The sequence below is a fragment of the Macaca nemestrina genome, chromosome 5, assembly GCF_043159975.1.
Source record: "Macaca nemestrina isolate mMacNem1 chromosome 5, mMacNem.hap1, whole genome shotgun sequence".
Taxonomy (NCBI): domain Eukaryota; kingdom Metazoa; phylum Chordata; class Mammalia; order Primates; family Cercopithecidae; genus Macaca; species Macaca nemestrina.
This window is the reverse complement of record NC_092129.1, coordinates 75,065,933-75,138,021: the sequence shown is the minus strand read 5'-3', so window position 1 is coordinate 75,138,021 and position 72,089 is coordinate 75,065,933. Positions and strand designations below refer to the sequence as shown.

General features: G+C 36.7%; 1 long non-coding RNA gene across 1 annotated transcript; it reads left to right on the top strand.

The window, feature by feature from the left end:
* Window positions 1–13,103: 13,103 nt before the first annotated feature.
* Window positions 13,104–54,582, top strand: LOC105478724 (uncharacterized). Its single transcript, XR_985410.3, has 4 exons — window positions 13,104–13,395; window positions 30,626–30,821; window positions 51,580–51,684; window positions 53,654–54,582. It is a non-coding gene; the product is annotated as an uncharacterized lncRNA (long non-coding RNA).
* Window positions 54,583–72,089: the final 17,507 nt, after the last annotated feature.

The following is a 72,089-nucleotide window of genomic DNA, read 5'->3' as shown; positions in this document are numbered from 1 at the left end:
AACAATGCCTGGTGTACACACACAGCCAGACTACAGAACCTCATAATTCACAGGCGTTAGAGTATCCTAGGGTCTTGCCTTAATAGTTGGGGATAATTAGTTCAAAACTAAACACCGATCTGGCCCTATCTAATAATCTTAAAAGCAAGACCTAAAAGGATCACACTGTTTCCAAGTAATTTAACTGTATCCCAGAATAAAACTCAAGAATATTGATAAGAATACAAAGATGTCAAACTTCCAAAAAGGTAAAAATATCAATCTCTGGCATCTAATAAAAAGTTACCAGGCATGCAAAGAAGTAGGAAAATATAATCTCTGTCAGAGAAAATGCAATCAAAACTGTTACAGAAATGACAAAGATATTAAAATTAGCAGTTAATGACTTTTAAAAAGATATTTTAACTGTTTTCCACTGTCGGTTTAAAAAGTTATCAGAAGATATAAAAAGGATCCAGATTGAACTACTAGGAATAAAGATTACAAGCTTTGATATTTAAAATACACTGGATGGGATTAATACCAAATTAAACTTTGCAGAAGAAAAGATTAGTGAGTCACATTTATTGATTTGCATATATTGAACTAGCCTTGCATCCCAGAAATGATCATCATATCATTTCTCCTCCGTGATCATCGTGTATTAACTTTTTGATGTGCTGTGGGATTCAGTTTGCTAGTATTTTTTGAGAATTTTTGCATCTGTGCTTATCAGGAATACTGGCCGGATTTTTTTATTTTTTCTTTTTGGTATGTCTCCACCAGATTTTGGTATCAGACAGATTCTGGTTGGCATAGAATGAATTAGGGAGGAGACCTTCTTCCCCAGTTTTTTGGGAATCATTTCAATGTGATTGGTACCATATTTTCTTTGTACATCTAGTAAAATTTGGCTCTGAATCCATCAGGCCCAGGGCTTTTATTTGTTGGTAGGTTACTTTTTTCTGATTCAATTTTGGAACTATGTGTTGGTTTGTTTGGGTTTTCATATTCTTTCTGGTTTAATCTGGGGAGACTGTGTTCCCAGGAATTTATGCATTTTCTCTGTATTTTCTAATTTGTGTGCATAGAGTTGTTCATTGTAGTCTCTGAGGATCTTTTGTGTTTCTGTTGGATTGTTTCTAATGTCTTTGTCATTTCTGGTTGAACTTATTTGGATCTTCTCTTTTTTCACTATTAATCTGGCTAGCAGTCTATTAATCTTGCTTATTCTTTTGAAGAACCAATTATTGGTAGTATAACACAATGAAAAGCAAAACCATGTGATCATCTCAATACGTACAGAAAAAGCTTTCAATAAAATGCAACATGCTTTCATGATAAAAGTCTTCAGCAGACTAGACATCAAAGAAACATACCTCAAAATAATAAGAGCCATCTATGGCAGACCCATAGCCAACATCATACTAAAGGGGCAAAAGCTGTAACTATTCCTCTTGACAATAGTAACAAGGCAAGGATGCCTACTCTCACCACTCCTATTCAACATAGTACTGGAAGTCCTAGCCAGAGCAATCAGGCAACAGAAAGAAATTAAAGCCATTCAAATAGGAAGAGAGGAAGTCAAAATCTCTTTCCTGGCTAACAATACAATTATATACCTAGAAAACCCAAAAAACTCTGCCAAAAGGCTCCTAGAACTGATAAACAACTTTAGTGAAGTTTCGGGATACAAAATCAATGTACATAATTCAGTAGCATTTCTATACACCAATAACATTCAAGCTGAGACTCAAATCAAGAACACAGCTCTATTGACAATAGCCACCAAAAAATTCAAGTATCTAGGAATACAGTTAACCAAGGAGATAAAAGATTGCTACAAGGAGAACTACAAAATGCTGCTGAAAAAAAATCAGAGATGACACAAATAAATGGAAAAACATTCCATGATAATGGATTGGAAGAATCAATATTGTTAAAATGGCCATACTGCCCAAATCAATTTATAGACTCAATGATATTTCTATCAAATGACCAACATCATTTTTCACAGAATTAGAAAAAACTATTCTAAAATTATTATGGAGGCAAAACAGCCCAGATAGCCAAAGCAATTCTGAACAAAAGAACAAAGCTGGAGGCATCACACTACCTGAATCCAAATTACACTATAAGGCTACAAGAAACAAAACAGCATGATAGTGGTACAAAAGCAGACATATAGACCAACAGAACAGAACTGAGAAACTGGAAATAAAGCTACACACCTACAACCATCTGATTTTCAACAAAGCTGACAAAAACAAGCAATGGGAAAAAGACTCCTTATTCAACAAATGGTGCTGAGATAGCTGGCTAACCATTGCAGAAGAATGAAACTGGACCCCTACCTTTCACCATATACAAAAATTAATTCAATATTTAATTCATCCAGGAAATACCTTTCTTGACATCATTCCTGGCAAGGAATTTTTGGCTAAGTTCCCAAAAGCAATTTCAATGAGAATAGAAATTGACAAGTAGGGACTATTTAAACTAAAGAACTTCCATACAACAAAAGAAATTATTAACAGAGTAGACAGACAATGTACAGAGAAAATACCACAAACTACACATCTGACAAAAGTCTAATATCCAGAATCTATAAGAAATTAAACAATGGAATGAGCAAAAAACAAATAATCTCATTAAAAAGTGAGAAGTGAACAGACACTTCTCAAAAGAAGATGCAGGCTGACTCTGGGCACACTGCGTATGAGTTAGCCCTGCTCCACAAAGAACAATAGTAAAACAATGAAACAAAAATTAAAGCAGACATACAAGTGGCCAACAGACACATGAAAACATGCTCCGTATCACTAAATATCAGAAAAATGCAAATCAAAACCACAATGAGATACCATCTTACATCTATCAGAATGGCTATTATTGAAAAGCCAAATAATAACAGATGCTGTTGAGGCTATGGAGCAAAAGGAACACTTATATGCTGTAAGTGGGAATGTAAATCTGTTCAGCTACTATGGAAAGCAATTTGGAAATTTCTCAAAGAACTTAAAACAGAGTTAACATTTGACCAAGCAGTCCCATTTCTGGGTATATACTCAAAAGGAAATAAGTCATTCTACCAAAAGACACATACACTTATATGTTCATCACAGTACTATTCACAATAGCAAAGACTTGGAATCAATCTAGGTGCCCATCAATGGTGAATTGGATAAAGGCAATGTGATACATATACACCATGGAACACTACACAGCCATACAAAGAATAAAATCATGACTTTTGCAGCAACATGGATGCAGCTAGAGGCCATAGTCCTAAGTGAATTAATGCAGGAATTCAGAAAACCAAATATTGCATGTTCTCACTTGTAAATGGGAGCTAAACATTGGGTGCTATTGGATAGAAAGATGGGAATAACAGCTAATGTGGACTACTAAAGGAGAGAGGGAAGGAGGGGGACACAGGTTGAAAAACTACCTACTGGGTACTAGGCTCACCAACTGGGTGATGATATTTGTACCCCAAACCTCAGCATCATGGAATATAACCATATGACAAAGCTGCACTTGTACTCCCTGTATCCAAAATAAAAGTTGAAAATTTTTAAAAAGATTCATGAACATGAAGGCACAGCAGTAGAAACTTTACAAAATGAAACACATAGACAAAAACATTTAAGTAAATACAAAGAGCATCAGTGAGCTTGTCACAATGTTAAGCAGACTAATATACATGTAATTGTTTATCTCAAGGATAAAAAGGGAGATTCAGAAATAATAAAGAAATATAGACCAAAATATTTAGAAATTGATAACATTTACAAATTTGCAGATCTCATAAGCTCAACAAACCTCATACACAAGAATCACAAAGACAAGTACAAGTACACTATAATAAAACTGTCAAAAAAACAATGATAAATGTAAAAATCTTTAAAAAAATAGTCAAAGAAAAAGAAGACACATTATATGCAGAGAAACAAAGAAAAACAAGAGAGCAGCTTATCTGAAACAATGTAAACAAGAAGACAGTGGAGCAACATCTTTACAGTACTGGGGTGGAGTGGGAATGTCAACCCAGAATTTTATATCCAGCTGTATCAGCCCATTTTCATGCTGCTAATAAAGACATACCTGAGACTTCTGTCTTTTTGTAGGCTCAACACCATGTGGAAGCTGCCAAGGTTTGGGGCTTGCACACTCTGAAGCCACAGCACAAGCTCTATGGTGGCTCCTTTCAGCCATGGCCAGAGTGGCTGCTACACAGGGCACCAAGTCCCTGGGCTGCACACCATTTTTTCTTTCTAGGCCTCCAGGCTTGTTATTGGAGGGGCTGCTGTGAAGACCTCTGACATGCCCTGGAGACATTTTCCCCATTGTCTTGGAGATTAACATTAAGCACCTTGTTACTTATGCAAATTTCTGCAGCCAGCTTGAATTTCTCCTTAGAAAATGAGATTTTCTTTTCTATCACATTGTAAGTTGCAAATTTTCTGAACTTTATGCTGTGCTTTCCTTATAAAACTGAATGCCTTTAACAGCACCCAAGTCATTTCTTGAATGCTTTGCTGCTTAGAAACTTCTTCCATTAGATACCCTAAATCATCTCTTTCAAGTTCAAAGTTCCACAAATCTCTAGGGCAGGGGCAAAATGCTACCAGTCTCCTTGCTAAAACATAACAAGAGTCACCTTTGCTCCAATTCCTGACAAGTTCCTCATCTCCATCTGAGACCTCAGCTTAGACCTTATTGTTCATATCACTCTCAGCATTTTTGTCAAAGCTATTCAACAAGTCTCTAGGAAGCTCAAAACTTTCCCACATTTTCCTGCCTTCTTCTGAGTCCTCCAAACTGTTCCAACCTCTGCCTGTTACCCAGTTCCAAAGTCGCTACCACATTTTCAGGTATCTTTTCAGCAACACCCAACCCCCCAGTACCAATTTACTGTATTAGTCCATTTTCATGCTGCTGATAAAGACACACCTAAGAGTGAGCAATTTATACAGGAAAAAAGTTTAATAGATTTACAGTTCCATGTGACTGGGGAGGCCTCACAATCATGGTGGAAGGCAAGGAGGAAAGGAACAGCAAGTCACGTCTTATATGTATGGCAGCAGGCAAAGAGAGAACTTGTGCAGGGAAACTCCCTTTAATAATACCATCAGATTTCAAGAGACTTATTCACTATCTTGAGAACAGCATGGGAAAGACCTTCTCCATGACTCAGTTACCTCCCACTGGGTCCCTCCTACAACATGTGGGAATTGAAGATAAGATTTGGATGTGGACACAGCCAAACCATATCACTAGCTAAAATATTCTTAGAAAACCAAAGAGAAATAGATTTTTTCAGTTGGATGAATTTCAGAATTTGTCTCCAGCAGAACATGTTAAAATTAATTTCTCCAGGCAGAAAGAAATGGATACCAGATAGAAATATGAATCTACAGAAAGAACAAATAACTCTGGAAATGGTAAATACATAGTTAATTAATTAATATATTTATATTCATTTTATGTAAATAAAATAGCTTTTCAAAAGATAATTTACACCTTAATCAAAAGTAGCAATGTAATGTGATGTTTATAACATATGTAAAAGTGAAATGTATGGCAACAATAATGTAAAGTCAGGAAGAAAATATTTGTATATTGTATATGTAATACAAGAGTTACATCCATGATATATAAAGATCCCTTGGAACTCACTACTGAGAAATTAAAACTCAGTTTAAAAAAAATGAGCAAAATATTGATATAGGCACTTCACCAAGAAGAAATGTAGGCCACATAAGCACATGAAAACATTATCAATATCATTCATTATTTGAAAAATGCAATTTAGAGCCACAATGAGATAGCATTACACACCGATTTGAGTGACTATAATTAAGAAGACTGCCCATCCAAGTATTGGCAGGATGTGGAGGAACTGGAATTCTCATACATTATTGTTAATGTAAAACAGTACAGTTACTTTGTAAAATGTTTGTTAGTTTCCTTAAAAGTTCAACGTGTACCTACCATGTGGTCCAGTGATTTCACTAATGGGTATTTACAAAAGAGAGATGAAAGCATATGTCCATACAAATGTACACATAAATATTCAGAGGAACTTGATTTGCAATAGCCAAAACCTGGAGAAAAAAATGTCCACCAGTCAGTGAATGGGTAAAGAAAGTGTAGTGCATCTGTGCAATGGAATACTACTCTGCAATAAAAGAATTAACTATTAATACATGCAACAATATGATGAATCTTGAAATAATTATGCTGAGTGAAAGTAGCTCAATAAAAAAGGTTACATATAGTAGGATTCCATTTACTTGCAATTCCCGAAAATGCAAACTAATCTACAGTGACAGAAAGCAGACCAGAGGCAACCTGGAGACCACAGAGGGGTGGGTGAAGGAGGAAATGTTGGGGCAAGGGGAGGAGCTGAAGAGAGATATTACAAAGGGACAGGAGAAAACTCTGTGCATTGACTGACATGTCATTATCTTGATTATGGTGGTGGTTTCATGGGTGTGTAACTTAGTCAAAACTTGTCAAATCATGCTTTTAAATATATGTTGTTTATTGCATGCTAATTCTACCCCTAACCCTATTTTAAATATTTAAAAAGTTGTTTTTAGAGAATTCTCATTTCTGTCCTAATCTCTTCTCCCCTGTTCCCTGCCTCATCCTATAGGTAGTCATATGTATTAGTTTTTTACATGCAATTCCAATGGGCCTTTGCACAAAAATAAGTGTGTGTATTTTCCCCATCTTACTCGCCAAATACAATCACACCGACGCGCGCCCGTGCACACACACACTTTCCTGTGTTTCTTTTAACAATGTATCCTTGGAGATTCTACCACTTTGGTACATAGCGATTTTTATCATTCATTTTTACACCTTCATAGAATTTCTTTGTGTGACTGTACCTGAGCTTATTGAGCCAGTTTCCTGTTGGTGGGCATTTGAATTGCTTCCTTTCTTTTGCTATTACAAATATACCAAAATTAATAACCTTATTCATGAATCACTTTGTATTTTTGACCGTTTCCCTTTGAGACTGATTGTGAGAAGTGGGACTGATGACAGACATAGGTAAATTTTTAAAGTATTAGTATTCTCAAACTTAACATTCTTGATTTCAACTATTTGGAGACAGCATCAAAAGGATGGGATGTGATCATCTGTTATTTTGGTGAGGCTTAATTTTGAACAAAGTGAATGCTTAGGATTATGTGCAGAAGTAAGTCATTTGGGAGTAAATGAGTCTAGCCCACTGTCCTGCAGACACATATAAACAAAGTTTTATAGTTTGTTACTTGTTGTGGGATCCAAGAATAGCCCTCAAGTTTCCTGAATCCTGGACCCTCTAGGAGCAATTGCAACGGTGAAATCAAGCTTTGATTAATGTCAGGAATATGCTGGATTTGTTACCAGCTAGGAACTTGGAAGTAAGAGGAACTTGCTTCTGAAACTGGAAGTTTGGCTCTGGATGGCCTGATCTTTGTAGTTGTTTCTGCCCAAATGGATTCTCATCTCATTTCCTTATATTAAAGGAATTTGTGTCTTTTTCACGGGTCTGTGGGTACTTTTGCTAGCACTGTGTAATAGTCAAGAGTATAGGATATGAGAAAGGGTATCTGCATTTGAAACTGGCTCTGCCACTTTCTAATTATATAATCGTGGGCACCTTGACTTCTGTTCTTCAGTTTCTTCTCTTTTCTGAAATGAGGGTATTCATAGTTTTGTTGTCACAAAACTCACAACATTGTTGTCAGAATTAAATGAAACATATACAAAATGATTACAATAATGGAAGGGAGACAGTGAGCACTCAATAAATGCATGCTAAGACATCCATAGTGACGATCACCTTGGGATATCTACCCATTGAGTATACATTATATGAATTAAAAGAACATTTTTCAGCATTGAAATTTGGGAGATTTTCTAAGCTGGCAAATAGGCATATTTTACTAATACTAAGAGTCCTATACACACAACACGTATATGCTTTAAATTATGAAGGATACATAATGAGTCTGATATTAGATACCAGTTTTTCCTTTTGAGAAAACTGGGCTAGAGAAATACGTAGTTCTCCCTCAAAGTGAATCCTCATCTATCTCTGAGCTACTCATCTTAAAATCTGTATTTCTCACTTTTGGGCCAGCCCTCATGGTTACTAAGCTTTGGTTTATTAAGTTCTTGGCTAAAACACATTTTTAAAAATATGATTCTTTTTAATTGACACATGGTAATAAAACATATGTTTTAAGTATGGGGTCTTTGTCCGTGATTTTCTCCAGAAAGTTCCCCCTACACACCCCATTCTGCCCTGAAAACATGGGCCGCAGGTAGCTGCTTCTCTTTTTCCAGGCAGAATCCGCTACACCTGCCCCGCATTCCCTTGGGGCCTGCATAGTCCTGGGCGAGCAGTGACCATCTCCTCCTAACAGCAAAGTGAAGACCCCTGTACATGGCTTTAGGTGGAAAGAATAACTTCCTGCTTAGAGTCTTTTCTGAAAATAAACTGTGCACTTGTGTAACATCATGATACTTCCTGTGTAACCCCATTAAATATCCCCAGGTAGCAGTAGCTTGGTAGGTGGCTGCTAAATACTTAATGTCCCTGTAGGTAACCCATTATTTTCAGAAAGGACTGACCTGTGGAGACTTGAGAAGATCATGACTGGTTTGATCAGGAGTAAAAGTATGTGTGTGTGTGTGTGTGCACATGTGTAATACTGATAGAGTCAACAGACAGTGTGTGTGTGTGTGTGAGAGAGAGAAAGAGAGAGAGAGAAAGAAAGAAAGAGAGAGAAAGAACAGAGCAACTCCATTTAAAGGATCTTTTTTATATCCTACTAAACTCTAATTGAGGATGGTTATATTGTTTGTGCTTAAACATTCTACCAGTGGAGTCAGCAAGAACTTCCTGGAGATGGAAATTTTAATCTGTGTGTAGTGCATGTTAATCGGTTCACTTTTAAATACCTGAAAGCGGCTGGATAGAAGAGTTAAATGCATGTAAACTGCAAGTACTAATGAGATGCTCTTTCTACTATATGGCAAGAATCTTAATTTTATTCTAAGTATCTTAGAGCCATCACTTGTTTTGTAGAATGTGTAGTGGAAATAAATAGAAAAGAGACGTGTCTTAGAATGATGCCAGGCACACAGTTAAGTACTCAACAAACGCAAGCTATTGCTTCCTTAATGACCATATGACCTTGGGACAACTACCTATTGGGTACACATCACAGGAATTAAAAGAAGATTTTTCCGTGGTTTTTGCAATATGGAGGATTATTCTATTTATAGATATTTATGTTGTGTGCAAAGTTACAGGATTTACCTAATGATGATGAGATAGCATGTGAAATACACAAGATTGAGTATCAAAAAGCCGGGCTTGAGCTCCAGCTCTGCCATGATTTGTGTGAGCTTGACTGACTTGGTACTTTTCTTTCTCATTTGAAACTGATGAGCTTAGAAAAAGTTATTTTTATGATCATTTTCACCTGGAATCTGATTATAATTTATAAATTGTTATCAACCTGCATTTGGAAGCTACGACTCCTACAGGGTTCATTTAAACTCTCATGAGAAAATTTTTTTCTTTTTTCTTTTTTTTCAGGCTTTTCATAAAAAACTTTATTTCTCAAAAAGGGGGGAAGAATCCAAAGTATTAAAATAATCCTCTAATTTTTGTTTTGGGGGAAAAGGGTAGGATGACAAAATAGTTCATATAAAAATTTCAAGCATCACTGCCGTAGATGTTCCTCTGGCTCAGTGGAGAACATCCTGAAACTCGCACCTCCGGTCTGCAGCTCAGGTTCCAGCTGCATCGCGGGGAGCACAGCATCTCCTGGATGCAGGAATTTTTTCTTTTTTCTTTACTTTTTTTTTTTTTAATCACTCTTTAATTACTCTCATGCTTATGAGTGGCCTTTGCAGAATCCCTTGTAGTACTGTTATGTGTAGTCTACCTGCTGTCTCTGCAACCCCTCTTCAATGAGTCTCCATGTATTGTACTGCAGTTCTGCACTGTTCAGTGGCTCCCCTACCTAGAGCCCAGGGAGCACTGAAATTCAACAGGAGTAGGGGCTGTGCTCTTACTCCCAAACCATAAGCCTGGATGCAATTTTGCATTGCCACAAAGGAAAGAGTGCTTCTCCCCTCCATATAAACTAGTCGAGACCCTGTGTCTTCCCTCAATGTCAACCCTAACTCAGGAAACTGTTGGATTCAATATGACACAAGGTGCTTCTGTTCCCTGAGGAGTACGAGGTTTGAATTAAGAAATTCATCATTTATCATGCATAGGATCCAAAGTTACACGAAATATTAAGAATGATTCCCATCCCAGAGCAAGACTTAATTGTACTCAGATCAATGGGTTTTCTCCCAGTTTCTTAGCCCCTCTTTCCTAGTCAGCTTGCACAGCATGGACAATGAAACACTAACTGGTAACTGCACCATAAGCCCCATTCCTTTGTCCTTCAGCCATAGAATTAGTACAGAGTACCCCATGGAGAGACAAGGGGGTGTGTGGGCAGAGAGAGGAGAGAGAGAATCTGAATAATAGGAACATTCTAGTCACTAGAGACGTGTTTTATGTGATATAGGAATGATGTTTTGGCTCCACCACAGCCTGGATGACTTACATTCCACACGTTTGTACAACAAAAAACCTTTAGATCACTAAAAGGATTTTTCTAGGTACTTTGACGCATGAAAGGGATCACTGTAGAAATAGGAATTGGGCCTTCTGACTTCCCAGAATGGTAGATACGTTTCCTCCATTGTCCAATATATAAATGAGAATTAGGTGATTATACTTAAGTGAATTAGGAATTTAATCAGCATCTCTCAGTTGACTTGAACCTAAGTAACCCTGAGAATTTGACAAGCTTCAGCCTTTGGCCATGAAAACCTGGAGTAGACCCTGGATCATGGTGTGAATTAACCAAGGTAACTCCACCTCAGAGATATTTTGATGGCCGGTAAGCTCCTCTTGGCAGTGGTTCTGTCTTAAGAGAACCTCGAAATACACTGACTCAGGACTGCCAGAGCAGGAGTTTTGTTGCTATTGTTGTTATCTTGAGTAATTCTGAGCACCATCCCAAGCCACTATAATTTCCAGTATTGTTGTAGACCCTTCAAATTGTTTAGAGGGCTGGGGCGTTAGTATTATTAAAGTAATGAAATACTACCCCTTTACCAACTATCTGACAATGCCCATTATATTAACAAAACATGCATTATTTCATCACGGTTTAATTAATACCGTGTTTAATAGGTATCTCACTTCATGCTAGATTCCAGCACTCTTTTCAAAAGCAGCAAGCTTAAGAATTTTTACTAATTTAATTGAGAGCAGTCTTAAATTAATTGTATAATTAATCTTGTCAAATTAAGTAACATTTCATACACTACCTTATTAAAGAAACTTGAATATTTTAAATTACCGTGCTATTAGGCATTAATAAAGAAGTTCTTCTTCTGTATTGTTCTGCTTTATAACACAAAGAAGGTAATTGCAATATAAATTGCAATATAAAAGCTAATTTCTATAGTACATTAATAATTAGATACACATTATTCCCTTTTATATATTTTTTAGTTCAATGGATGATCTTTTTTTTAAAGAAAAATTATCCCCAAATGGCAGGATTTAACTATTATGTTAGTGATTGATTTCATAACTGGACCTTGGAACATTTTCAGGAGTGGTCTAGTTAAATCTGAAATAGACGGCTATAAACAGCAATAGTGCCAACTACTGAGATCTCGAACCTCTTGAGGAATCGGTTGCTCTGATGTTTGTGAATATGCAGCACATGTATTTCTTAGATGTAGGTTAAAAAGCTCTAATCTCTGATAAGTCCCTGGAGATTATAAAACACAGTGTCCTTACATCTAAAACCAGAGGTCTTTTCTCCAGAGACAATCAGATGTGACATGAGGACAGTGTATGAGAATAGATATTTTAAATTGGTGGTGAGCCATGGGGTGGGTAGGCAGGAAGGAAGAGTGTAATGACTTAGCAACGTTTTAGAAACAGATAAAACTCAGTCTCAAGGTCAAAAATAATCATTTCTTAAATTCTATGAGCACATACATTTCCTATATATTTATTCTGAATTGTAAGTTGCTGAGGTCAATGCCATTGTTAACCTCGAGGAGCTATGTGCATCACATATCACATTCCCCAGGCATGGAATCTATGCTAAAATAACCCAGAAGCCAGCTTATGCATATTTCCAGGTAGATTTAAATGATACCTTGTTTACTGACGATGCTTAAATATTAGCATTGATCAAATTGAAAGGCTTGCTATTGAGTACCTTGTGCTCAAATCCACAGCTCTTAGTAGGCATTCAAAAATGCTTTGGCAAAGTGAATAAACATAGCTAGATACATAAAACAAATAAATAGAAGTAGGTGAAAAAAATCTTGCTAATGGGAGTATTTCTGATTAGCCTAATGAGAATCTTTTTTTCTAATCTTTTTCTAGATTTACTTGGTAGTGGCTGTTATCTGAAAATGACTAATTCACTTAGGGCTTGTTTTTAGTTTTTTTATTCGGGAGGCTGAGGCGGGAGAATGGCGTGAACCCAGGAGGCGGAGCTTGCAGTGAGCCGAGATCGTGCCACTGCACTCCAGCCTGGGCGACAGAGCGAGACTCCACCTCAAAAAAAAAAAAAAAAAAAAAAAAGACAAATGAAAAGAAAAGAAGTAAATGAAATAATACCTGTCAAATTCATTTTTTAAGAACAATAGTTTTAGCGCACTAGAAGTGCAACATTTTTAATTTAACCACTCAACTTAAAACAAATCTGTGATGTGAAAAATGTATCTAATAGGCTGAGTCAGTTGCATTCTTACTGATGTCAGTTGTTGCTTATCCTCTGATTCTGACTATGGTTGTCATTAGTTCTATTCATCAAAGGTTTTTGTCCTTTCTCTTTCTGAGCAAGTGGCAGGATTTTATTTCTCTTCCACTTTGTGGTTAGGTGTGGTCATTTGACTTCCTACAGCTTATGAAATGTGAGAGGAAGTGACTCAGGTCACTTCGGAAAGTAATTTTTAAAGCCCAGGTATGTGATTTATTATGTTTCCCTTTTCCCTGCCTCAGCAAACATGGAAACATGGAGACAGAGTGTCCTTCCACCCTGGTTCCTGAGGGAAAATGACCCAGAGCACAGTCCCAGGGAAGCACTGATGGGCGTGAAGCGTAACCACGCATTGTGAGCGAGAAATACATGCGTATCCTTTAAAGCTACTGACACTGGGGATTGTTCATTATGAAACCATAGATGAGTGTATCCTGTCACTATGTGGCCACATCATTGCACGATGTGACCCTGTACCACAGATAACCTGGAATGCCGGGGAGGAGGGCAGGGTTCGTATGCAGCAAGGGGTGATGGAAAGGTAAAAATGAATTCTTAAATGTTGCAAAGACATTTCTACCCTATTCAAAAATTTGGAACAAATCTCCAATATTTCTATCAATCCTTTTGATAATTTAGAAGATTAGATTTACCAAAAAAGGTTTGGGATAATATATGTAGGGTGGCACTTGAAAACTACATTTAATTATTGATTATAGTGGAGGTGTTCTACAAAAGGGTGTTATGGCATAGATTTAGTTTTGTTCTGTTCAACCTTAATAATGTTTTACTGTTTTTGAAAGTTATTCTTATCTACTGCTGACATTTTGGTAACACAAAAAAGCACAAAGAAGATAAAGTTTACATCTCATTTTATGAAACCAAGACAACCAATGTTAACATTTGATACATATCTCTTTGTCTTTTCTTCCATGTTAAGTTGTAGGTGTGCATGGTTAGATTTTATATGAAAAGCATGTTTTTAAATCATAAAAAATGAAAGGCTGCCCTTTTCTCCTTCATTCATCTCCTGCAAAGAAGCCCACTTTTCAGCTAATCCCATTAACATTTTCTGTTTTTTTTTCCTATGCTTACACACACACACACACAAACACGCACACACATACACATTCATTTTTATCTATATTATCTATATATTATTATATATGTGATACATAAATTCATACAAAATTATTTTAACATAACTGATTCATTTAGAACAACATGTTCTTTTTGGCAATATAAAGCTCTTAGGCAAAATCATGTCAAAGCATGAAGAGCTGTCTCATTTGTTGTAATGAATGCAATGTATATATTTTATATACAAAGGTGTGCCTCTAAGTTATATATTTTATGTAAATATATGCTTCTTTTATTTGTTTTTTTAAACTAAATAATCCATCTGGATATGACGTTTCATACTACTCATGCTGTTTGGAATATATTTCTTTTTTACATTTAAGAATATAGTCTATACTTTTGTACATTATCTTAGCTATTTTTAAAATGTTTACATCCTACATAAAAGCTTGAGACTGTTCTTCGATCTCTTTCCATCTACCCTGTTCCCATGAGCAGATTAGGTTAAGTGGGACATTTTCCACAGGTGCTTCCTAATTGTAAAGTGAACAAGCATAGTCTGAACGACAGGTGAACCACTTGATTTTTAGCAGATCTGCCTCATGCAAAGCTGTGAGTGTCATGTTTCCACTGTGGTCGGCAGTGCCCTGCAGAGGAGCCCTCCAAAGCAGGCAGCCTGTCACCTTCATGTCAGCTGCCTTGTCAGATGCTGGCACAGCTTTGCTAAGACTTGACTCCCATTCTGTCAGATTACAACTCACTTGTCATTGCCCTGCTGCCAGCAAGAAAGACACTGGACATGTCCTCAGCTGTAGATTAAGTCCCAAAACTAAGGATTGAGATTCAACAACTTTTGCTCACTCAAGAGTCTTAAATGTCTCAGATTCTCCAGTTTTCAACAAGGATTTATTTTAAATGTTTCTGACCGTCATTATATTTGTGACTAATGTCTATCATTTAGAAATATATGTTATCTTACTGTTTATAATAGGTTTCTTAAAATGTTTTATTTTGAAATTTTATAGTAAAAACACTTTTTTTTTGGCATGTACGGGTCTATATATTCTTAACGCAGGTATGGATTCAAGTAAACGCCATCACAACCAGGGCATAGAATGGTTCCATTGCTCTGAAAATTTCCTTTTGTGTCCCTTTGCTAGCTCTTTGTCGTCACATCCTCTCGTAGCCTCTAAACTATGACAAGTGAGCTCCTCTCCATCCCTAGAGCTTTGGTTTTTCAAGTATGTAATATAATGACATCACACAGCATGGAATCACACAGCATGGAACATTTTGGCTCTAGTTTCTTTCACTCAGCAAATGCCTTTGATATTAATTCAAGATGCTTCTGATATCAATAGTTTATTCCTTCTTTTTGCGATAGTATTCCATTATATTAATGTGCCACAGTTGGCTTATTCATTCATCCATTGAGAGATTTTTTTTCCTGTTTCGAGCAGCTATGAATGGGACTGCCATAAACATTCATGTACAGGTAGTGGTGTTGATATTATTTTCATTTTTAGAGGGTAGTCAAGAAATAGAAGTGCTGAGTCTTGCGTAGTACATGTTTGTCTGACTTTATGAGGAACTGCCAAACTGTGTTCCCTGTGCAGGCGTTTCCCATTCCCACCAGCAATATATGAGAGTCCCATTTGGTCCATTTCATTGCTAGTGCTTGGTACGGGCATAATTTTTTATTTTAGCCATTCTAATAGGTGTGGAGTTGGATTTTATCGTAAGTTAGCTTTGCATTCCCTTAACAGCTAATTATGTTGCTCATCTTTTCATGGACTTATTTGCCTTACTTAAGTGATTATTGGTGTAATGTATTCAAGTATTTTGCCTATTTTTCAGTTGGGTGTTTGCTTCCTATTGAGTTTTGAGCAGTCTTTATGAATGCTGAATAAAGACCTTTGCGGATATATGATTTGCAAATATTTTCTCCTAACTTGCAGTTTATTATTATTTTTTTAATTCTCAGTAGTTGCTTTCACACAAAGTAATTTGGATAAAGTCCAATTATGGTTTATGTTTTTATGTCTAAGAACTGGTTGCCTAATTTCATATCATAAGGATTTTTTCTTATTTTTCTTCTAAGTATTTTATAATTTTAATCTCTATATATGTAGATCTATGAGCTGCTTTAATTTTTACATAAGGTGTAAGGTTTAAAATGAAGACTTACTGTTTTGCCTACCAACTGCATACCAATTTTAATGTCAGACTTTTCAACTTAATTTATTGAAAAGACAATCATTCTCCATTGAAAAATCTTTGCACCTTTGTCAAAAATTAATTAGCCATATTGGTCTGAGTCTATATCTAGACTATCCATTCTGTTCCATTGATCTATGGGTCTATTCCTTTGCTAATATCCCACTTTCTTCTTTACTTAGCTTTATAGTAAAACTTATTTTTATTTTTAATCTTTATGGGTACATAGTAGGTATAGATATTTATGGGGTACATGAAATACTTTGATACAGGCATACAATGTGTAATGATAACAGGGAAAATGGGATATTCATCACTTAAAGTATTTCTTGTTTCTTTGTGTTATAAACACTCCAATTATACTCTTTTAGTTATTTTTAAATGTATAATAAATTATTGTTTCCTGTAGTCACTCTGTTATGTTATCAAATACTAATCTTATTTATTCTATCTAGGTATATTTTTGTACCCATTAACTATCTGCACTTCCCTCCTTCCTCCCTACTACTCTTCCCAGCTTGTGGTTACATTATTCTACTCTCTATCTCCATGAATTCTGTTATTTTAGTTTCCACAAATGAGTGAGAATATGCTAAGTTTTTCTGTGCCTGGCTTATTTCACTTAACATAATGTCCTCTATTCCATCCATGTTGGTGCAAATGTTAAGATCTCATTCTTTTTTATGACTGAATAGTACTCCACTGTGTATATGTACCACATTTCCTTTATCCATTATTCTGTTGATGAACACTTGTTTCCAAATCTTGGCTGTTGTGAACAGTGCTACAATAAACATGGTAGTGCAAATATCTCTTTGATATACTGATCTCCTTTCTTTTGGGTGTATAACTAGCGGTTGGATTGCTGGATCACATGGTAGCTCTATCTTTAGTTTTTTGAGGAACCTCCATACTGTTCTCCATAGTCGTCGTACTAATTTACATTCACACCAACTGTGGGTGAGGGTTTCTTTTTCTCCACATCCTCACCAAAATTTGTTATTGCCTGTCTTTTGGATATAAGCCATTTTAACTGGAATGAGATGATATCTCATTATACTTTTGATTTGCATTTCTCTGATGAACAGTGATGTTGAGTACCTTTTCGTATACCTATTTGTCATTTGTATGTCTTCTTTTGAGAAATGTCTATTCCAATCATTTGCCCATTTTAAAAATCAGATTATTAGATTTTTTTACTATTGTTTGAGCTCCTTATATATTTTAATTATGAATTGTTTGTCAGATGGATAGCTTGGAAATATTTTCTCCCATTTTGTGGTTTGTCTCTTCACTTTGTTGATCATTGCCCTTGCTGTACAGAGGTTTCTTAACTTGATGTGATCCCATTTGTTCATTTTAGCTTTGTTTGTCTGTGCTTGTAGGGTATTATTTTAAAAATATCTGGAAAGACCAATGTCCTGAAGAGTTTCTCTAATGTTTTCTTTTAATAGTTTCATAGTTTGAGGTCTTAAATATAAATCTCTAATGCATTTTGATTGGATTTTTATATATGAAGAGAAATAATTCTAGTCTTCTGTATATGGATATTCAATTTTCCCTGCACTATTTATTGAAGAGACTGCCTTTTCCTTCATCTATGTTCTTGGCACCTTTATTGAAAATGATTTCATGGTAGATGTATGGATTTTTTTCTGGATTCTTTATTCTGTTCCATTGATCTATGTGTCTGTTTTTATGCCAGTGCCATGTTGTTTTGTTTACTACAGCTCTATAGTATGATTTGAAGTCAGGTAATGTGATTTCTCCAGTTTTATTCTTTTTACTCAGGATGAATTTTGCTATTCTGGGTATTTTGTGGTTCCATATAAATTTTATGATTATCTTTCCTATTTCTTTTAAGAATGTCATTGATATTTTGACAGGGATTGCATTGAATCTGTAGATTGCTTTGGATAGTGTGGACATTTTAACAATATTGATTTTACCAATCTATGAACATGGAATATTTTTCTATTTTTTTGTGTGTCCTCTTCAATTTCTTGCATCAATATTTTATAGTTTTGATTGCAGAGATATTTAACTTCTTTGGTTAATTCCATTTAATTTTATTTGTAGCTATTGTAAATGGAATTACTTTCTTGATTTCTCTTTCAGACTGTTTACTGTCCACATTTAGAAATGCTACTGATTTTTGTATTTGATTTTGTATCCTGCAACTTTACTAAATTTATTAGTTCTAATAGTTTTTTTGGTGGAGTCTAGGTTTTCCCAAATATAAGCTCATATAATCTGCAAATAATGATAGCTTGACTTATTTCTTTCCAATTTGGATGCCCTTTGTCTCTTTCTCTTGTCTGATTGCTCTACCTGGGACTTCCAGTATTGTGTTAAATAACAGTTGTGAAAGTAGGCATCTTTTTTTTTTTTTTTTCCCAGCTCTTAGAGGAAAGGCTTCCTGTTCCACCCCCCACCCCATTCAGTATGATACTAGCTGTAGGTCTGTCACATATGGTTTTTACTGTGTGTGTTCCCTCTATTCCCAGTTTCTTTGAGGGCTTTTATCATGAAGCAATGTTGAATTTTATCAAATGCTTTCTAGCACCAATTGAAAAGATCATATGGGTTTTGTCCTTCATACTATTGATATGATTTATCACAAATTAATTTGCATATGTTGAACTATCCTTGCATCCCTGTGATAAATCCCATTTGGTCATGATAAATGATCTTTTAAAAATGTTGTTGAATTTTTTTTCTGTTGGGATGATCTGTCCAATGCTGAAAGTGGAGTGTTAACATCTCTTGCTATTATTGTATTGGGGTCTATCACTTCTCTTTACGTCTAATAATATTTGCTTTATATATCTAGGTGCTCCACTGTAGGGTGCATGTGTATTTACAAGTATTAATGTCCTCTTGCTGAATTGACCACTTTAATATTATATAATGACTTTTTTGTCCCTATTTATAGTTTTTCCCTTGAAATCTATTTTGTCAGATATAAGTATAGCTATTCTTGTTCTTGTTTTGGTTTCTGTTTGCATGGAATATATTTTCCATCCCTTTATTTTCAGTCTATGTGTGTCTTTATAGGTGAAGTGTATTTCTTGTAGGCAGCAGAACCTTGGTCACGTTTTTCTAATCCATTCAGCTAATCTGTGTCTTTCGATTGGATATTTTAGTCTATTTACATTCAATGTTATTATTGATAAGAACTTACTACTGCCATTTTAAAATTTGTTTTCTTGTTATTTTGTGGTCTTCTCTTCCTTCTTTCCTTCTGTTCTGTCTTCCCTTTAGACAAGGTGATTTCTATAGTGGTATGTTTTAATTTCTTGCTTTTTATTTTTTTATGTATCTCCTGTAGGTTTTTTAATTTACGGTTACCATGGGGCGTTCAAATAACATCTTCTAATCTATTATTTTACACTGATGAAAACTTAACACCAATTTCAAAAACCAACAAATTAACAAGCAAAGAGAAAACTAATAAAAACTACACTTTTAACTTCATACTCTCTGCTTTTTACCTTTTATTGTTTCTATTTATATCTCATTATATTGTCTATGTCTTGAAAAGTTGTTGTAGTTATTAGTTTTGATAGGTTCATCTTTTAGTCTTCCTACCCAAGATATGAATAGTTAACACACCACATTGATGGTGTCATAATGTTCTGTGTTTGTCTGTGTACTTATTATTATCATTGAGATTGTACCTTTAGATGATTTCTTATTTCTTATTAACATCATTTTCTTTCAGATTGAAGAAATACTTTTAACATTTCTTATGGGACAGATCTGTTGTTGATGAAATCCCTCAGCTTTTGTTTATCTGGAAAAGTCTTTATTTCTATAGTAAGTCTTAAAAGAGTAATCTGTTTCCAACTTTATTCACCTCTTTCAAAATTTCTTTGGCCACTCTAGTTCCTTCACTTTACATATGAACACATGAATTTATAATCATATTTTCTATATTGCAAAAAAAAAAAAAAATCCTACTGGGATTTCAGTTAAAACTGCATCAAATGTATAGTTCAATCTGTGAAGGATGAACATCTTTATTATGTTGAGTCTTCTAGTACATGCAAAAAATACGTTGTTTCATTTATTTTGATATTTTCTGATTTATTTCATCAGCATTGTTTTCAGCATAGAAATCCTGTACATGTATTCTTAGATGTATACATCTAAGTATTCCATTTGTTTTGGAGCTATAATAAAGTGTTGGCTTCCAGTTGTTCATTGGTAGTTTATAGAAATACCGTTGATTTTTGTGTTGACCTTGTAGGCTGTGTCCTTGCTAAATTAACTTAGTTCTAGGACTTCTTATGCAGAAATTCCCATTTCTAAAGAGACAATCAGGTCTATGTATCGGGACAGTTTTATTTACTGTTCTTCAGTCTGTGCCATTTCTTTCTTATTCTTGCCTTATTGTACTAGCCAAGATTTAAGGTGCAATGTTGACTGGAAGCTGTGAGCATGTACATCCTTTCCTCATTCCTGACTTTAGTAGGAAAATACAGGAAGTCATCAGTAAGCATGATGTCAGCTGTGGATTTTTGGTAAATACTCATTAGCAGGCTGAAGAAATTCCCTTCTATTCCTGGTTTCTTGAGTCTTTTTTTTTTTTTTAATAATGAATGGATGTTGAATTTTCTCAAATGTTTTTTCCACGACAATTCATATATTCATAAGACTTTACTTCCTTGGCTACTAGTATGGTAAATAATATTGATTGATTTTCAAATATTGAACCACTCCTGCATTCCTGTGATGAACCCCAGTTAGTTGTGAGGTACAGTTTTTAAAAATATGACTACATTAACTTTGCTAAAATTTTGTTAATAATTTCTAAATCTTTGTCCATGAAGGATATTGGTTTGTAGATTTTTTTGTAATTCCTGTGCCTGATTTGTTAACAGGGTAATGCTGTCATCATGAAATGAATTATTGAATATTTCTTCCTCTTCTATTTTCTTGAAAATAGTGCAGAATTGCTTTACTTATTTGTTAAATATTTATTAAATATTGTTAAGTAAGAATTAATCAGCAACATTATTTAGAAGTTCCTTTTTTGGAAGTTTTAAAAATTGTTAATTAAATTTCTTTAAAAGTTGTAAAACTATCCAGTTTATCTCTTTAAACTTAGGTGAGTTTTTGGAAGTTGATGATTTTCAAGGTATTGGTCTGTTTCACCCAAATTTGTGATTTTCTGTAACTAGATTTGTGTATGGTATTCTTATTTTTTTAATGGTTGCAGAGTATAGTAGTATTTTTCTTTTATTTCTGATATTTGTAATTTCTGTCTTCTCTGTTTTATTCTTTATTGGTATTGCTAGGATTTATGGATTTTGTTGATCTTTTAAAAGAAACAACTTTTATTTTCATGAATTTTCATCATTAGTTTTGTGTTTCCATTTCATTATTTTCTGTCTTAATCCGTATTCCTTCCTCCCTCTGACTTGCTTTGGATTTATTTGCTACTATTTTTCTACATTCATAAGGTGAAGGATTTAGATTATTTATTTGACTTATTTTTTCTTTTCTAACACAAGCATTTAATGTTATGACTTTCCTCTAAGTACTGCTTTGGCCCTATCACATAAATTTTGACATGTTTTATTTTCATTTTCTTTCAATTCAAAACATCTTCTAGTTTCCTCTAAGCCTATCCCCTATGATTATTTACAAGAGTATTTTTAATTGCAAATGTTTAGAGACTTTCCTGTTATCTTCCTGTTATTGATTCTACTTTACTTTTAGTATGGTTATATAATCTACTTTTCTTATTTAATTTAGTTATTTCACATGTGTTTAAAATGTCATCCCAACTTCCACCCCTACATCCTTCAGGATAAGATCTGTCTTGGTGAATATTCCAAAAAAAAAGTACATTCTGCTGCTATTGGGGCGGAATATCTTTTTTTTTTTTTTTTTTTTTTTTTTGACGGAGTCTCGCTCTATCACCAGGCTGAAGTGCAGGCACCATCTCAGCTCACTGCAACCTCCACCTCCCAGGTTCAAGTGATTCTCCTGCCACAGCCTCCCAAGTAGCTGGGACTACAGGTGTGCAGCCACCACACCCAGCTAATTTTTGTATTTTTAGTAGAGACGGAGTTTCACCATGTTGGCCAGGATGGTCTTGATCTCCTAACCTCGTGATCTGCCCGCCTCAGCCTCCCAAAGTGCTGTGATTACAGGCATGAGCCACCGCGCCTGGCCGGAATATTCTATAAAGGTGGATTAGATTCCATTGGTAAATGGTGATGTTCACTTATTCCATATGCTTGCTGATTTTCTGTCTCCTGCTCCTACAGATTACTGTAAGAGTGGTGCTGAAGTCCCTAACCACAACTGTAGATTTGTCCATTTCTCTTAATTTTGTCAGTTTTTGTTTCATGTGACTTGTCATCTGTTTTTAGGTATGGACACATGGAGGAATGTTATATCATCCTGGCAAATGGATACTTTTATCATTATGTAACATCTTTCTCTGTCTCTAGTGTTTTTCTTTGCTCTGAAGCCTACTTTGTCTGATATTAATGTAACCACTCACATTTTCTTTTGATTAGAGTTTGTATGGTATATCTCTTTCTGTCCTTTTACTTTTTCTTGCCCATATCCTTAAGTTTCCAATGAGTTTATCGTAGGCAACATGTAGCTGGGTCATTGATTTTTATCCATTCTGAGAATCTGTAGTTTAAATAGCATTTTTAGACTATTCACACTTAATGTAAATGCTTACACTTAATTATATATTATTAATATAATTATACAATATTATATAATTATATAATTTAATTATTATATTAATTATATTATTTATTTGATGTTTGTTCTTTTGTTTATCCCCCTCCCCTTTTCTGTCTTCTTTATTTTCAGCAGTTTTTAGTATATCATCTTAATTTATCTATTGCAGTTATTACCATATCATTTTGTCTAGATGTTTTAGTCGTTGTTCTCAGGTTTACAATATATATACTTAAATTTCCACTTAGAATCAATATTTTTCTGGCTTTGCTGGAGTATTCTGACTCAAGATATTTCGTGAGGCTGCAGTCATCCCACGACTTGGCTGTGGTCAAAAGACCTGCTTCCAAATTATTTCATGTGGTTGTTGGCAGGCCTCAGTTCATTACAGGCTATTAGAGGGCCTCAGTTTCTTATAATGTAGGACTATCAATAAGGCTGTCTCAATATATTAGCTTGCTTTCCACAGTGGTGAATGTGTGTGTGTGTGTGTGTGTATGTGTGTGTGTGTGTGTGTGAGAGAGAGAGAGAGAGAGAGAGAGAGAAAGACATACCCAGGTAGAAGTTGCAGCTTTTGCAGTCTTTTTATAATCTATTCTCAGAAGTGTTACACCATTACTTCAGCCAGACATTTGTCACACAGATCAATTCTGGTAAGGTTTGAGGAGGTCTACAGGAATCATTTGCTGCCTTGGGGGCTACCACATCACTATCATTGCTAGGTCCATAACTCAATGTTCTCTAGACTGATATGAACATTCCCATTCCAGTTTAAGTCAGTTTAGTTATCACCAGATTATTACCTGTGGCTGTAATCCTCATGATGCTAGGGGAGAGCATGTAGCGTAATTTTAAAACTTAGCATTTATCTAAGACCTCTCAATAGTTGGGAGAAATCCAACATATATCTTTGAAGCTTGTAGAATAGTGAAAAGTAAAAAAGAGCTAAGAAAGTTACAAAAATTGTGGTATATTTTAACTGTCTATAGTTAATGTTTTAACAAAGATACACAAATATGCTGACTACATTGATGGCCTCCTTCAAAGATACCGACAATTCTAAATATAAAGATTTTCATGAATGTAAAACCCTAAAAAAGCACAGCCATATGAATTTTCCCTCCTAATAACCTATGACCAGTTATTGGGAGGCCACTTTATTTTTTCAAAATCTACCAGTAAGGCTCACAAATTCACAAAGTTGCCAATATTTCCCGCTTTGGTGTTCTGATAATGTCTGAGATTTAAGAGCTAGCTGCTTAGCAACACCACTTTTCTAGTAAGCACAAAAACCAAGTGTGCTTGTCTGACCCCTTGATCCCTAATTATATTTGCCTTGGAGCTCAGTGTAGAATTTTGATTTTTGGCAAATGACCAGTCACTTGGTGGCATTTATTGAGTTCAGTCCATTCTACTGAAACTGAAGATAAAGAGGAAGAGAAGAGGCCATTGTGAAGTCTTAGGGTCACAGTTGGTGCCACTCCTGATGCTGTAGCCATAAGTTTTGTTCCCTGCTCCCCTTTAATTTATGCTTGGTATATTAGTTGCTTTAGAATGATGTTTATGAGTGACATTTCTCAGGCCGCAGTTCCTAAATAATTGAACATTTTCTGGAAAATGGTTATTTATACAATGTACTCTATGAGTCAAGTATTTGATCCTATTTTCCCCTTAGCTTTGGAAACACAGAAGCTCAGAACCCAATTGCAGCCTCCCTGTAGAGAGTGCACAAGACCTGCATCCTGCCTTCTTCTTAGCCACATGATTCCTCTTATTGTCCTTCCTCCTGTTTTCTTCTGTTCCTTATTTAGTCACCTATTTTCCAGTAGTTATTTTTTAAACCCCTTAAAATTATATATAGTTAAAAAAATGTTAGACTAGAAGACAGGGAGGAAGAAAGGGAAGCCTTATAAGAAAGTCTTTTAATAGCAAGCGTGTATTTTGAATAATTAGAGTTATCTAAACTGCAAAGCACTTCACTGTGAGGTAGCGGGGCAACGCTTACTGCAGTAGAGGCCATGTGGTCAATTTTCAGATGAGTTTTAAATGAGGTTCATACTTTGAGTAGAGAATATGTGTCCATACGTCCATCAATTAAGGCTGAGATTCATTTTTAAGGGGCTTAAAAAGATATTAAATTAATTCCACTTCTTTTTCTAATGATTTCCTGTGGTGAGAAATACTATCCATAAGTGATATTTAATTTTCTGTAATTAAGTTTATCTGATCCTAGTGCTGGGTACTTTCTTATACCTCTGTGTATGATAATGATGTCTATAAAAAGCACTAAAAGAGCCTAATATAACTTTGGAATTGCAAGTCCATCCCCCCAAAAAAACCCTAAAAATAAAACATCTAGTGTAGTTTTGAGTACCTTTTAATAGTTTATTTAATTAAAAATTGGTGATATGGTAAGTTGCTATTAACCTGAATGTCCCTCCTCCATTACTATATTAAGTAATATAGAGTTTATAGAATTATATGTCATGGCTAAGACCTCTTCATGGTTGTTAATGCCATTTGGTTTTGTGTATAAAGAGCAGTTGTCTTTTCTAAATACCAATCTGCTTATCAGAGTGGTCCTTGTATCGGTCTTCTCTTTCCTCTCTTGGGATCAATAATGAACAGCTTTGCAGGAATGTCTTTGAAATGAAATATTGGGCTCCTGAAGCCAGTGCATAACTGTTGTGTGAAACAGACATTTAGAGACCGCTCATGGAGTCTGGTGTTCCTATTCAGTGACACACGTGCTGAGGTTTCTCCTTCCTAGGTTTCTGAAAAGAAGGCAAGCCTATGGTAGTCAGAAATTGTAGTGTCTTTTTTAAAAAAATGCCAACTACAGCTTCTGTTTCCATTTGATAGACTTCCATTATAAACGGGTAGTTTATAATGGAATATAAAGGGCTCTCATCACTGAAGACTTCTCACTTATGTCTGCTATTTGACATGTCACCAGCAATTAAGGACAGATCCAAGACATCACGGAGTAAACATACCTCAAAATTCACAGAGGGAAGGAAATACAAATTGACGTCAGGACAGAAACAGATCCAGGAGGAATAGCACCACGATGCAGCAGATCTTTGATTTGAACATCTACTTAACAATAATATAGATACCATGTGAGACATGTTTTCAAAACTGGATACAGGTTGTGAACTGTTTTGATGCCAGAGATTATTTTTGTTGTTGTTAAATAGTGCATGTATTCATAGTGGAAGTCAATAACTCACAAATATTTGTAGTAGATTTTAATAGATCCCAAAATGAAGGTAAGATTTTCTCATAGAGATTCTTTCTTCTCTAGCAAATCACTTCTAGACTCTAATGGAACAAAAGAGAAGTTCTATGTCCAGTTTTTCTTTCTTTTTTTTTTGAAACACAGTTTCACTTTTGTTGCCCAGGCATTGTTGTACAATGGCATGATCTCGGCTCATTGCAACCTCCGCCTCCTGGGTTCAAGGAATTCTCCTGCCTCAGCCTCCCAAGTAGCTGGGATTACAGGCGTGCATCACCACGGCCAGCTAACTTTGTATTATTTTAGTATAGGGTTTCACCATGTTAGTCAGGCTGGTCTTGAACACCTCACCTCAAGTGATCCACCTGCCTCAGCCTCCCAACATGCTGGGAGGGATTACAGACATGAGCCACTGTGCCAGGCCCTATTACCATTTTCACTACATAAGAAAGTACAAAGAACACTTGAAATTATTTAGTATATATGCTCAGAATTTCTGGCAGATTCACTGAAGGTCACAAAAACCAACTGAATAGACACTTCTTTTCTTTTGACAGAGTCTCACTCTGTTGCCCAGGTTGAAGGGCAGTGGAGCAATCTCAATTCACTGCAACCTCTGCCTCCTGGGTTCAAACGATCCTCACGCCTCACCCTTCCAAGTAGCTGGGACTACAGTCGCATGCCACCATGCTCAGCTAATTTTTGGCAGAGACAGGGTTTCACTGTGTTGGCCAGGCTGGTCTCAGACTCCTGGCCTCAAGGGATCCACCCACTTTGACCCCCTAAAGTGCTGGGATTACAGGCTTGAGCCACAACACCCGGCCTCGGTGATCACTCCTGATCTATATACTCCTGGTACCCTTGACAGAAGTGTGTTGAAGGTACAGATAATAACTGAAGAATTCAATAGGTATGAAATTAGAAGACGTGTTCATAAACATTTTGGTCAGACTTGCATGGTTAGGTTCTTCGCATCCCCCTATGAATGTGTCATGAAGGAGCTCAGCTGCTACAACAGAGGACTTCCAGCTTCTGAGTTCAGTTTTGTCTGAAATCTTCTGGCAAAGGGATGTCACTACTGATAAAAATGCACAACTGCATAATTATACTCATGAGCTTCTTCTGCAGGAAGCAGCGTTTGACAGCAAACGTGATTTGACCATGTGACTAAAGCTACACTACTATTTAGGTTAGGATTAAAAAATATAAGAAGACATACAGGGACAACTCTGTATATAAATACCAGGAGTGGAAAGAGAAAATTGCACGCTGTGTTATAATGTCATGGACTTTTTGCTTTTCTTATTTCCACAGATTTGATGATTAATAATAAATTACACATCTAAAGGAATTTATAGCTCCCCATACAGTACTTAATTTGATATTCATAATTCTGTAAAAGTAGGTATTATTATTGCAATTTTACAGATGACGTGAAACAGAGTAATTTAAGAGACTTACAATGATAAAATTGTAGAACTGGAAAGGAACTTAAGCTCATTGTCTGGTTTGCAAAAATTTTTTCCTTTCTGTTTCTTTCTCTCTCTTTTGTTTTGGTCAAGAAACATTTTTTTTCCAACCAGAATGTTCATGTAGAAACTCATCTTATAAAACAGGTTAAAATGTTATATTATTTACTTTTAAGTTCAAATGTATAACATTTTTTACTTATAAAATCAATGTGAGAACAATGAAACTGCTTGGACAAATCCAACATTTAAACTTGGTTATCAATGTTAGTAGGCATAATACATTTTCCATAAAATCCTTTTTTACTTCCTTTATTTATAAGTAAATTGCTTTTACTTTTTATTTCCTGTTTATTTCTATAGGTTTTGGTTGTGTGATATTAAAGGTACTTGCAATTGGCATCAATTAGAACTTGTAGCTGGCAACTGATTTTTTTTTATTGTAAATAGATTGTGATTTCAGATTATTCTTAAATTAAAATTATCCCCAAATGCAAAATATAAGTAATTGAAAAATTTACAGTCTCTAATTACTTTAGTCTTATTATAAATATAATAATCAGATGGAAAATATCTCAGACTTATAATACAATTTATCGCCTTGCATAATTTGGTATTGTCCCAACACAGTAAGTTATCTATTGCTACCTATAACACAAGTAACTATAATGTTGTGATAAAGACATGAAATAAATAGATGCTACTCCAGCCTCTCTTGGCAATTCAATATATGTGCTGAGACAACCAGTAAAAAACAATGAGTTGAGTGCATATCTTTATATATACTTGCCTCTGGAATTCCACTAAAATAATAAGTAGAGAATTTTTTTTTTAAAGAATATACCCTCAAAGACAAAGAGAATGGTTGAAGAGACAGGAGCTGGCCGGGCACGGTGGCTCACACCTGTAATCCCAGCACTGTGGGAGGCCGAGGCGGGCAGATCACAAGGTCAGGAGATCGAGATCGAGACCATCCTGGCTAACACAGTGAAACCCCGTGTCTACTAAAAAATACAAAAAATTAGCCAGGCGTGGTGGCGGGCGCCTGTAGTCCCAGCTACTCGGGAGACGGAGGCGGAAGAATTGCTTGAAGCTGGGAGGCAGAGCTTGCAATGAGCTGAGATCGAGCCACTGCACTCCAGCCTGGGTGACAGAGTGAGACTCCATCTCAAAAAAAAAAAAAAAAAAAAAAAAAGAAAGAAAGAAAGAAACAGGAGCCACTAGATATTACCAAATTTTGAGAAGACAGAAAGCTGACTGAGGATAGGTAATTGACATAGCAGAACAAGAAACATGAACTTTAGATTTCTGCAGGGAAAATTTGCAAGGCTGTTCACCCCACAAAGAGAGACTCAAGTGTGGGGTGAACCAGGTGAACTGGAAAGTGGTGAGAGTTCCAAGGCTGAATACAGAGGCATTGACCGGATGTCTGTGTAAGGAAGGATTAGATAACCAGATACCCTCCCATCCTCCACACAGCCAGTGACAAACATGCCCTGTGTGGGTTGGGATTTTCATGCTGATAGCAAGGGTCCCTTTTCGGAGAAACTGAATTGTCCCAAGAGTAGACTCCACAGAAATGGACATTTACATGCCTACATGAAAATGCCAATTTATTATTTTTCACTAGATCTAGAGTGCAGCTCTCTCATATGACAAGCTCTTTCCGTGCAAATAGGCTCTTCCAGTCATTTTCTTAGTGACTTATTTTTCAATCTGAATGGCAGCCAAGATCACCATAGATTATAGGAAAGGTTCCAACATGAAAGACAGAGTCAAAATAAATAAACACTGTAATGTACTCAAGAAAAAGGGACAACACAGGGAGCAGAAGAAAACTTCAACTTATGCTCACTAATATTGTATTAGAAAAAAAGAGACTATTAGTCCATTTCATGAGAAATAAGACTGTTAAAAGGAATATTCAGAAAAATGTTCATAGTGATTTGACAAATATATAAAATGTTCTAGTAGATATATAGAAATCTAAGCATATAAAAACCAAAGCAATTGTTACTCCAGAGTAAGAAGTAGTCAGAGGAAGCAGAAAATGAAGGTTAAGAAAAAAAGAGTATGAACAAAGAAATGAGGTTAAAAGGACCAGGGGAAAGAGAACAAGTAGTAATACTTATACAAGAATGAAAAGTAGTACACTGCGTGGCTCAATAGCAAGCAGTGTTTTGAGGTCAAAAGAAATCAAATCTTTAACAATATTGCTTTCTTTTCTCTTTTTTTTTTTTTTTTTTTGAGACAGAGTCTCACTCTGTCACCCAGGCTGAAGTGCAGTGGCACGATCTCGGCTCACTGCAAGCTCTGCCTCCCAGGTTCACGCCATTCTCCTGCCTCAGCCTCCCGAGTGTCTGGGACTACAGGCGCCCACCACCACGCCTGCCTAATTTTTTGTATTTTTAATAGAGACAGGGTTTCACCATGTTAGCCAGGATGGTCTCTATCTCCTGACCTTGTGATCTGCCCGCCTCGGCCTCCCAAAGTGCTGGGATTACAGGTGTGAGCCACCACGCCCAGCATCTTTAACAATATTTCAACGAAATATGATGATGTAACTTTTTAGAGGAAAGAGATAGGTAACTGGAGAGAGGATATTTCCCCTCTTCTCTTAAAATAAGTAGTCAGTAAGCAACATCTAAAGTAAATAGATTATGAAATAACAAATGATATTAGAAACATGCTTCCAGGAAATGAGATTGAGAAAGAGTGAAGCAGGGAATAGTTTACATTTCTTATAAGATTTGAATACAATTTGTTTTCTTTCTTTCTTTTTAAACTATAGGCATGTATTGCTTTGATACACACATAAACAAGTAAATAAACTTCCAGATGTAAGGGCCAGACTGGAACTGTTAAAAGGATGCTAAAAATATTCAATTTTCTGTGACACTTACGTGACTTGTAAATATTATAAAACAAAATATTTAAAAAGAAAATGTTTGCAAAGTATAGAAGACAGAGTTATTGAAACCCATGAACTAAGTCTTATACAACTTGAATCTTTGTGTTTAGTCTAATACATCCTTTCTTTATCTACTTCCCAGTCCTGTGGTCCTTTAGCTGCTTACATGGTGGGATGGAGGATTCCAAAATGTGTCATGGCTCACTGCCATCGTGCTTACAGACTTAAGCATACCATGGAGACTCTTCATTAAAGCCACTTCTTAAAGCAAATGCCATGTCCTAGAGTGTCATCTGCAGGGAAGCAGTTTGCACTTGACAGAAATCAAGGTCTTCTAAGTAAGTATCGGCTCTGTGGACCCAAACCGAAAATGTGACAGGTAGCCTCTAGTTCAAGTGCAACTAGAGTGTGAAAGAGTCAGTCAGTTAGTAGATGTTATGCTATTATCACTGTTGAATTCATCCAGTCAGCAAGTAGAAAATCAAAACTCTGAGAGAACAAGGCGAATAATTTCTGAGCATTGATATGAGGGAAGGTCTTGTCCAGTATAGTAGTAAACTGGATAAATCACAGGAAGAATGAATGAACTGGGTATTTGATAGGAATAGGGTTACTAAAAAGCAAAGAAAAAAGGAGGAAGGGAACTCAAACATTAGGTAGAAGTAGTTAGAACCCAAGATAATCCTCAACTAGTTTGTAAGTTTTACTAAGACTTTTTCTCAAGATCTGTTTTAAAACCAACTTTTTGTATAAATCCAGATTTTAACATTAGACAAGCAAGTTAAGTGTAGTATTTCAAGGCCAAAAACATGCCCAGGCCAGCCTGTGTGTCAAATGTCAGATACACACTCCCCAAGGGGCAAACTGCTGCTCTAGGGCTGTCCTCTGAAGCATTATCCATCATTATGGGTTTTCTGAACTTGCAGTAAATTGTGTCATTTCTAATAGCAAATTGAATATTTTGCTGGAGAGGAGGAGATGTTAACATTGATAATGAGTTATAATGTTCTAAGAGAATGCACTAAACATTTTGTTGAGAGGACAATTTGTTAGTAGATAATATAAAATAATAGAAGGGATTAAAGTGAGGCCAAAAGTTATAAATTACTAAAATCTATTCTTGATCATACAAGAAGTAGCACAAAGAGAACAAACGCACAAGTTGTCAGATATTCCACATTTTTCGCATGTGAACTGAACAGATAGGCATTTTCAGATCCCAAATGGATACCATCATCAAAAGTACTGGACCTGGAATCAGGCGTCCTTCCTTTCATGCACCTTGACACGATCTTAGGCCTGCTGTTTACTTTAGACATGTGTATTCTTATCTGTAAATGTGCTTGTCCTTGGGAGCAGAGAAAGGAAAACTAAACTAGATAATGGAAGATAATCTGTAGTCAGTAGTTAGCGAAGAAGACTCAACAAATATGATTTTATACTATATCTTGACCTTCAAAAGTTTTTAAATCAAAAATTAGTATTTTATTAAAGTTAGTGCAGCTTGTAAGTTTGACCTCTTGGAACCTCCCAATTTGACAACCATCTCCTACTGGTCCTCATTCCGGAGGCAAAGTCATATGATATAAGCTTCAATGCTTGCACCAGAAGTGGAAGTTTCAGCTCTGAGAGAAAGTCATTACAAAGGCTTTGATTTATTAAATGTCCTCATTCTATAGGCCAGATGACTAAACTTTGATTTATTACTTCTTTTTTTTTTTTTTTTTTTTTTTGAGGCAGAGTCTCACTCTGTCCTGCAGGCAGCAGCGAGATCTTGGCTCACTGCAACCTCCGCCTCCCGGGTCAAGTGATTCTCCAGCCTCAGCCTCCTGAGGAACTGGGATTACAGGTGCCTGCCACCATGCCCCACTAATTGTGTGTTTTTAGTAGAGATGGGGTTTCACCATATTGGCAGGCTGGCCTCAAGCTCCTGACCTCAAGTGATTCACCCTTCTTGGCCTCCCAAAGTGCTGGGATTGCAGGTGTGGGCCACCACGCCAATTGTCCCTTTGTAAATGCTGTATAATTTTGAATACGTAAGAGTAAGTCTTGTGTCCCTATCTTATTTAGCCCTGGAAGAACAAATATAGCAGAGGATATTACAGCTTCCAAGGACCCAAACATCTGTTCATCAATAAACTAAACCAAACGTTCAGTGGTAAAATTCAAAAGCCAGATCCTCTATGTGAATCAGATTTAGTATCACTGGATAATATTGAGACTCTCAGATTTAAAAAGGAAACAAATTGTTCAACAGCACTGACTGGGTGCTTCCTCAAGTGGTTATCCTCACCACCCAGTGGAGTGGCTACACTGGTCCTGTTTCCTACCACGGTTTCTCATTTCATTGCATTCCAAGGTTGTTTAGGGCCAGGGAGTTCTGTCAGCTAACAAAGCCCAAGAAAGTTAATGCCAAGTGCAACATGTGGACACAGCTTTTGATGGTGTAAATTTTACCTTTAATGCTAACGGACTTATCCATGCTTTTAACAAGCAAGAGAGACGATACGGAAGAACTCATGTACATCTGTCATTACTACCACATTTAATCAAATCTAAGAAATCACCGTATATCAGAGATGTTAAGATGTGAAAAAAAGTCCTTGAAAATTGCTGAAATACGGCATTTGAAAACAACTAAGAAAACACACTGTATTCGCCATGACTCACCTGTGGCCTTTTTCCAAAATAAAAATAAACACTAATATGTGGCCGTTGGGTTGCAAGATCCTTGAGATTCAGGATTCCTATGAATGACTTTAGTGATGGCTCAAGCAGATATCATTTTAAGATATCATTTTAAGATTTCTCTGCCGTGACAAATCTCATTTCAGTTTTAAAATGCCTTGTGATTACACAGTACTATTTGCATGGTGCCCCTTTTAGCTTTTAGGTCACTTACATTTTGTCAATCAGTCTTACAGTGTTATTTATTTATCTATCACTTAATAACCATGCAACAGAGAATAATTTCTCTGGCCTAGCATGGTAATTTGTACTAGAATTTCACCCCCGCTGCTGTAAACTTAAATTCAGACACAGCTATGATTGCTAAAAGTAAGATTTCTAGGTCACTTTTCAGCCTCTGTGGTTCCTGTCTTTCATCATTTCATCCCACTCCATCTTCTTCAGTCAAAGTACGGTTCGTCAAACACATGAGCAAAGAAATACGCCAGTTGCTTCTTTCAAATGTGGTACATACTTAATAGAGCAGGTAACATTCAAGTACTTATGTGAACTGGGGTTTTTGTTTTGTTTTGTTTTGTTTTGGCTATCCTGTATATCCTGAAGTTAAATTCAGAGAAATGTGAAAGGGGATATTTTTAAAATCACAGTCAGATTACTTCCTAGACACTTCTGCATTAGGAAAAATCAAATGGATAAAGAGAAAGAATCAATACTACTAACTGGGAAAACTAAGTGCATCCCAGAAACAAGTAGACATTGTCTGTGGCAGGATTTCTCCAACATGACATATTTTAGTGGTACAGTCTTGTGAACAAGGACATTTTTTTTTTCCTTTCGTTTTCTATTTTTACACAGGAAATAGTCTTTGAATTGTGCCAAATTAAGCAGAGTATGAATAGTGTTTGGGTAAGTGGTTAGAATCTTCTCGAAGCTCGTTGTGGTTCACATTTGAGAGTATGAGCAGAATTCCTCAGCAAGATGCGAGAGGTGATTTCTGAAACATCAAAGCCTTGTCCTTTATTTTTCTAGACTCATGAGTTTCCAGTTGTTATTTAAAAGGGAACTCTGAATTCCATTTCTCTCAATATTTTAAGTAAGAGTCTCTGTCATCTCTTTCTCCTTATTGTGGGTTTTTCTCTTCTAGGCCAAGTCGCTGTTTCTATAAATGTGGACTTTTAAACAGGTTGAAACAGATTTACTGTTAGTCACTGTTATTACCCAAAGAGGCAGAAATCTCATTTGCAAAATAATTGAAAACAAAGGACATTTTCTTCTTAAAAATCACAAAGACAGTATTTATTTATTTATTTATTTATTTATTTATTTATTTTGAGATAGAATCTCCCTCTGTCACCCGGGCTGAAGTCAGGTGACATCATCTCAGCTCACTGAAACCTCTGCCTCCCCAAGTTCAAACCATTCTCCTGCCTCAGCCACTCCCGCGAGTAGCTGGAATTACAGGTGCCTGCCACCATGCCCATATATATATATATATATATATTTGTATTTTTAGTAGACATGGGTTTTCACCATGCTGGCCAGGCTGGTCTCGAACTCCTGGCCTCAAGTGATCTGCCTGCCTCAGCCTCACGAAGTGCTGGGATTACAGGTGTGAGCCACCGTGCCCAGCCCACAATGGCAATTACTATGAACACCTTTACTGTGGGCACACATGAAATGGAGTGAATCAAGTTTATTGAATACTTTTGACGCCAAACGCAGAAACAACAAAACCCTGCAGTGCTGCCGGTTTGTAAGTTGCAGATATTAGGTATCTTGATAGCTACCTCCTGGCTTAGCCACGGCCCACACCAGAAAAGCCTCTCCAGCAGATTCAGAAGTTCTGAATTTGAAACTCAACTTCAACAACTTGCTGGTTGTGACTTTGAACAGTCCACTTACATTTTGTACCATCTCTGCTTTGTCATCCGGAACATGGCAGAAATAATACCCGTCTCTTGAATATATCATGAGTAAATTTTTTAATGCGTAAAACCTCCATGCTTCTGCATGTAGTCAGCATACAGTAAATAAAGTTTCCTTCTCCCTAGGTAAGAAGCACTGCTTCATAAATTATAAAGCTTTATGTGAATGTGAGAGATTGTTATTAATATTGTGTTGCTTCCAGATTCCAACTTTTACAAAAGAGTTTTCGAAAGAGAAAAGAAATTTAGTCATTGTCTCACAATACCTGGCATAAATAAGTACATAATAAAAGTCATCCTTCTCATCACTTTCCAAACTTTTCATCATTTATTAGCACAGATATGGCATGTCAAACAAAGAATTTTTCTACCTCAAAGCAATTTTTTTCTCTTTGTTTTGTCTTTCTTATCTAACATCAAAAGTATCCTTTTGAAAATTCATAAACATGGTAGAAAAGAAATACCAAATCCAAAGCTCCTCTCTCTTTTTCTTGGACAAAAATGAAGACTGTATGCATTTGGAAAACAAAGGAAAGGCTTGGAAATGTGTTCTGATTCACCCAGTGCAGTCTTTAGCCCTGTGTGTGCATGTCCCAAAGTGTTCATACATCTCTATTTTTGCAGATACTGGCCACGTTTTCATTTTCCATACTTATAGGAATTAGACAGGACAAGGTACACAGTGATTATTACCCTGTGCAAGTTAGTGTAGGGTATCTGTTCCTTCTAAACAACATTCTTGGCTCTATCATCACTATTCACATCACAAATCCAGGATTTACAATCCATTTTAATCCTCCACTGAATCATTTTAAATTAATTATTTGCACATTCAGTTACAGAAACCAGGAAGTTACCTGGGTAGAGTTCCAGTTTACATCTCTTTTTATTTTATGTATTGTTGAAGCTCATTGTTATAAATACATACTTCAAAACAGATAGTTTAATATATTTTATTGGCTTGCTCAATGGCTTTTTATTAGTAGTGATAGTATTTTGGAAGAGAACACATGTTTTTCTTTACATCATATCTATCCTTTCCGTGTAATTCCCTTATGACATTGACCACCTGTTTTTGATACTGAATTGGGTCTCATTTTCATCATATATAGAGAATTTCAGATTTTAAAATTGACTTAAACTTAGAAAGTTAGACCAGTCTTTTTGTTAAATATGACTCAATAATTCATAAATGTGGTAAAAGAATAGATTTTGTTGGTCTATGTAAAGTATATAAATACTTATTCTAAGACCATATGCTTTCAAGTAGAAATAAAGAGGAAATTCAGTGCCAAGGTGCACTTTTCACGTGCAAATTATTTTGTGCTACATGATTTTAATAATACAGTGTGTAATGTCACAATCTTTACCACAGTGAAATTTCCACAAATCCCAAGCATGACAAAGGTTGTAATAGTTTAGGATCATATGGGACTAAGCATTATAAGAAATCAAAATGCGTTATCACATATTTGAACATATCACATATTAGAACATCAACGGGGCATGCCAGCTATATGTCAGCTATGGAACTAAGGAGTCTAATTTATCACATTGAAATTCTATCCTATTTGAAGATACCTAGTGAAACTGTAGAAATGTTTAAAGTGGATTTTCTCTATGAAAGAGTCTTCATAAATCTCACAGATTTTGCAATATTTAAAACATGAACTAGAAAACCCATGAAAATATATAAAGCCTTTAGGTATAATAATCATATCCCTTGACTGATGTATTTTAGTACACGGTATCACAAACTTTCCAGAAAGTAAAACATGAGATGTAATAAATGTTTTTATTGTATCTGAGATGTGTCCTTTTTTTTCATTTTTCATTAATAAATATATGAGCCATGAAGCATGATATTAAAACAAAAACCCGTGAACCTACCACCTAACATAGAAATATAATAGAACCAATGCCAGTATATTGTTCAACTTGTTTCTGAATTTAATAAAAAAAAATACATTTATTCTCAACATCTTCTTCCACTCAACATTATGCTTCTAAAATGTATTGAGGTCAATTAATACATCTGTAGATCACTAATATTTACACATGTACAGTATTTTATTAAATGACTACATCACAATTTATCCATTTTTTCATGAATGGGCATTTAATTGTTTCTAGATATTTTTTCTTATCACATGCTGCTATTAACAGTGTCATAATTTCTTCTGGGGGTAGGCGAGCAAGAATTGCTCTAGGGTATTTATCCAGGAGGGGATCTGCTAGAACGCAGAGTATTTTAGCTTGGATTCCACAAAATCTAGGTCCTGAGACAAATAATTATGTGCACGGGAGGGTTTTTTTGGAAGGTTATTGCAGGAAGCAAAGTGAGGGAGTGGGGAAACACAGCAAGGAAGGAAGAAATGCCAATAAATGGTACATTCACGTGTGATTACTGCTGTGGGCAGCTGGAACCAATTCCACTGGAAACATTCAAGAGACTGTTAAACCTATCTCAGAATTGTCCCTCTCAGGAGAAAGAAATCTGGGCTGTTTATCCATCACTTCTTACCATTCAGTATGTAGGGTGGCTCTGGGGGTATTTCATGCTCTGGCACTGTCAGGCCAAGCAAATCCTGGCAGATGCTTAAGAAGCTATCAGCGCATATGGAGCCTGTTCATCTCACCTGCAGTCAGCAACAGGGTTGGCCAAGAGGATGGGGTAGGGCCCTGACGTCTCTACTACCTGAAGCTGATACCTGTTTAAAGTTGCAAGACAATGATAAATTGTCTTCTTAAGTGGTTGGCTTTGTTTAAATTTTCATCAATAGAGGATACAAGGTCCTTTGCCCAGTATCGTCATCATATTGTGAAAGTTTTAAACTTTTGCCAATCTATTACATGGTGTTTTAAAATATTTATTGTATTTCTCCGATTGCTAATGAGACAGAAAGCATATTTATATAAACTTGTTAAGCATTTGCATTTTCCCTCCTCCTTAGGTCCATCTATTTTAAACAATTTTTTCAATTTTTATAACTTATATATTTTGGACACTAAATTTGACAGATATTTGTGTGTCAAAAAGTTCTTAATTTTAACAAAGTTGAATTTATCAATTTTTTATGGATACTGCCTTTCAAATTAAGAAATCTCTACCATGGGGATATAAAGATACGTTTCTATACTATACTTAAAACTTTGAATATTTTGCTCTTCACATATAGATATATAATTTTTCTGGAATTTAGCTTCATTCATGTTGCGAAGAAGGATCCAATTTTGTTTGTTTACTTAGGAATAAGCACCATTTATGAGATGATCCATCTTTAGCCACTTAGCTCCAATGCCACTTCTGTATTATGTTATCACCTCATACCCATGTATGTGACTCTGTTTTTCCTACATAAATATCTCATTGTTTTCATCATCACTGCCTTGTATATAGTTTTGATATCTGCTAAGCCAAATTCCCTTATCTTTTTCTTTCCAAGAGTAGTTTTTACTATTATTGGTCCTTTTGCCCTTCCCCATGTATGTTAGAATCTGCTTTTGAAGCATGAAAACCTTTGTTGGGGTTTTCACTGCAATTACATTGAATCTAGATATCAATTGAGGGCAACGGACACATTAACAAAACCGAGTCCCGCTGTGTGAACAAAGATGATCTCTCTCTTTTTATTGACTGTCTTTAAATAAAGTTTTATATATGCTACACTTTATTTTTCTTCTAGGTAACCTATATCAGCTTCAGATTCCTTTCTATCCTACTTTGATAGATGTCTTTTGTCATGAATGGAAGTTAAATTGTACCTAATGTTCTTTACGCAGCTAAAGCAGTAATCATATGGTTTTTCTCTTTTATTCATTAATGTGGTGAATTACATTAATACATTTTCCAATGTGAAACAACTATTAAGCTCTTGCGATGACTTGTTCATGATATTCTGCTTTTCTTGGCAATAAGTTTATACAGTGAATTAAACAGTCAGTGTCTGTACTCATAAACTTACATTCCAGTGTGGGGTAGGGAGAGAAAATTATAAACAGATAAATAGCTAGATGTATTATGTAATATCAGGCACTGATATTCAGGGAAAGACATATGTATTAACCATTCCCCTTGCCACAGAACCAAAAAGATATCTGCTAATCAACTGAAATTGTAAAAACATATCCTCCACATGTATCTGAACACGACATTGTGCAAGAAATCATTGCATATGACATGCTGATCCCAGGGACCAACACGAATATGGATAGGCCTAAAAACTGAGAAACAACACTGCAGAAGTACATCAGTTAAAGAAATAAGAGTAGAAAGGGTTGCACATGTATGTCCCATAAAATGGTAGCCAAACTGAATTAGAATTCCTTAAGTTGCTTTTTGGCTTCATGCTTCTTAAAGGTGTTCTTTGGATATTTTTCTTTATAGTGTGCAGTATGGGTATAATCATTATTAAAGGGAATTTGTTGCATTAATTTCCTTATATTACTATAAAATAAAAAAATCTAGAGGGTGGCGATGCAGTCTTTTTTAGAGTGCCCAATAACAGGACATTAGTATCCATCCATATTTATAAACAACTTTATCCTCCTAACATTAGCTATGAAATAAGTGCGCCCCAGGCTCCTCTGGCTGTGGTAGATACCTTTCTGTGCTGTGACCTGGGATTCTGGGACTGCATACAGAGTGAAAGAAAGAGCGGAAGTCCACAGTAGAATACAGCCAAGCAGTCCCACTGAAGATCACATAACACTTGCATAGCAGAATGGAGAATTTCCAGCCAGCAGTTGTAAAAGTGGGAGGAAATGAGGGACAACTACAGTGTATCTAGCTGATAAATGAATACAAGAATTATGGGGACCAAAAATTAATTCCATTCACACCAAAGGAAGTGAATTGCAGAGTAACTCAAAGGAGGGGCTCCTGACTCAGAAAGCATTAAGATGACTCCAAAGACCTACACAGAGGCTCTGTGAAAGGTGTTGCCGAAGGCTGGTTTGGAGGTATGTTGAAACTTCTAACACAGAGAGGTTGCTCTGGGAGAAGGCACAAAGGTGCAGCATTGAGTGCCCTATTGTGTTAGTCAGGGTTCTCTGGTGAAACAGAGCCAAGGTATAGATAGATAGAAAGAGATGATAGATAGATGATAGATAGATAGATAGATAATAAATGATAGATTAGATAGATAGATGATAGATAGGATAAATGATACATAGGTAGATAGAAATGCAGATAGACGAGATAGATAGATTAGATAGATAGATAGATAGATACATACATACATATATACATACATATGATAGGTGATAGGTAGTTAGAAGAAAGATAAGTGATAAAGAGAGAGATAGGAGATAGATAGATAGATAGATAGATAGATAGATAGATAGATAGATAGATAGATAGATAGATAGAAATGATAGAAATCATAGATAAGTTTATTATGGGCATTTACTCATGCAATGATGGAGGCCGAGAAGTCATCATATGACTGCCTTCGAGACAGAGAACCAGGAAAGCTGACGGTGTAATTCAGCCTGAGAACCAGGAGCTCCCATGCCCAAGGGCAGGAGAAGATGAATGTCTCAGTTTAAACAGAGAGAAGGAAAAAATTCACCCTTCCTCTGCCTTTTTGTTATATTAGGGCCCTCAATGGATTGGATTGGATGGTGCCCAACCACAGTGATGAGGGTGGATCTTCTTTACCATCTACTGATTCAAACACTAATCTCTTCTGGAAACACCCTCACAGACACCCCTACAAATCGTGTTTTACCAACTATCTGGGCATCCCTTAGCTCAGTAAAGTGCACATATAAAGTTAACCGTAAATCCTATCACTAGCCCATGAGCCTGAGCTCCAAGTGCCTCTCAGAGAGACACTATGATTTGGACAACTGTGGATACTTCTGGTGGCTTCTGGACAACTGTGGATACTTCTGGGGATTAGAAGGAGTCCACTGAGGACTGGGGCAAGAAGGGTGGCAATGTAGCAAGAAGGAGAATTAGGGGCTGGGACAGACAGGAGGCCAGAAAGGGATGGATGGAATAGAGAAGCAGGCAGAGATGTAGTCTCTGAAAATGCTGTTGTCCATGAAAATCCTGACATTTCATCAGTCACTATGCCATATTATTATATACTTTGAAGTTTATCAGCCTTGGTTTTCTGAATGTTACAATCCTAACTTTTTGGGTTATGTTGGGAATATGAGGTGAAGCAATTCCCATCAAGTATTTACCATAATGCTTAGCCAAAAAATAATCACTCAAAAATTGTTTAATAAATGGCAGCTCATGTTATCTCAGACGCCGGAAGAAGGAAGAGAAGTATTCTTCACAGGTGCATAGCAAGATGGACAGGAGTAAATGAAAGGGGTAGGAGATGGCACAGTGCCTTGGGAAGGGGTTTTTGAGTCTGGATTCCAAGGGTAAGCGATGTGGAACATCAAGCCAAAACAAAGCATTCATCTGCTCACTTTACCTTCCCCTAGCTCTTGATTCATTAGCAGCAGATGAGACCTTAGAGAAATAAGGTACATTTACACTTGGAAAAATGGTCAAAGTTTACCTAGTCCAACTTCTAACTCATTGGTGACACCCACATGCAATGCTGTTTTCTATCTTCAGCTTAGGTGTCCCTCATGAAAGGGAGTTTACAAACGTATACAGTCACCTCCTATTGATGCCCATCTTTAATGATTAGAAAGTTCTTCCTTAGCCGAGCTGAATTCACTTTCCTGTTACTTAGCTCAGCTACCCTGGGGCAACACAAAACAAATATCTTTCTGCTTCTACACATATGCCACTATCATACTAGTCTCTTCTCCCGTAGTGCCAGGAATCGTGAGGAATTGGCTTACAATACAAAGGAAAAAAGAAAACCTTGGGGGATACTCTTATTACTAGAACTGTTTAAATGGATTTATAGGGGACATTTAATGAGAGCAGAAATTGAAATTGCACTTGACTGAATTTCAGGGAAGCAGATTTTTATTTAGCAGCCAGAAGGGGTGCAAGATACGTTAAAGAATAACGAAAAAATGTAAACCTGCCCGTAGGGAGCTTAAAATCTGATTAATTTAGCCACGCTAATGATACAGCAAGAAAAGCTGGGTGAGCAAAGAACATGGCTCAGATGCCACCGGGAAAAGTATAAAAGACTATCAAAAAGTCTACATTTGTTACAGCTAAAAGGTAAGTGTTTAAATTAAAATGATTTATTATTTCATTATAAATGCAATGTATGGCCATTGTGGAAATAAATGATAAATTTAGCAAAAAGGAAAAAAGGTACAGAAGTATTATATAACTCCACTACCCAGATATAACCAGATATAATTTGTCATCTGTATGCTATGGAAATCTTTTATTTAGCTCTAGATGAATTTCTATATGGCATTATACTATACATGCTATCTCATAAACTGCCTCTTTAGGACATTCATCGTGTTTTAAAAAATAAATATTCATGTGTAATGTCTTTAATAGCTAGTTAGTATTTCATTCAAAGACTATATCATCCTTTGTTTACCAAATTGCCCATGGTTAGACCTTTTGGTTATTTCCAAATTTCACTACTATAAACAGAATTCTTACAGCTAAATCTTTACATATTCTTAATTCTTTCCTTAAAATACTTTTCCGGGTGTGTAATTTCTGGGTCAAAGCGTGTGCATATTTCTAAGCCTTTTGATAAGTAATGTCACACTGAATTCCAGGAAGATTGTTCTGTAACAGGGTAAGAGTGATAATTTCTCCATCATTTACTGATGATGTATTGTTATTTCGTTAACATCTGCCAATTTAACAGTTGAAAAATCATATGTCATCATTTCTTTGATTACTAAAATAAAAATGGTCTTTGAAAATAACGATTTGCAGTCACTTTCCTCCTGTGTGAAATGCTTATTTTTATACAAGGTATTAATATGTTTCATTCAGCAAATACGTCTTGAACATCTACGATGTGCCACACACTGTTTGAAGTGTTGGGAACACATTAATGAACAAAACAGACGAAAATCTCTTCTCTCCTGGAGCTTATGTTCTAGTATGAGTCTATATTCTAACAGTTTTTAATTTAATTTAATTTAATTTAAAGTTCCGGGATACATGTACAGGATGTGCAGTTTTGTTACATAGGTAAATGTGTGCCATGGTGGTTTGCTGAACCTATCAACCCATCATCTAGGTATTAAGCCCAGCAGGCATTAGCTGTTTTCCCTGATGCTCTCCCCCCTCCACCTGCCAACAGGCCCTGGTGCGTGTGTTGTTCCCCCACTGGGTCCATGTGTTCTCATTGTTCAGCTCCCACTTATAAGTGAGAGCATGCAGTTCTGGTTTTCGGTTCCTGGTTAATTTGCTAAGGATAATGACTTCTAGCTCCATCCATGGCCCCTGCAAAGGACATGATCTCATTCCTTTTTGTGGCTGCATATTATTCCGCAGTGTACATGGACCACATATTCTTTACTCAGCCTATCACTGATGGGCATTTCGGTTGATTCTATGTCTTTGCTATTGTATTAATGCTGCAGTGAATATACAGGAGCGTGTATCTTTGTAATTATTCTAACAATTTTAACACAGGTTACTGACACTTTCATCATATTGTGCAACTTTGTTGTCCTCAGTTTGCCATTTGGAAGCAATGTATATCTTTAGGAGAGGAATAAGTGGGATTAGAGTGTGATAGAGTGTTAAAGGTGGACTAGGCCTTATAAACCATAGAGCGTAACCCCTTCATTTCATAGATGAAGCACCAGAGGAGACCTATAGAGAAAAAAACACTTGTTCAGGCTCACGCTGAGTTAGTGACTCAGGAGGATTCCACATCCAAGGGCCGTATTTCATTTGGAAAATGGGGGGGAAAGTACTCTTTCATGAACTGTATTTATTTTGCTTCTTGATTCCTGCACTATACAAATAACAGTGAACATTTGCAGGGTCTTTCTATGTGCTAAGCACTCTAGGTGTATAAGTTCCTCCAACTTCCCCCGTAAGACAGACCCAAGCACGAAACAAACAGATGGGCAAACGGGGGTTTGGAGTGCTTAAGTACAATGGCAAATAATCATTTTCAAAGACTTTTTACATCTTAGTAATCAAAGAACTCCAGTTAAAACAGTGACATATGATTTGTCACCTGTTAAATTGGCATCTGTTTAAAAAATGACAGTACTCACATCATAACTAGTAATTGACAAAGCTTTTACTCAAGTCTGGGTCTGTCAGTCTCCAAAGGCCACCACTGTTCTACCCCCATCCCTAGTGTACTGTTGGGCATCTGTCAATGTGAGAAGTGTGTAGACAAAGGAGAGAGTTAAGGACAAGGAAAAGCAAGGCAGCCCCAATCTGGAATGCTGCAGGGGGTGGCTGCTGGTGCGGCACGGCCAGTGCTGGTGAGGAGAAGGTGTGGACATTGAGGGGATGACGCTAAGGCCTGGCGAGGGAAATAAGTAGGGGACTCTTTGGGTAACCTTGTCCTGCCCATTTCATTCTGTTCCTCCTCCGCTCACCGTTCCACTTTCCAGTGACTCCAATTATTTCTCCGTCCTCTACAAAAACTGTCTTTCTGATTCCTCTGCCATATTAAAGTGCAAATGATGTGACAACAAAGTGAAGAGTGATTCGACCAACCAGTAGGTGCCATTTTCATTCTTAAACAAGTCAGTGTCTCATAAGCAAGGGATATTGCACTAACTGCAGTTCCAGAATCCACTGACTTTCATGAGAAGAGACTTGTCTCTTCCTTGTTTGTCTCCTCCATCTCCTTCTCCTTCTCTCTTCCTCCTCCTCCTCCTTCCTCTTGCTTTCTCTGGTTTTAGAGTGGAGCCTGTAACTGAGACCCAGGATCCCACCACCTCAGCAGACTTACTTTCAGGACTAGTCCTTTTGCCAGAATTTTGACATTACATCAAAGTTCATGTCCAAATGCAGACAAGGCTAAGGCCAGGAGAGGAGTCTCTGGGCATTGGAGACTCCAGGGATTCATTTGTTCCTCCTCAAGGGATGGATGAGCCCTTCTTTCAGCCATTCCCACCAATGTCTTCTCATGCCAGGCCCAGAGAACAGGAGCACCATCAGCTGTCTTAGCCACTCAGCCTTTGACCTATGCAGGTGTCTCCTCAAATGGTAGAACCCAGAGCAGGTGAGAGGTGGTCAGTGATGTGCAGGCAAAGTGGCCCATCCCAGCTGTGTGTCAGCTGAAGTCCACAGTCGGAATGTTTCCACGGTGAGACCCAGACATCACAAAGGCCTCAGCGCAGAGATACGGAGCTGCACTTAACATTGACTTCGTTTGTAGCTGAAGGAAGGAATGAACTGTAAGGTAACAGAAATGCAGAGTGGGAGACAGCAAGCAAATAGATCTGTTAGATTTTACCCCAGTCTTATAGGAGGCTATTATTTATTTAACCTAATTACTGGTTTTATTTTTATTATCGTGCATAAAGAACTTTCTGAGCCTATGAAAACCTAAAGCTGATTAATATTTCAGTATATATTCATCACTATCAACAAGCATTTATTAAGTGCTTAACTACCTGTGATGCTTTTCTCAGATCTTGCATGTGAAGCAAGTTAAACTGATAACAATTCAGTCACTCAAAAAGAGAAGGTTTTGAAACGAACTAACACAAAGGGCATTCAAGCTGCTGAGTACAGACAGAAGTGAGGGCGAATGATCGCAAGCACGGATGTAACGTGCATGCAGTGAGGCGGGAGGGAGCCACCTGAGGCGAAAATGCTCAGAAGCACATGATTTTGCCTGGGAAGGCAGCAGTTTTATGTCTGAGGCAGCTTTTGCTTATGGAGTTCAACCATTTTGTTCCTTGAGAGACAGTTTTATATACTTTTAAGGGTCATCATGAAAAGAACCTTATAGAAAAAAAATTGCCTGTTTGTTCTTGGAGGACAGTATTCCAGAGGGTAATTATCATAGAAATTATTCTCCCTACTCAAAAACCTTGCAGCAGCCCTCTACCCTCTCTCTTAGTTGTTGGGTAACTTTCTCAATGCATCCTAAGAACCAGGACAAATCACAGCCAGTGGCTGGGCTGTCTGAGGCCATAATCATTAGTGTAGCTCATGGGATAGGAAGACCCAAAGAAACCTGTGACCAGAGAGAAGTCCACCACAGGAATTGACATGAAAGCAATGGTATGATTCCTAGAACAGGAGGGAGACTGAGACCGGTCCCTGCTGGTCAGGTAGCTAATGAAAAAAATGGTCTTGAGATTCAAAATCAAGAGAAAAGCAACTGGTAGGAGCCAGAAGTCTCAATGAGCACAGGGAAAATGAGTCCAGTGAAACTGAACACAGTGCAACTATAAGGACAGGCATGTGGGACAAGCCACCCACAGGAGAAAAGTCTCCAGCACAAATACTCAAGAGTGTTGAGGGCTCAGAGGAACAAAAGAGCTGAAGGGAAAGTCTGAGCTTCTTAGAGAGTATTTACGTGCTCCTGATCAGAATGGTGGTAGAAATATGAGTGGTAAAGGCCATTCTGATAAGGTCTCAGATGAAAATGCAGAACAAGGAATCGGAAACTAGAGTAAAAGCCATCCTTGTTATGGAGTGGCAGAGAACTTGGCTGAATTGCATCCATGCCTGAGATCTTTGCGAAAGGCAGAATTTAGGAGTGATCAATTAGACTATCTGGCAGAAGAAACATCTGTAGGAACTGCGTGGCTTCTTTTAACTGCGTACAATAAAATGAGAGAAAATAAAAATAATTTAAACACAGAATTTATAATTAAAGGGGGGAATCAGAATGTAAAAATGTGGAAGGAACATCCCTAACCTGATCATGTGAAGATAAAGACCCATGTTCAGGAGAGAATATCGAGGGGGTAGCCAAGCAACTATTTGATAAGGAGATGAGTATGGATAGAAGGGAGGCAGGTACTATCCATTGAGACAATGAGAGAATGACAGCAAAAGCATTTTGGAGAACTTAAGAGTCTGCTCGCCTTGCCAGAGCCTCAGGAAGGCAGAATGGTTTTGTAGGAAAGGCCTGGGGTACCCTCCACAGGCTTGCTGCCTGGGGCTCCCGGCATTCTCATGCAGTGCTCCTTGGCCACCCCAGCTGTGGCTCAAGTGGCCCTAGATACAGCTCAAGTTGCTGCTCTGAAGGGCACAAGTCGTAAACCTTGAAAACGTTCATGTCGAATATAGTTTGCAGTCATGCAGAATGCAAGAGCTGTGGAGGCACAGCTACCTCCACCTGGACTTCAAAAGATGGCACAGACAGCCTAGGGACCCTGGCAGAAATGTGGCATATGGGTGGAGCCGCTGCAGACAATCCACACTAGGGCAATGTCCAGTAAAGCCATGGGAGTGGGGCCATCCCCAAGACCCCAGAACTGTAAAGCCTCCAGTGTGCAACGCCAGCCTGAGACAGATGCAGGCATGAGACTCCGATCTGTGGCAGCTGCTGAGTGAGCTGAGCAAAATCATAAAGGTGGGGCTACTTGAGGATGTAGGTGCCCAGTGCCGAGTGCCCAGAAGGTGGCACATGGACACTAAAAGATTATTCTGGAGTCTCAAGATGTGATGTTGTTTGCCCTGTTGGCTTTTGGACTTACTTGGGACCAGTTACTCCTTACTTCTTGCCCATTTCTCCCTTTTGGAATGGGAATTCCAATCCTATGCCTGTCCCACCATCTTATTTTGAAAGCACATGATGCGTTTGATTTCACAGGCTTACAGTTGAAGCAGTATTTACCTCCAGATGAATGCCTTGAGGCTCATCCATATCTGATTTAGATGAGACTTTGGATTTTTTTTTTTTTTTAGTTGATTAAGGAAGGAGTTAAGACTTTGAGGCTATTGGGATAGAATGGTTATATTTTGTATGGAGAAGAGCACATGTTTTGGGTGCCAGGATTGAATATGTCTTGCAAGAAGCATATCTTGAAATTTAATTGCCATTGTAACAGTATTAACAGATGAAAACTTTAAGAGTAACTAGGCCATGAAGGCTCACCTTTCGTGAATGAATTGATGCCATTAACTCAGAGATGGGTTTATTATTGCAGGAATGAGTTCTTTATAAAAGGACAAGTTCAGTCCTCTGTTAACTCTCTCCTACCCTCTCTCGCCCTTCTGCCTTCTCCCATAGGATCACACAGCAAGAAGGCCTTGTACGATGCCAGCCCCTTGATCTTGGATGTCCCAGCCTTTAGAACTATGAGTCAATAAATTTCTCTTCATTATAGATTACCCAGTCTTGGGTTTTCTGTTATAGTAGCACAAAGTGGTCTAAGAAGACGATAACATTATATAACGTATAATATAAAACATAATACAGTGTTTAAACTTGTTTAGGCAGTAAGCTTATTAAAAAGCATGTTGCTTATTTTGACACCATTATCACAACAAAGAAAATGACTAATTTGGTGATGTCCTCCAAGGAAAGGAGAAAGACTGGGAACAAGGTAGAGACCTTCCTGATAAATTGAGTGTACTTAACAATTCTCTCATGGAGTGGTGCCTATTATCAAATAGAGCCATACCCGAATACACATAATGCAATAATAGATGTAAGTTTACTGGTGGAAAACCCCAAAATATTTTTTCTGTAGTATTATCTTTGTTCTCAATTTTTGTCTACAGGCCCCAAGTTCTTTAGAACTCCATTCAGCCGGGTGTGGTGGCTCACTTTGGGAGGCCAAGGAGGGCGGATGATCTGAGGTCAGAAGTTCGAGACCAGTGTGACCAACATGGAGAAACTCCATCTCTACTAAAAATACAAAAGTAGCCTGATGTGGTGACACATGCCTGTAATTCCAGTTACTCAGTAAGGCAGAGGCAGGAGAATTGCCTGAATCCAGGAGGCGGAGGTTGCAGTGAGCCGAAATCGTGCCATCGCACTCCAGCCTGGGCAACAAGTGCGAAACTCCATCTCAAAAAAAAAAAAAACTCCATTCAAAAGTAAAGTAGAAACACTGTTTTGATGCACCAAAAGACCAACTGCTAACAACTTTGGTACCAAGGCCTGGAGACTTTGCTGAGTCTGCTCGTCCTGGAGTTTCACAGCCAGTATCCAAACAGGGAATATTTCTGATTTATGTGTTGCTAGGTAACTCATAATTATACAAGCAAAGAAGAAAGTTCAATATAATACAACTCTCATTGATTTTTTTTGGCTATGCTGTAAGAGCGTGATATTAATATATAGGAAAGAAATGTCCAATATTCCCCAAACATTTTGTTCCAATAAATACTTCTTAATATTTTGAAATCACCTGGTTGTTCTTATAGATCTTAGAGTATTTGAAGCACGTGTTTATTATGAATCATGATTTAGGCTCCTGATAGACAGTTTTGTGAGCATACTGACTTCTCTATAAATATTGCCAGCTCATTCAAACTAAGTGGAGCAAGTGAATAGATTTGTGGTCTTTTCCGTACAGACTTAGAAACTTCCCAGTTTTATTTTGGTCTAATTATAGGTTTTGACTTCTTCAGGGTACATAATCAAAGTCTGACCCCTAAACAAATCTAATAAAGCTATGCTTTAAAGGCCAAAGAAATAAACAGATTAAGTGTCATGGAGTTCGTGCAAATCCATGTATCTTTGCAGGCCAGGGGTGTTTTCTACCAGGTGAGGGCTGAAGGCAATGAGGCGGCACAGACATAATAAAAGTCTGATGCAGAGAGGATTCGAATACCAGCTAGAGTAGTGGAAACATGTTGTCAATAAAGGTCTCAGGTAAAGAAACAAAAAAAAAAAAAAAAAAAAAAAAAAGAGAGAAGAAATCGTAGTAACCACCTTGCAGTGACCAAAAAAAAAAAAAAATAATAATTGTCGGCATTATTCTGAGAATAAAGCAGTACTACGATGCTAAAAAGATGGTCTTCTGAAATTGCAATATGAATGACTGCACGTTAGAAGAGCATGTATTCTGGATCATGTTGTGAAACTTAGCTGTCTTGGGACACCAGGCGTGAAGGCAATGGGGCACATTGGTTGTGAGCTCTGGGTTCAGCCAGGGTGTGAATTCCAACTCCAACTCTCATTGACCTTGAGGATGTTATTTCAGTGCTTTGTGGTTTTCTCATCTGTATCTCACTGGGTTGTCAGAAAGATTATATATAATCGTGTATAAAGCTTGGCATCTGGCCCATTAAATGCTAAAAAAAATAAAATAAAATAAACAAACCCAATAGTGTTATAATTAAAGAAACAGAGTGTTCAGCCTAACAAGACACACTTTCTTTATGTCCTTTCCTTCCCCAGAAGTAAGAGTAATTCACCTCCTTCAGGCCAGTTGCAGATTGCTTTGAGGCCTGGTATTTCAGAGGAGTAGTAGCTATTTTATTACCACACCTCTTATTTTCAGTCTTTCATTCCCCTTTAGTAAGTTTAGCTAGATCTTCCTTTCTTTTTCTTTCACATAATTGAAGTCAGCTACCAGAAATCATTGTGCCCATCACCCAGATTCTGTTTTGGTCAATTGCTTGCCATCTTCTTCTCTGTTTTGATATTAAGCACCTGGTCAAGAATCACATCTCCCTGGCCTTGTCAACATTACTGACACTTTCCTGCAGGCACCATTGGAAATGGGCCAACACAGTGTTGTTTTAGGCCATCATTTATCTAGCACTTGTCCTCAAAGATACAAACCTAAAGTTTAATCTTATGATATTAACCATGATAGACTGCAATCTCAATAATTTTTATTCTAACAATTAGATCTGCTATTCTTTGGACAGAATGACTTTCTTTTGGACCATCTTTTGGGCAGTCTTTTGGATGATAAGTAAGAAAGTTGTCAAGAAAATAAAAAACATATACTCAAAACTCTATGGGGGAAGAAAACACACTAGGAAGAGCTCTCCGTCCTCAACGGCAGTAAAGAAAGTAAAGCTACATATTTCTAACACAAATCTTCTGAATCCTCTCTTGTTTTACATAATTCATAGACCTGCTCTTTAGCATAGAATTTGTGGCCATGTACAAAGGTCACAGCTAGAAGAGTGCAAAATGTGTACATCTGAGGGCAGAAATTCTTTTTCCCCATTACTTATTTATCAAACAGGTTGATGTCAGATAGAAAGCTCTGGGTGTTCTTTTGCCTTTCTTCCTCCCATGCAAATAATCATCTCTGTGTCCTACCTTGTTAACCTTTTCTGTTTATTTCTATTTCCCTGCAACTCCTTAGTATAGTTGCCAGTTAATCACAAATATATTAAAATATTTCTTTTTAATCTCGCAGTCTTCATTGCTTTGTGGTGTCTATGTGAACAGTTGTGCCCTCGCTAAGAGAGTGTCCAATTACATGCACGGCAGGGAAAAGCAAGAGAGCAGCAGTTGACTATGCTTTTGTCTAAGGTATCAAATGTGAAAGCAAATTAGGTATCTAAAAATAAAAACTAAAATTAAGACTAATAAAATGGAGCTTTGACTTTTCTCATCACAGATTCATTTATACTTAATGACACAGACTGTCTGCATAGGTAATTGTTATAATCTCCCTTGAAATGGATTTATAAAAATGGCTGATCTATTCTTCTTTTCAGGACAGGTAAATGGATGCCAAGACAACAGAGAAATAAGAACCTTTTTGTGTGGTTACATATTAATTTGTTTGCAATATTGGCTTGCAAAAAGAAGGCCAGAGAGAGGTGAGTTAGCCAGTGTTACTTAGACATGTAAGCATATAAATTCAATCAATCATATGTTATTTTGCTCACTGAGCTCAACATGCCAGATCAAATACATGAAACATCAGAAAAACACCACCAGGAATTCCTTTCCAAAAACTCAACCCATTTTGCTTTAAACAAACATAAAAAACACTACTTCCGTAATACAATTTATAGAACTCTCTCTTTAGATGTTTTACGTTTCCTCTTTCTGTTTACCGACATTCTAAGTTTCAGACATACACTTTATTAATATCTCCTACCAGATGAATACTTCCTACCTTTTCCCTCCGCTAATTACACCTGTTCCTTTTTTACCCTTGCACCCTCTGGGCTGGAGGAGTTCCACCAGGTGGGTAGGAACTTAGCTTTTAAGGGATAATAGCGCCACCTGAAAGCTGGCACGGGAAATGATCTTATCCATTATCTTCCCCACCATATTATTCCTAAAAATTATTTTTGTTCACATTTGCTAGCATGTTTTCTAAGCCCTTTCTAATTTACAGTTGTTGTCCTTCCCACTCCTAACTCAGAACCAGGGATAAATTTTAATAATCACAAGAAATAACACAATTGTACTCATGGAGTATTTATTTTCCTTGGGAAAACTCTAAGTTGTTTAAATTGTTCCCTTTTGAGTAATCATAATATGGCTTTATTCCCCTTATTAAGTGCTACATCTTCTTGCACTTTACATATATTAATTTAACTCATTTTGGTGGAATGAATTAAATGAGTAACTTATTTAATTCACATAATCCTCTCTTAAAATTATATAGAGAGACCTGTATTCAATTTCAATTTATTTCAAACTGTTGGGGGAAACCAAATATAGGTAAAATAATTTACAAAAGTATAAACCAAAAATAAAATTCTAAGCCCCCCATCTAATTGAATGGTCCCCTTCTCTTGGCATAGGGAATTTCACAGAAACCTAAAATAAAACTGGTTCAGGTCATGATGGGAAGGGCTGTGGGTGGGACGTGCATCATTATTCTCATACCTTTCGAATTCAGGTACAACTGACCAGTATTAATATTAAAACAGAGATCTTAAGAATAACAAAACAGACTCTTCGTAGCAATAATATACCAAATTCCAACCTGGCTCTAGTACAGGATCACATGACAGATAGAAGGCCCTGAAAACAAATCAAAATGTTTTACCCCAAAATATATGTATTTGACATATTTTTAACGGCCCTGCAAAGCTGTCTCTTGTGGAGGAAATTTACATTCTGTAGAGAATCCCCTTCCCTTTCTAGATCTTTTTCTGTTCCTGATGAGATTAGCTGAGAGACTAGAGTGCCTTTTCAAGGTCTGAATAGAAAACATTTGCCATATATTGTTATTAAAGGTAGTCACATGTGAGACTTCATCTCCGTAATAAAAACCTTGTCCTCTACGACCCCTTATCTTAATCCAGACACTCCTTTCTACTGATTCCAGGTCTTTAGATAATAACTTAACTCTCAACCAATTGCCAATCAGAAAATCTTGGAACCTACCTATGACCTGTAAGCCCGCCCCCACTTCCAGTTGTTCTGTCTTTCTAGACCAAACCAAAGGATACCTCACATGTATTGATTGATGTCTTTTGTCTCCTTAAAATGTATAAAACCAAGCTGCAAACCAACCGCCTTGGCCACATGTTCTCATGAGATCTTGAAACTGTGCCTCAGGCACAGTTATGGTTACTTGTATTTGTCTCAGAATAAACCTCTTTAAATATTTCACACAGTTCGACCTTTTGTCAACAAAAGAAAACTAAATCATCAACAATTCATACACAGACACATATATACACACAGAGAGAGAGAAATGGCTACCGTAGTGACACAATTTGAAAGACAACTGTCTTCCGATGCCTAGTCTTACACTAAATAGGTTAACTTGCTGCTGCTTCTCATGAGTGAGTCAGTTCTAATTTGTCCTTTTGTATTCCTTAGATCCAGCACCACAGGGATACAAATCACCATTGAAAAGTGGAGAACATATATGTGGAATCAGCGCAGGAAACTGGCAAGAGCACTGGTTCCACTGCAGAAATTACACACAAGAGGAGTTATTTCTCTGTACTTTTATACATCAAACTAGAGCCAGTTCTTCCTCATTCACATTGAAATGCCAGGCTCGGCCTGAGTAATGTTGCCATGTGGGCCTAAAAACTTCTGCAAAAATTCGATGGAAGTAAAAATCACACAAGATCTCATCACACTCCTCCATGTGATATCAATATTTTTAAAGAAAACATTTATATACATTTTATTTATAAACCACTATTCTAAGAGTTATAAGTCTATAAAGCTTCCATTTGGGCACAAATGTAATCTCCCAAGAAATAGCAGCTCTCTAAGCTAAAAATAAGAGAGAATATTTTTGAAGAGAGAGGAGTCTCAGGTTCCTTGTGAGGGAACTCAAAATATTTCACCCCAAAATATGGCAATCTGAGTCTTTTAAGTTAAAACTTCATAGAGATCAATAAGCACTAGAGGAGAGTTTTCCCCTATCAACATAAAGACAGGACTGACTCACCCAGGAGAACAATTGTTCTTGTTCCTCTCCCTAGTATCTCACTATTCACTACAGGAAAGAAGACCAAAATGTAAGCACACTTGAACAGACCCTTTTTCAGGATAATGACTGTCTTGAATGATTATTTAAATTCCAAAGAGAACTATTTACAAGTTAATTTCTGTTCCAGTTATTTTCCCTAGTAATCATTTATTGCACATCAGTAGAATTCCTCTTCCCACCCTCCCAAAACCTGTTCTGCCAAGATCCAAAGCCTTCATTCTTTCTGTAACCTCAAGATAGTATATCAATTTCTGTACCTCACTGGGAAGTTAGGTCTTCATTTTGAAGGCTGCCATATATACACATTAAATAAATTTGTATGTCTTTTCTCCTATTAGTCGATCTTCCTCTTGTCAGTGATTTTCAGTGAACCTTGACCCCAACGTTTGCCTTCAGTAGCATGTTTGTTTGAAGGTGGATCAACCCAACCCACTCATTATTATTTTTTCACAGTGTGGGGATTTGTCAGGACTAGGTGAAAAGCAGATATATGGGGGAGTCAGGAACATCTTTGGTGTAGAGGAATTGTTTTTTTATTAATTACTATTGACAGCTGTGATATCCAAAATAATCCATGGGCAGAAAGTATCCTCAGAACAATCCATATGCTTTCTGTAGGAATAGGAGGAAAAGGAAGTTGTCATGTCAGGATATGTGCCTTGATTCCAGCAACAGGAGACACTGACTTGAAGGAAGAAGTGACGGAATCTGCGTTAGAGGAGTAAAAGCTTCTTTTTTCACATGAAGGCCAACCCTTAGGAGAAGCATCTTACAGGGATTCCTCTCTGACCAACGCTCTACTGGGAAAAGCGACTAGTAATTTAATGAATATTCAGTTTTGTTCTTGGGACTTCATCCTTCTTATAATGTGGGTAATCAGTTCATCTAGTTCTGACATTTAGATTTCTCCTTTCAGTTCTTTTTTTCTCTAGAATCTACTCCCTGTGAAGAGCACAGTTGGATCTGGTGAGCTGTTCATTGGTGGCCTCCAGCCTGCTGACTCTAAATATCTGGCATCTTCTAAAGATGATTTTAAGACACCAGATCTCTTTTAACATGGCTAAACCTTTAAAGAACTGTATATTTTCCTTCCATTTAGTCAAACTTGTACAGCAAGCTATATAGCAAGCTTTTTTCCTCCTTACTCTCTCCATACAGTAGACTTTAACTGAATGAAACTTCTGTTCCAGAAAAGAAAGAGCTCAATACAATTTCCATGTTTTACAGTGCCATCATTAACCAAGAAAATGCACAGATACTAGGAGTGGTACTCATGATTTCAGGCCATGTAGCCACAACTTGTGTAGATTTTTTGAAGAACACTGAGCATAAGTCTGAGGTAGTCCACAGTCCCTGATGGCCCTGAAGTCCACCACAAAGCTGCTTTGGGTTAGGTTCCTATTGCCCTCTGCACTGCCTCAGACCACAAAGATCCTCCAGGAAACAAACCTGCACATTCATGTTTTCCTTATGTTTGTTTTTCAGAATTGATACATAATAATCATACATGTTTATGGGGTACAATATGATGACTATGCTAATTAATTTATTACACAATAAACTTGTATGCTTTGCTTTGTGAAGTATCTATCCAAGTCTTTTCGCGATTTTTCCCCTTGACTTTTAAATTTTTTTTTATAATTTCAGGCTTATAAAAAAGTTGCAAGAATAATACATGGAATTCCCATAGGACTTTTACCCAGATTCAATAATTGTGTATCTGTTGACCCATTTTCCTCTTCCTTTGCTCCTTTCTCTCTTCTTCTTCCCCTTCCTTCACCTTCTGGTTCTCTTCTTTTGAAATAAGAAATATTAGGACCTTTTACCACCACCCCCTACACTTTACTTTCTAAGGAACATGAGATCTCTTCAATAAGGAAAGTGTAATTATCAAAATCAGAAAATATAATTTAATGCTAATACAATACATTTTCTAATCCACAGTGCATTTTTAAATTTGTCAATCTTCCCAATAGTATCTTTTGTAGAGAGACATGAATATACATACACATACATATTTTTACAATAGATATTATGTATACACATTTACCAGTCCAGGATCTAACTGAAGAGCATGCATTACATCTACAGTTCCTCAGCCTCTGTCATGACCTTAATGTTTTGAAGTATATCATACAGATATTGTGTAGAATATGCTTCAATCTAGGTTTATTTCATATTTCCTCACTATTACATTTTGATTATATCTTTTCCTCAGGACTGCCACTGAAATGCTGTGTTCTTCTTATTGAATAATATCAGGAGCCATGTGATGTCAATTTGTCCCCACATTGTTGACAATAACTTTTATTGCCCGGTTCAAGCGGTAACTGACAAGTGTCTCCTCTATAAAGGTACTATTTTCCTTGTTAAGTAAACTATTTATGGGAGATACTTTGAGACTACGTAAATATCCCATACATCATAAACTTCTCACCTAATACTTTTAGCATTAATTGATCTCATCACCACTTTGATATCGCATCCTTTCTGTATTAGTCCATTCCCACACTGCTATGAAGAAATACCCAAGACTGAGTAATTTATAAAAGAAAGAGTTTTAAGTGATTCAGTTCCACATTGTTGGGGAGGCCTTAGGAAACTTACAATCATGGCAGAAGGCAAAGGAGAAGCAGGCACCTTCTTCACAGGGCAGCAAAATGAAGTGAGTGCAAGCAGGGGAAATGCCACACACTTATAAAACTATCAGATCTCATGAGACTCACTGTCACGAGAACAGCACGGGTGAAACTGCCCCCATGATCCAATTACCTCCACCTGATCCTGCTCTTGACATATGAGGATTATGAGAATTATAATCCTCCTAATATGGGGAAACAGCCAAACCATATCACTTTCCTTTGTGGAATATCTTTCCACATATAGGTAGATACTTCACAAAGGAAAGCTATGACTTATGAATCTCTGAACCCGTTACCCTTTTGATATTCGTAAGTCAGCATTCATTTGTCCTTTCTCCATTAATTTACCTTTGCATCTTGGTAAAAAAATTAATGGCTCCTGTATATGAGCAAAAATTAATAGGTCCTCTATGTTTATTTCTGAACCCTATTTTGATCCAATAATCAATTGGTTATCAATTCACCAAAATCACACTGTCTAAATTACAGTAATTGTATAGTAAGTCTTGAAATGGGATAGTATAAACTGTACAATTTTGTTATTCTTTCTCAGCATAGTTTTGACTATTCTTGATTGTTTCTGCATATAAATTTTAGAATCAACTTTTCAATATCTACCAAAGCCTGGTGAAAGTATAACAGGCATTATACTTCAATTAGCAAAGAATTCACATCTTATTGAGTCTTCCAATCCATGAACATGGAATAACTCTTCATCAATTTACATCTTTTAAAATTTCAGCATTAATTGTAGATTTAGTATAACAGTATTGCATGCACGCATATTGAATATTTTTAAATTATTTTATATTTTTCACTCTATTGTAAATGATATTTTAAATTTCATTTTGCAGTGCTCATTAATTGCTCTGTAGAAATACATTGAAATTTGCCTTTAGGTTTTGTATCCTGTGACCTTGTTAAATTCATATATTTATTAGGATTTTCTTCTCACAAAACCAGTCTGTGAACAAAGACAGTTTTGCTTTTTCCTTTTTGATGTATGCGCCTTTTATTTATTTTGTTTCTGCTTCACTGCACAGGTTAGAGTCAACAGTTTAATGTTGGATATATCATAATTGGTGGAAATGTACATCCTTGCGTTACTCCTACTCCTGAGGAAAGCGTTCATTGTTTGACCATTTTGTTAATGTCAGGCTGTAGGCTTTTCACATTTTTAAAATTAAATTGAGGAAGTCACCTTCTATTCTGGTTTGCTGAGGGGTGTTTTTGGCAAGAAAATATCAGATTACTGAGAATTTAATCATGATTTCCAAATGTTCTGAAACTATATGAATGTAGCAAATGCCATTTAATGCATTGCGTTTAGATACATGTAACCTCTTCCTGTATAATATGGAAATGTGCATATTTTGTAAGTCCTCACAGATTTAAGAGTAGAGTAACATTTTAATTCATTTCCAGATAAACTTTCTCAAATCCAAAAAAACAAAAGAAAGGAAATCAAAATAGAGAGGGTTTTTTTAATCATGAAGGGGTGTTAAATATTATCAAATACTTCTTTGTCATCTGAGATGATATCATGACTTTTTAAAAATTCTGATAATGTAACAAATTATATTAATTGATTTTTGAATGTTAAATTAACCTTGCTGTCCTTGGATGAATACTAATTTATCATAATATATTATTCTTTTTATTAGACTATATTTGATTACTCATATTTTGTTAAGAACTTTTATACTCATTTTTATGATGGATATTGGTCTTGTACTATGTTTATCCTGTTTTATTATCAGGTTTATGCTTATCTCACCCTTTATTTTCTGAGTGAGTTTGTGTATGATTGTGATTATTTCTTCCTTAAATGTTTGGCTTGGAATATTCTATGTAGGAAGGTTTTTAATTATGAACTCAGCTTTCTAACAAATATAGGTGTGTTCAAAGCTTCTCTTTCTTCTTGTGTCAGTTTTGGTAATTTGTGACTCTCAAGGTATTTACCAATTTTTACCAAGTTATCAATTTATTGGTATAAAGTTGTTCACATTCCCCTAAATATTCTTTAATCTCTGTGGGCTCCATAGAAACATACCTGTTCATTCTGATATTGTAATCTGTTGTTCTCCCTTTCTCTCTACAAACTCTTTCTTTTGATCTCTCCCCTCCCTTTCTCCTCTCCTTCTCTCTCTTTCTTGACCAGTTTTGCTATGGGCTTATCATTTGAAAAATTATTTTCCAAGCACTAACTTTTGTTTTTGTTGCTTTTCTCTATTATTTGTCCATTTTCTATTTCACTGATTTTTGCTAAGAGCAAAATCTTAATTATGCCATTCCTCTGCTTACTTTATTTCTAATTTGTATTCCTTTTTCTAATTTATCATGTTGATAACTTAGATTGTTGACTTTAAGGTTTTATTCTTTTGGAATGTAAGTCTTTAAAGCTATCAAGGCCCAACTAATCATTGCTTTAGCTGTATCCCAAAAATTTCACTATAATTCAGTATAAAATATTTTCTAAATAATATTGGGATATATTCTTAGTGCCATGTGTTATTTAAAATGTGTTTCTTAAACTCCAAATATCTAGGATTTTCCTGATATATTTTTGTGATTGATTTCTAATTAAATTCTAGTTGAAATAGAAAACTTATTGAGGAACACTGAAATCCTTTGGTGTTATCATTTGTATTAATTTAGCGAATGTTCTATTTGCATCATACCTGGAAAGAATGTGCCTTCTGTAGTTCTTGGGTACAGAGTTCAAAATATGTAAATTATGTTAATCGGTTTATAGTGCTGTTCAAGCCTTTTACATTGTTTCTAAATGTTGTCCATTTGTTCTGTCATTGCCTGGAAGAGGAGTATTAACTTCAACTGTAATTGTTGGTTCATTCCTACCTTTTTAATCTCATTTTTTCTTCCTTTTTGAATCTCTGTTGTTAAGTTTTAAGATTGTGGTGTCATTATGATAAATTTATTATTTTATTATTTTAAAAATTCCTCCTTATCACTGAACTTTATGGAATATTTCTTGTTTTTTAAATTCCTGAGCATCATAAAATATCTATTTCTGTCGTGTATGAAATATTTATGTTTGTCTATGACATTTTTTTATGTGTAATTTATCTGATATTAACATAGGCACTTTAACATTTTTACTATTGGTGTTCTTTTTCTATTCATTTACTTACTTTTTTTTTTTTTTTTTTTTTTTGAGACAGAGTCTTGCTCTGTCGCCCAGGCTGGAGGGCAGTGGTGCGATCTCAGCTCACTGCAAGCTCCACCTCCCAGGTTCACGCCATTCTCCTGCCTCAGCCTCCCAAGTAGCTGGGACTACAGGCACCCACCACCACACCTGCTAATTTTTTGTATTTTTAGTAGAGACGGGTTTTCACTGTGTTAGCCAGGATGGTCTCAATCTCCTGACCTCATGATCCACCCACCTCGACCTCCCAAAGTGCTGGGATTATAGGCATGAGCCACCACGCCCAGCCTCTATCCATTTACTTTAAACCATCTTAGTATTAAACCATTCCTCTTACAAATAGCATACAGCTGGATTCTGGTATTTTTTAATCCACGCTGTCTGTGCCTTTATATCAGTTTATTTATTACATTTACATATAATGTAATTGTTGACAGGTTTAAGTCTACCATCTTGCTGTTTGTTTTCAACTTATCCCCTCTATCTTTAGTTCTTTTGTTACTCCTTTCCTACCTTCTTTGGGATAATTCATTTATTTTTATTATTTCATTTAATCTCTTACTGACTTTTTAGTTACGTATTTTTTCTTTTTTTCAAATTTATTGTAATGTTCCTTTAGGAATTACATTATATATTTTTAACTTATCATGTTCTATTTTCAAATAATATCATATTCTTTCATAAAGTATATAAGAGAGTTCCTTTATTCCTGTGTAAAAACCTTGCAGTTGTGTAATTTTATTGACCCCTCTGTTCTCTGGTATGCTCCTATTGTCATATATATTAATGTTTTACTTCTACGTTTGTGGAAAATCCTAAATTCATTGTTATGTTTCTATATTAACAATCAATCACCTTTTAAAGATATGATCAAAATGAAAATAATTATTTTATATTTATCACAATATTTGCCTTTTTTTAAATTTAATCTTATAGTTCTCAGCTTCTATTTAGTATCATTTTCTTTCCATCTAAAGTTTTTTTTTTGCATTTTACATAGTGCAGATCTACTTGTGACATTCACTCAACTTTTGTCTCTCTGAAAGTATCTTTATTTCATTCTCAGATCTTGAAAAAGAGTATTGCTTCATATAGAATTCACAATGACTATTTTTTCCTACGCCTTACACATTGTCTTCAGGCCTCACTTGTGTGTTATATACTACTGGCCATTTTTCTGATTGCTGTTCCCCTATATGCACATTATGCCTTCTTCTCAGACTGCCTTTAAGTTTTTCTCTTTATCTTTGGTTTTAAAAATTTGATTATGATGTGCTTCGGTGCTATTTTCTTTGTGTATTTCCTGCTAAAGATTCATTGACTTTCTTAGATTATGGGGTTTTGAGGTTTCCTTTGAATTTGGACAAACTTTTGTCATTATTCTTCAAATAATTTTTCCACTCCAATTGCACTTTCTTGTCTTTTAGAATTTCAGTTTCATACAAGTTAGACCACTTTATAATATACTACAGGCTACTGGATTTCAGTCTATTATGTAAAGGCTTTTTTCTCTCTCTCTGAATAATTTGTATCATTTCAAATTTGTAAAATTTGTATAATTGATAATTTGTAAAACCTCAATTTGCATAATTTCTATTGCCCTGTTGTTACAGTTATCAATGTATTGCTTCCCAGATTTAAATTTACCTCTTAATAGCCACTTTGTAAAAATGGATGGAAGTCTTGTAAGCATTTCTCACTTAGGATATTATTAAGCTTCTCAGTAAATGGTGCTTAAAGAGCACTCAGAAGTAAGGGGCTGTATTAGTCCGTTTTCATGCTGCTGATAAAGACATATGTGAGTTGGGAAGAAAAAGAGGTTTAACTGGACTTACAGTTCCACATGGCTGGGGAGGTTTCAGAATCATGGCGGGAGGCAAAAGGCTCTTCTTACATGGTGGCACCAAGAAAATATGAGGAAGAAGCAAAAGGGGAAACCCCTGATAAACCCATCAGATTTTGTAAGACTTATTCATGATCACGAGAATAGCACGGGAAAGACTGGCCCCCATGATTCAATTACCTCCAGTTGGGTCCCTCCCACAACACATGGGAATTCTGGTAGATACAAATCAAGTTGAGATTTGGGTGGGGATATAGCCAAACCATGTCAGGGCCTTCTCTTGTTGGTTTGATTGCTGCACAATTGGTCAGGGGTGCAAATGTTGTGCTCTGCCCTAGCCATGTACCCAAAACATGCAATCTATCAGTAATTTTGCAATCCCAGCTCAGCGTGGTTATCACCTTCCCATAGCCTTTCCACTATGCTCCAAACTTTCAACTGCATCACAACCTGACTCCTTCTGTGTGCCTTCCCCTGTATCCTTCCCCGACTTCAGAAGTTTATTTCTGTGAACTTCTCAATGCAGATACTGCATACTCAAGGCCATCCAACCGCAGAAGCATCCCAATTTCCTCTGTGCATCAGCTCACTGCTACAGCTCACTTATCCTCTAGAGGTGTATTTCTCAAAGCTCTCCAGATGAAGACGCCAGATTTACTGTAAGCACCTTCTCACCAGCTGTGGGTTACCTGCATTCTAGATGGTTGCTTCCCAGTTGCTTGGTGACTGTGGACCAGTTTTGGCCTAGGAAACCCAGAAAACTGATCTGCTATCCAGATCAGGCTGCACCTCTACCTTTTCCAACAACATCTAAACCTCAGCTTCCAGGAAAGCTCTGCCTTTCAAATTTGTCCTTTTTTTTCTCTACCTTCCCTCAGTCCTAGGTGACCTTTTAGAATTATTTTACACTTTATAGTCTTCTATTGATTTATGTCTTTTCACTAGACTGACTGATACACCTGTTTTCAAGTTCATTAATCTTTCTTCACTGGTATTCAATCTGGTGTTAAATCCACCCAGTGCAATTTTTATTTCATATTTTGTATTTTGAAATGCTAAAATTTCAATTGTCATGAGTTTTATTTCTTGCTTGGGATTTCCTCCCTATTTGTTTATTTCCTATTTTCCTTTACTTCTTTATTTCTGCTTCTTTGTAAACAACTAGAAATTTTAAGAATGTGGAATAGGTGGAATATTGTTGGTGCTATATATTTAAAGTTCTGCATTATATTGTTTTCATTTAAAGAATGTAGTCTTTTTATGGCATGCTTTATTCTCTTGAAATTTACTTGGGGCCTTTAGTATACCATATGTAGGGCTAACATAGTCCTACTCTTAAGTTATAACTTTTTGTTGATCTCATTTTCCACTCTGGCTACTCTTTTGGAAGCATTTGTCTGTCAGCATTATCCAAACTCTTTATGGTTTTTTTTCAGTTCATAACCCCAAACGCTTGTTCCCTACTAGACATCAGCATTCCACAACATGCTCAACTTAGTATCTGGCCAAAGACTCAAAAAATTTCATGACATTTTCTTGGGTTCCTTTCTCCACAACATCCTTCTCTCTAGGAACTTGCCTTCAATAGCCACCTCATCTACCTCAATATCATGCTCTACTTCCTCTGTCCAGAGAGACCGTTGTTCTCGATTTGGGTTCAATTTCTTGTGCTGGGTTTAAAAAGAACCCCAAGAAGAAAATCTGTAGTCGATGTTGAGCACATCTTTCGCATTTTCATTTTTTCAAAGATCACAACCTGACTGCCTGAAAATGATTGTTTCATACATGCTGTTCAGTTTTGTAGAATTTTGTAAATGTAGGTAAGTCCTATTCCAGTATTTAAATATAGCCAGAACTTGAAGTTATTATCTTCTTTTAAAATGAATTTGTGTTTATGTGTTTTAGATTTCATACTGCAAAATAAAAGGTACATAGTAAAACATTTGGAAAAACAAACAGAAAAGAAGAAATCATTTGTAATTCCAACATTCATAGGTAACTACTGCTAACATTTTTATTTCTGTCATATATATATGTATATATATACAGAAGTATACATAAGTAAAACTGGATTCATATATTACATAATACCTACTGTTTTTATAATCTCTTTTCCCACTCCAACCTTATTATGAACACTTCCATGTCATAAAATAATTTTCCACAACCAATAAGACAACATCATTTTTAGGCAACGAAATCTTTCCTGAAATGTGAACACCACCAATAGAATTATAAATGGCTCCATGTCAGATAAAACTCTGAAGTTTTTCTCCAAATTTGAAAAGAAACAATTCCAAGTGAATCAGTCTATAATTTATATATACCTGTTTTGTTTTTCTTCCCGTTAGATCCAATATTTCCTGTTAGCTTTGCACTCTAATTGCATTTGGAAAATTAAGCTAAAAACATTGTAATTGAGTAATTTCTGATGTCAGACTGATAAAACTGTAAAGGCTTATGGTACACAGTTCTATACATCCAACAGCCTTATTGGGTTCATTGCCTAAGTTATGGTAGTTTCTTCCAAAATCATTAAAAAAAAACACAACAGCAACTCTGCAACATAACTGAAGCTTTAAAGAGAGGAAGCTTTCCTCAATTCAGAAGCAATAAAAGATCAGTCCGCTTCATGGCTGTCTGCTTTAAAAAAATTTTTAGTGGCTGGAAAATATCTGCTTTCTCTCCTTTTGTCTTCCTTTTTCTTGCATACATACGTACATAGACTTAGATGCTAAAACCTCAGCCAATAGGTTTTTATCTAAATCCACATTTTTTCAATGTTTATAGGAAAGTAGAAATGAAAGAGTTCTGATGCTTCACTGTGCAGAAGCCACCTCTGAGCTAATTTCACAGGCAAGACCACAGCTGCTGTTCACCCACCTTTGAATTGGCTCAATATATCCTGTCTATTTGGGTGGATGTTATTGACTTGCCTCATTTGTCTGTGCTAACAGGATCTTCTTGGAGAAAGAAATAGAAGAAGAGAAGTGGGGACGGAAAAAATAAGCAAAATAATAATAATAACTTGAAATTGCTACACAGATCCAGCAGGCTATTCCCCCATGGGTCTCTGTTTTGATTCTATTATTTTGTTACCATAAATCTGTGTGGCTCTCCTGCTTCGTAAGTTACTGATTACCTTAAAGAAGACATTCGGTTTTGCTCATATGGACATGCCCAATACCCCCATCACCCTATTCTCCCCACTTCAGTTGAAGTAATCTGACTTTTCTTCAAGAGCTTTCTACTCATTCCATTTTTATTAATGGTATTTTTGCTCCTGAGCACATTCTTTCATACAAGGACTGCATATTTCATCATTTAATTTTGCTTTGCACAAAGAAAATATTAACCCAAATTAATGAAAATGACATAATGCATCATCCAACTTTAAGGAAGTCTCCATTGACTCAGGCAAAAGACTCATATTTTTGTGGTGAAGATTAAATTTGTCAGAGATTACTGCCTGCTCAATCATAAATCAGACTATGACAGGCACAGGCTGTCAAATCCATGACATCATACTATTTCCCATTGTAAGCTGTGACTGAAACCCAGTACTTTAAAACATATTCTATAGGCTCTGATTAATTCTTGACATAGAATCAGAATTTAATCAATCATTTTACTTATACTGTCTTTTAAAAAAATTTGATATGAATGATTTTTTATTTAATATATTACACATACACACACGTGTTACAAACACAAACACAATAGTGACCACATTTGTGTCACCTAGATGTTAGCTAGAATCACCTGCCCTTTACCATATATATGATATTGATTACAGCACATACAGAAGAGATTGGTTACACGTTACCATTCATAAGTTATGAGAAAGGTCTATGTACTTCCTAAGAACTCGGCAAACTCCTAGAAAAGTTAGGATTTAGTGGTCACCTCTGTTTTGGCAAATTTCTTCTATTTTACCATTTTCCCACTCTACACATACAGTGCTGCACACCCAGAAGTCATTTGTGGACAGCTCGGTTCTTCCCTTCCCATTCCTCAGTGTCAGAGACCCAGAGCTCTCCTTCCGACACCTTCCCTCCTCCACCTCCATTTAATCCCTTGGTGAACTTATCTTGTACACGTCCTTAAATATCATCCATGGGCTAACGCATTGGTTTTGTATGCTGCTGTCATAAATTGCCACAAACTTGATGGCTTAAAGCAGCGGAAATGTATTCCCTTACTGTTCTGGAGCCCAGAAGTCCAACGTCAGTATCATTGGACTGAAATCAAGATGTCAGTAGGGTTGCCCTATCTAAGGAGGCACTAGGGAAAAAGCTGTTTGTTTTTCATTCAGCTTCTGGGGTCATCAGCATTCCTTAGCTTGTGGCTGCATCACTGCAAGCTCTGCCTCTGGAGTCACGTTGTCTTCTCCTCTTCTGTGAGTGAGAACTTCCCTCTGCCTCTTACAAGGACACTGGTGATGGACTTTAGTGTCTTCCAAAATAATCCCAGATAATCTCTTCATCTGAAGATCCTTAATTTATTCACATCTGCAGAAACACTTTTTTTCTTAGAAAGTAGTATTTACTGGCTCCAGGGTTTAAGACCTGCTAGTTCAAGGGAGAAGGCATGTATCTTACTAGAGCTGATAACTTAGAAATACATACCTACATTCTTATGTCTCAACACTCAAATTAAACAAAGCCATACTCCCTCTGGTCTCTTATGACACTTCTCTGATCTCGTTCCCCACCATCCACCCACAGGTTCACATGTCCAGGCAGGCTGGATTCTCTGCTGCTGTATTCTCAGGGACTTAAAATTTGCTTCCTTATTCAGGTCTGTGCTCGAATGTCACCCTCACTGAGAAGTTGCCCTAATGACCTCATCTCCTTCTATGTCTCCCCACCGTCTCTGTCTTTTCCTCTTCTTCTTCTCCCTCATCCCTTCACTTTTCCCATCATTATTCCCCATTCCTTATGTGCCTCCTCTTCATACAAAATCACTTCCATCTCTAAGAAGAAACAACACACAAAATATGCAAAAGAGGCATGTGACTGTGATCAGAACAATAGAATATAGTTATTTCTGTCTTATTAATAAACCAGTCATCATATAATATTTTGTGCAGCCATAAAGGTAAAATATGTATTACAAAAACGAGTCACAGGTAATCATTATGAGAAGTAATACAGTTTTTCCCAGTCTCTTTTTAAAATATTTCTGCACTAAAAGAGTTAGCCCTAGACACAACTGAAGAAGATTAAAAAAAAAAAAAAAGTGTGTTTTAGGTACCTAGTGTCTCCCTTTTCTGAGTTCTTTCTTCATCTCTTCTCCCACACCTCAAGCCTCCTGCTAAGAAATCTTCTTAATTAAATACCCCTTTCTTTTAAAAATAAATAAATAAACACAAGAAACTTACTGAAAATAGCAGTTCCAGCTACATAACTTGTGGGGTCTGGTGCAAAATGCATATGTGGGGTTCCTTGTTAAAAGTCTCAAGAATTTCAAGATGGTGGCAGTGGAGCATTAACCAACTGCCAAAGCCTTCTAAGCAAGGCGCCATGGGACTGCAGGTCACAGGGCCGAGAAGTCAGGCCTAGACAACAGGCTGTTTCATGAATATTCCTTAAGAACTACCTTTTTATGTTACTTTGTGTTTTTTAACTTTTCATTTTGAAATAATTATAGATTCACAAAAACTTAGAAAATTAGAGCAGAGAGGTCTCCCTCTAATCTGTACCTTGTTTGTTTTTTCACTACGATTTTTTATAGAGGCATAAGCCCAGGGAATAATTATTCTTCCTGTTGAGTTTCAGGCACCTGAAGTCTGGTGAACTCATTCTAGTTCCCATGACACATTGGGCTCCAGAGGCTTTCCTTGACCAACACATAGTGAGTGGTGCTCTTTCCTTGTGCTTCTAGAATATCCTGATCTTACTTTTTCAAAGCATATGTCAGACAGCACCCCAATTGCCTGCAGGATTCTCTCTCATCAGCCATAAATCACCTGTAAGAGGGGAGAGACCATGTCCTAAGACAATGCCAAGACTCTGGCAAGTGCTTGGCACACAACGGATGTTCAATAAACATGTGCAGCCACAAGCCAGCAAATAACCCAACTAGCTGGCTGTTTTGAGAGGCCAAGTGATGACCAAATTCATAGCGTTTACTAAGATTCTTATTTTATTGCAGCCCAGATTTGTAGGCATTCTTTATATGCAGTCTGTAAATGTTAGATTGAATTTGTGTTATTAGCTTGTAATTCACCAATGGAAAGTAGGATGATGTGGCAGCTGTTTAGGAATTTGGATGGTGCAGGAGGCTTTATTGTAAATATCAAGTTGGGCCTTAGTTGCAAAGCTTATACGGCCTCTTCTCTCAGAAGTTTGCAGTGATGATTTTTAGTACAGACGGAGGCAGATTTAATAATAATAAAAAAAGATTGGTGATTTTTTGAGGTTTATCAGTCATCCTAATGCCTGAGCAGGAAAAAAGATTGTGTCATATAAAGTAGGTTAACTTTCTCTAATTGTCAGAGATAGATAAATAAAGGTTCAGACGAGCTATTTTTATTGTTTCTCAAGGTGAATTTATAACCCTTATCTACCTATCATCCAAAATAGACCCTCATCATCTTACTTTTGAACAAGGCCCAGGAGATCAATAGCACCTGGAACAGGTATTCCCTGACTGACTGGGCACCACTAAAGCAAAAAGAAAAATCAGAATCCCGTTGCTATAGGGAGTCACCGAGGTCTTTTGCCTCTAGATCAGTGCTGTTTTGGATAATCATGCGGCTATCCTTATATTACTCCAAGCAGGGCAAATCTGGGTTTTAAAGAATTGATTGTTGCTTGGACCTTTTAGAACTATTCATTTTTAAAACCCAGAGCAAGACCCTATAGTTACAAACTCAAGTGAATCAGACAATTGGATAAATGTACACACAAAGAACAAGACCCACTGGGAATGAAAATGGCTGCGTTTTCTAACACTGTAATTTATAACTTGCATAGCTACGAAAGGGGCAGTGGATCCTAAATTATCCTTTTTTAAAAAAAATCATAGTGCATAAAGTCCTCTTTTACACAGAGAAGCCAGTGAGTGGCTGATGTTATTTCTTCCCAGATAAGGAATGGTTTCTGAAGATTGCCTGTGACCTGCCACCTCTCATACTGAATTGGGTATTGTCAGTTGGTTGGTTAAGGGCTGTTGCCACTCCCAGTCACTTGTGGCTCTTCATTCTTGCTGCATGATCAGCGTGATGCTGTTGTGGGTACCCAGCCACCCTATGGGTGATTGCTGGGCACCAGCACGGCCCATCCGCTTGGGTTGCCTCCCAGTTAATGACAGTTACGCCGTACTTCTGAGACTGCCGCAAAGTGTCCTTGAAGGACTCTGTTTCCTCCTCATTTCCCAGTCACGGGGCTCAATCAGGTAGGTGGCCACCTCACAGAGGCACACAACTCACCAATGGAATATTTTCTCATGTTGAATATTGGGTCATATATTTGCCTCCTGTTCTTTGTATAGTTTGGGGTTGGTGAGTACAGAGAGTTTCTAGTTTACAATGGGGCTATTTCAAAAGTTAACTTGGAAATGTGTTGGAACTTGGACAAAATGTTCTTTTAGAAACAAGGCAAAAAATACTGGTTAAGTCCTTAAGTCAGCATATCAAAAAATAAGGTAGTAGAACTATAATATGACAGGTGTACAATGAAAAAATATATGCTGACACAGAAACAGATGTCTTTCTAGCTACATGTGATATATTCTGGGTCTCAGCCTACGTAACCCTGTTAATGACAGCCAGAGGAGAGAGTCTGGGAAGGGTGGAGCTAAAATTCCAGTCCACAGGCCCACAGGCCCATAGGCCCATGGAGGCTGTAGGCAAAAATCTAGTGATTTTGAGACAATCAAAATCATTTGGGGAAGTAAGATCCACAAGGCAGCACCCTGGCTGCTTGTTGAAATCACCACAACCAGGCAGGAAATTCAAGTTGGCATCAACAGCACTAAGTCATGTTGCTAGAACGTGCCCTCAATTCACTCTGATAGCACTACCTCTTTGGTCTTCTAAACCCATACCCCAGTCTAATCATGAGAACAGCATCAGACAAATCCAAATTGACGAACATTCTACAAAATAGCTGACCAGTACTCTCAAAACCGTGACAGCTCACCCAAAGAAAATAAAGCCTGAGAAACGTGTTTCTTGTAGGCAAAATAAAGTGGGGTCTTTTTATTCTTTTTATATAATCAAACAATGTCTCTCTTTGTGTTGGTATGTTAAACTATTCACATTTCAAATAATTGTTGATATGGATAAATTAATATCTATCATGTTTATAATTTTTCTGTTCATTTATTCTTTTTTCCTCTTTTTGTTGACTTTCTCTAATTTTCATCAGGCATTTTATGATTCCATTTTATCTCCTCTGTAGCATATCAATTACAGTTTTGAAAATTTTATTGAATAGTTGCCCTAGAGTTTATAATATGTATTTTTTAACTAATCCAAGTTGACTTCCAAACAACACTATACCACATTCTGTGCAAAGCAGGGACCTTATAATAGCATTCCCAATTCCTCCCTCCCATCTTTTGTGATACTTTGTTCATTCATTTCCCTTATACCTATGTTACAGTCATCCAATACATTGTTAACTATAATTACTTTAAACAGTTATCTTTTAAATCAATTAAGAATAAGAAAAATTTTAAAAATTATTTTACCTTCATGTATTCCTTCTCCAACACTCTTCCTTTCTTTATAGTTCTTCCTGAATAACTAATTTCTTTTAACATTTCTGCTAAGCAGTTCTGCTGGCAATACATTCTCTCAGTTTTCATTTGTCTAGCGAAGTCTTTTTTTCTCTGCCATTTTTGAAGAATATTTTCATTGGATATAGACTTCTAAATTGATGTTTTGTTTCTCTCAACAGTTTGATTATTTTACTCCACTTTCTTCATTCTTTGACAGTTTCTGACTAGAAGTCTGCTGTAATTCATATTTTTGTTCCACTATAGGTAAGATATTTTTTCTTTCTGGCAAAATTCTCTTTGCTGTTTTTTTTTTTTTTGCAGATTGAATATAGATGTAGGTTTGGTGGGGGTTGATTGGTTGTTTGCTTTTTAGGGGAGGCTATTTATCCTGCTTTGTGTTCTTTTAACTTCCCGAATCTGTGGTTTGGTGTCTGTCATTAATTTTGCAAAATTCTTGACCATTATTGTTTAAAATATTTTTCCCTGCTTTCTCTTTGTTTTCCTTCTAGATTCCAATTATGCATCTGATATACCTTTTGAAATTGTCTTGCAGTTCTTGGATGCCTGTTCTGATTTTTTACTCTTTTCTTCTCTTTAAATTTCATTTTTGGAAATCGATATTAGCCTGTGTCAGACCCTGGGGTCTGGATCCAGCCCATGCTGAAGTCTGAGGGGAGTGTGTGGATGGGCAGAAAGAACACTTGGGAGACCACAGGCAGGTGAATATGGTTTTATTCAGCAGCAGCTCTCTTACACAGCTTTCTCAAATTAGCTTTCTCATGAGCAGCTTTTCTTACACTGTCTACCTTTATCTCAGCTATTTGCTCTGGCTCTGTGGCTCCTGCCATCCCCATACCTATAGCTGCATGGCTGACTCTCCTCTGCCTCCAGGGCCAGCAGCTTAGCTGTTCCTCTCTCTGGGCATGAGCAAACTGGGCTGTGTCCTACTTCCCTCTTGTCCATCTGCAAAGTGGACAGCTTTGGCTCTCTTTCTCTGGGCACCAACATGCCTGCCATGTCAAGGCATGTTGAGCCAAGCCAAGCCAAGCCCCATGCACAGCATCAGCAGGACAGTTAAACCTTTTACAGACAACAGTGACTCAAGGCCAAGGGATGACCTTCCCATGTTATGGCTACGTAGCTGTGACAACAGGTAAAGTTACACACCTGCGCTCTAAACTTGTTGAGTCATGCAGGCCTGGATATCCACCTCAGCCTATTCCTTTACCAAAGCATTTCCAAGTACCTTACACCTTGTCATCAAGCTCACTGATTCTTTCACTGGGCTGTCCACTGTGTATTCATTAAAATGCACCATTATGTACATTCTTTATTTCTGTTAGTTTCTTTTCCAGAAAAACTAACAGAAAGAATCATTCTGATTTCATTCTGATTCTTTCTTAGAGTTTCCATTTCTCTGCTTGTAT